The sequence below is a fragment of the Takifugu flavidus genome, chromosome 7 (genome assembly GCF_003711565.1).
Source record: "Takifugu flavidus isolate HTHZ2018 chromosome 7, ASM371156v2, whole genome shotgun sequence".
Classification (NCBI taxonomy): Eukaryota; Metazoa; Chordata; class Actinopteri; order Tetraodontiformes; family Tetraodontidae; genus Takifugu; species Takifugu flavidus.
The window spans coordinates 2,065,551-2,117,625 of NC_079526.1; the positions used below are offsets into that span (position 1 = coordinate 2,065,551).

Sequence of the window (52,075 nt, forward strand, 5' to 3'; positions counted from 1 at the left end):
TCAATCGTCGCCACCACAGTAGGGAGTAAATCAGTAGCTAACAAGTTGGACCTTTCAACAGGTAGGCATGCAGCCGCCACAGTTCCGGTCATGGATGAAGAATCCCCCCCCTTCCTGGGAAAGGAGGTCCCTGAAGGAGAGGAAGTTGCCAGGGTCTGGATGCCAGCAAACTGATTATCTCTGCATACCATGATTTTGCCGGCCAGCAAGGGGCCACCAGGATCAGGGAGAACCCCTGCTGGTGTACTCTCTCCAGCACTGGCAAAATCATTTCAACTTGGGGAAATGCATACAGCAGAGTGTGGGGCCATAGGTCCGCTAAGCCATCCATCCCCAGGGGTGCGTTGCAGTCTGTCATGGAAAAGAACAGGGGGCAGTGGTCTCTTTTGTCAGTACCTGTCAGAAATCTAGCTGTGGCATTTTGGATCAGCTGGAGGCTTCTTAAAGAGTTGTTTGGACACCCTGATAATAAAGAATAGTCCAGCCTGGAAGTAACAAATGCATGGACTAACTTTTCAGCATCATACCGTGTCAGTAGTTTCCTGATCATTGCGAAGTTTCTCAGGTGAAAAAAGGCTCTTCTAGAGACTATTTTAATGTGCTAAAGGACAGATTTTGGTCAAAAGTTACTCCAAGATTCCTCACTGAGAGACTAAATGCTAAGGAGATACCACTAGAGTGACAATGTGATCTAATCTATCTCTGAGAGTTTCAGGACCACACACCATGACCTCAGTTTTTCCTGAGTTAAGAAGGAAATTTGAATCTTTGAGAAATGTACACTTTTTCAAACCAATTGGCTCAAGTGGTTCGATGCCAGTATGCTGTGTCAGGCAGTGCTTTTTAACCAGCAGATCACTGTCAAGGTGCTCCAATTAGGTTAGCGCCACCCTGCTGGAAACCTGCGAACCAAAGACAGCACACAGCAAGACAACGCCACAGCCTAGGGGCTGTCACAGAGTTAAATAAAAAAAAAAGTCTGACATTTATGAAACAAACAAAAAACCATTCCTGTATTGTGAAGTCTTAATTCTATTTTTGTGAATTTAAATGCTCAGTTTCAGATACATTTCTACAAAGGAGAGAATGTCCAAGTTTTCTTCTTCAAAATCGTTAATTTGGACAGAAGGAGCTCTATTGGTCAATCATCTCAATTTGAAACTAAAACTAAAAGTCAAGCTGAACTGTCCCAATTTCCCAAAATTTCCCAGTTTCTCATAGACTAAGACAAGTTACAATTAATTGCATCATATGATTCTAGAATGATGTGAACAAAAAATGAAACTATATATTATATACATTATGAATGTAGTGTAATGATTACATGATTAAACTTTGTTCGTCAGGGAATATACTACACTACATGTTACATGATTAAACTATGGTAGTCATTGAATGTACTACAATCAGCATGACTAAAATGTGATCACACAATATTTATTTCCTAATAATATATTTTTAGACTAATCCTGCACAGCCCCTTTAATGACACAAAAATTACTATTTTAGGTTTGTTCACTTCAGAAAAATACTGTGCTTAGAATTTCAAGGTTATCAAGCAGAGATCTTCCTGTTTACTGGTGGCAGAAACCATTTGACTATGAACAGAGTAAATGAAGACCTGTTCCTCCTCCTCCTTCCCCCCTTCTTCTTCTGTTTCTGCTTCTTCTTTTAACAGCAGCTGTTGCCATGTAGTTGCATTACTGCCACCCTCTGGCCCTCGTTCTCATTTATCAAGTCAAAAATAGAAATGTTTCTTTTGTCCTGCCTGAACTCTATGCATAGCTCAAAATGTTCTTTCATCCCTACCCACCATTCCCAATTTCCTCAGACCATTCATCAATAATTGTCTTTCCTCACTTTGCCACCTGCATATGAAAAACGAGTTTTCTGTGTTTTCCTAATAATGGCCTGCTCACACCTGCTCTTTATTAGCTATTAATCAGCATGGCCTGAGAAGCCCTTAAAAGAAGCTCGAGAACTTGCTGGAGTTGAAAAAAAGAAGGTTCTTCTGGACTTGGTGCTGTAGCAAGTGAGTGTTGTGTTTCTTGCACATATTTTTCATTTATTGTGAAGTTTTGTTTTCTGATTGTCCTCTCTAGTTTCTCGCTTCAGTCTGAACCTGTCTGTTATCTGCTTGAGCCAAAATGATGTAAGTAGATACTGATGCATTTCTGCTTTGTTGAGCCTACAACTAAAAGAGAATGTTTGCAGGGTCCTATGGCTTTCATTTCTACTGATTGGATGTGTTGGCAGCATTCCTGTGCAGAAAGGTAGGGGATGTTGGTTTGTGTTTTTCAAATTTTGCCATGAGATTAAACTGTTTGTTTACAGGTGGTCTACCTTACTGGAGTTCAGGAAATCTGGCAAGTTCCCAAGGCAGTGAGCCACACCATCAAAGTGTCCTGAAGCCAAACTATGAATCTGCTGAACGTTTGGCTCAAAATGCAGCCTCCAGAGCTGATCACTATAAAAGCCCACAGTCTGCTTACTGGGGTCAGAGTTTTGTTGGAAATCCAGAATATGGTGTCAAGTATCCACATGCACCTGGCAATAATGAAGCTCAAGCGCCAGTCTTCACAGACGTGTCTGCTCTGACACCAGTCTACGCTTCCAGCTCTCGTTCACGTTACCAAAGGGGAAGAGCTGTATACGCGCAAACACGCTACATCCCAGGAGATCCTGTCTACCCATCCATGCCACTCATCTACCATTATAGCCAAAGGAGTGGGGGAGAAGCTGATCCTTCAAAGAAAGGAGGCTTATAGTTGCAATGTAATGGTGTTTCTTGAATGTTTTGGTATTCATGGTTGATAAATAAATGGGCTCTAAGAAATGTTGTGCTATCTTATTGAATTGAGATCAACTCTTCAAAATGACTGAATACAAGTCCTAGTTTAAACTTGACTCATTCACTGCAAATGAGGGCTGTACATCCAGTTGAGTAGTCTTTTGACTCCATCTTGTTCAGAAGGAAGGTGGCAACCTGAGCTTTCCACACCTCCTTGCTGTTGCTTGCTTTCAGCCTCTAAGGTGCTCTGCAAATCTTGAAACTGTTAGTCTAGTGAAATGGGCCTAAAGGCTTCTGAACCATCTCCCTGAAGGCAGGAGGCTGAAGTGAGGGGTGGACGTTATCCTCTACAATGCTGATGGCTCTTTGGGTGAAGTGGATGCGGAAAATGTTAGCGAGGGAGAGCAGCGGCACATGAATGATCTTACTGGCTCCATTCACTACGAGTTGCAGAGTCTTTCAGCAGGTGGTGCAGCCTCCATACCACACAGTAATGCAGCCAGTGATGATGCTCTCAATGGTGCCTCTGTAGAAGGAGCACATGATGGGGGTGGGACATATGCTCTCCTTAGTTTGCAGAGGAAGTATAGGTGTGTCTGAGCTTTCCTGGCCAGCTGTGCAGTGTCGGTTGTCCAGGTGAGGTCTTCAGATATGTGTACCCCCAGAAACTCGGTGCTGCTCTCCCTCTCCACAACAGCACCGTTGATGGTCAGTGGGGGATACTGTGGTGGCCTTCTCCTGAAGTCAATAATCATCTTTGGTCTTCTCTATGTTAAGGAAGTGATTGTTATCTTTGCACCACTGGACCAGTTGGACACCCTGACCAGTCAACTCACACCTGCAGGCTGCCTCATTGTTGTTGGTGATGAGGCCCACCACAGTCGTATCATCTGCAAACTTGATGATGCAATTGGTGTTGTAGCTGGGTACTCAGTTGTGGGTCAGCAGGGTGAAGAGCAGTGGGCTGAGCAAAGGAGTCTACAAAGGAAACCTAGTTTTCGGGGCACAACCGTGACATCCAACGATGAAGCGACGACATGCGGCTAAACATCTTATCGCTGGCCAGCTTGGGGAGGGGACCAGAGAATGCGTGAGAGTCCAACATCGTTTTTGCGTAATTGCACACCGACTCTATGTTAATTTTAGTGACCTCCAACTGACAAAGCCAGGTGTCATTTGCTCCAATGTAAATAATAACTTTACTGAATTTACATTTACTTCTTGCCAGCAGCTTTAGATTGGCTTCTATGTTGCCCGCTCTGGCCCCCGGAATGCACTTAACTATGGTCGCTGGAGTCGGCTTCATGTAGCACAAAACAGAGTCACAGTTAACAGAGTTGGTTTCTCAGCGGGTGTGTCACAGAGTGGAGAAAAATGGTTTGGGCTACACTTCCTGCGAACTGTCACCCAGCCGCCCTGGCTAGCCGGCTGCCAGGGGACAGCTAGCTGTAGCTACGCTATGCAGCTCTACAGCGGCTACCTTCTCTTGGCTACCTGACCCAAGTCCAGACAACTCCAAGCTGCGGAAGTGTCTCAATCTAACTAACTAAGCCTCCAGAGCCATTAATAAACTACACTTTCTGCACACTACACTTTCAGAAGAGTAACTAAACATTTTACACACTGAACAGACACAGGATGAGACACCAGGTGAAACAGATGGTGAGCCATGCTAGGTAGCATCGGCGGATCAAAAAATCCTGGTGACAGACGGGAGTCCTATATTGATTTAATTTGAATTATTTCCTCTTGTTGTTGGCAAGTAAGAAGAATTGCCCAAGTATTTAATTTTAAATAGAGTCCAACAAACACCATGTACAGTGCAACAACAAACTCTCCTGAGAAAACAGGAAGTGACGCAATATGTTACCCAACGGAGGCCACGTGCAGTCCCACTTTTTAAGTGGTGAACTCGCACAATTGGTGGCTGACTAAATACTTTTTTGCCCCATTGTATATTCACAACATGGTCAAACCACTGCAGTTTGGCCACTGGCTTCACCTTCAAAACATCCTCATTACTCCAAGAGACCCACAAGAGCTTCATCCCTGCCACTTTGACTGTCTCCAAACAACATTTTTGCGGCTTAACAACCTACTTTTAAAAGTTGAAATAATCTTCCTCCATTAAAAACGCTAAACATATATTTTTTTTTTTCTGTATTAATGCAGAAAATCCTGTTAATAAACATAAGAATACAATTACCATGTTTTTAACAATATAGTTAATGTATATGTTTTGGACAGCCTTAAAAAAAAATCAACATTGTAAAATTCTTTACATCTTTATTGGAACCCACTATTTCACAACACATCATTAACAGCAGTTTTTAAGAGCAGTAAAACATACCTCAAAGAAAAATTACAGAAAGATACAATAGAGCATTTTTCTGGCCTTCAATTGTTGAAAATCACCCAAGTTTGTCAGATAACCATGTGTAACACTCATGCAACACCAAATAACACATTGTTGTATAGTTCTCGATGCCTTTCCCACATGTTTTTATCAATGTGATCATTGTTAAGTGCCCTTGAGTAAAGTGGTAAAGAAGTGCTCCCGTCATCATTTTGCAATATTTTACATGAATTCGCTATCAGCTTTCCAACACCTGTCTCCGTCTGACCTTAGTGTAATATATCTGGTGACATTTCGAGAACAGGCCCACATCCTCTGTTGACTTTCTCCATTGATTTATATGATATGTTTTGACAATCTTTTATATAGAATATTTTGTGTTTCTCCTGCTTTGTATTTTTTCCTTAGTTAGTCAGCTATTTTTTCCTTAGTTGGGGGCACAATAATGATAATATGAAGACAGAAACTCATAGTCTATAGTCACCCTGGTAAGAATGTGAATGTATTGTATATGCTATAATGAAGAGCAGGTGCCATCAAACCACACATTTGTATTTAGAAATACATCAGAATCTTTCTTCAGCAGCTCTGCAGCATCTGGATCAGTTCCATGATCCTGTGCTCAGACTCCTGCCTTTGCCTTATCTTCTGTAACTGTAATGAGATGTAGTGTGTAAAATAATTACTTTTACAAGACTTATTGATAATTACATATTTAACTGTAGTGGGAGTAACAAATGGGATGTATGTGTTGGAAAGGACAAGTGAGCAGGTCGCAATGACTGATAAATATTACCATCACTCATGATATTGGATATCGAGTTTATTGTCCCAGTTCCTGCATTTTTGTGTAATAAAGCCTGTGAAAAATTAGTCTCATGTTCATGTTCAATTCAATTGAATGTCTTGATAACATATTTCTGATGTTATACATGCCTATTTTTTGAGAGCAGCATATTTGATTCTTAACTCATGAACTATAATGTCAGTCATCTCTTGTTCACAGACTACACTCCAGTAGCAAATTTCTACAACATCCTTTATTCTATGGCTTCATTTGATTTTCAAACTGTCTCCTTGGATAATTCAAACCACTGCTGTGTTGTGCTAGTCTTCACTGCTGTTAAGTCTATCTGCATGCCCATCTAAATGGCACTGAAACAACATTTTACATTTGAATATGTGACATTTTCTTCTCATTAATTTGTGATAGGGCATACACAAAATTTATCGCTGCATGAAAAACAGCTTTTTTTTATAAGCCAGCTGTGTCTCCCCTTAAAAAGATTTTTTTAAGTTAAAAAGTTTTAAAAAAACAAGTTTTTCAAAACAATTAAAAAAAATAGTAAATGACAATGGATGTTTTTTTTGTTTGTGTTGTTAAATTCTCAAGATTAATTTTATTTAATTCTTTGTGAAAATATGTGAATTCGAACACGGGAGAAATTGAAGCTATTTTTCAGGCTTTAGGGGAAAAACTGGATAAAGGTAAGTTGTTTGTTCTTTTTAAGGATTGTAATACAATAATGCAGTTATGAAAAATCAGTTTAGAACTTGTCACATTTACCTTCCAACAACAAATTATTATTTGCTTAGGATACACTGTAATGAAACATAAAACCCATCAAACAAGTATACATCAATAAAATCCACCAAAGTTTCACCAGCAAATGAAGCAGATGGGTCTTTAGGATTTGAAATGAAAAATTGTGACTAGCTTACTGTGTACCAATATACTGTAGCTATGTACCAGTTTAATTATTCTTGGGGTTTATAGGCATAGTTTAAATTTGCATTTCCTTTAAGATTCCACTTTTGTGTAATCTTTAAAATGTTTTATTAGCTTTGCAATTTTGTAATGAACTCACTGAGGTGCCACTTCCTTTAAAGATGCCAAGGCTGAGTGGATCCGGACATGAAGTCTGTTCTCAAATTCGTAGCCTGTGTAATCCTCCTGAAACAGACAAAATTATAATTTTACAGTATTATCATTATTAAAATAGTCTAATAATAAGCATGTAAATATTCTACCTTTGCTTGAAGTAGCAGTGATCTTCCCTTTTCCACTGTCTGAATCACAACATGACAAAGACAAAACTCAGCATGTGATAGTTCAAATCATATTATGCTATTGCAAAATAATACCAATAACAAATGTTTCATGCAGAAGACAGACCTCTGGCTTTGAAAGAAATATGCATCCAAGTTCATAGACAGCATACGGTTGAATGTATGAATTCATCTGTCGTGCATATTCATCCTGAGTTGCAAACAATAACTCCTATCACAAAAAAATAATAAGGTGTATCAGTTATTGATATCAATATGTAACCAAGCAGATAAATGTTTCTCACAAGCAATAAATTGTATGTGCGATGTTAAATAAATGGAAACCCATTTAAAATTGAATAGTAAAATTGTGAAATTCACAAGTGAACAACTCAATAAAATGCTTCAGGTAAAATTGTTTTTTAAATTAATCTCAATTGACAATGGAAAACTAGCAACCAAAAATCAATAGTTTTTATCTCAGTAACAATAAGCATTTAAAATGTATTTTGGTTTATAATGGAAATTTATACCTGAATGCAATCCTTCATGTTTCCATGGCATTTGTGAACAGCTCCAAGAAAAAGGTGTTTCAGACCCATGCATGAGATTTCATCTAAACCCTGTAAAACTGAAAAGAAGTAAAAACATTGAAAATGTTTTCTGAACAAATGCAGCAAACAACACAAAAGTCATTAAAATCATCTTTATCTTATTACCATCATTTTTTTCAGGAAAGGTTGCACATTATAGAGGACTAAACGTCTCAAAAAATAAATAAATATATCATTAAATAATTACTTGAGTGTGTCATTAAAATTAAAATTAAATACATAAATATGTTCATCAATGTGTCATTAATAAACAATAAAATGACAATTATCTAAATTTTAGATCATTTATATAATTATTTTTTAAGTATTTCATGGTCCTCTGTTGCATTACACTGAAAAATTAGCCCTCAAGGAATTTTTTTTTTTTTTTTTTTTTAGAAAGTACAGTGAGCATGCTTTTTGCTTTGTTTTTTGGGGGTTTGTTGCAATCGCGCTTTCTTCAATTGCGTATTTGTTGTGATAATTTTAGGATTATATTTATTTACATTCTATGGAATTCAAAATATGTACAATGGTATGATGCTTAGTGTAAGCTGCAATTAGCAAATGTAACGGGTTATATCTGAGATGACTCTATGGTCTCCATTGTTTATCTGTTTGTGTTCTATGTTAAAACCCACACCTGTTTCGTGAAGACTGGGAAAAAGGCTGGAGCCTGTGGACCAATGTCTTCCACCATGTGACACCCAACAGCAAAGGCACTGACTTCCACTCATCCCCAACTGGCCTCAGTATTTGGGAGACAATTTTTACAGCCTCCTCCTAGGCACTCATCTTTTGTTTTGTGTGCTTGTCATTTTAGCTATTGTTTGGAGACTATGCTAAGAAGGGTTTGCGGTGGCAGTTTTGACTCAGGGTATCCTTTACCCTTGTACTCACATTGTTACCCGATGTGTAGTTATTTTTTACACAGAAGGTGGTGAGTGAGGTTTTGTTTTATATTTCTTTTATTTTGTTGGAGAAAACATTGTTCAGTTTGATGTGTTTAGTAAAATAATATTTACAACCTTTTGCTGCAACTGCTTTGACTTATTTTGGACCATCATTACTTCCTTTTACTCTGTGTAAAATGGGTTATACCAACTGGCAACATTTACCTTGATTCATTATCTGTAGACTAGATGAGGAGCAATTTTGGAGGGCTTTCCAGAGATACAGAACTTCAATTACTCCCAAAATGCATAGCTCTCTTGTGGGAGATGTCTTTCTCAACCTTTCTGCCTGGAGATCAAAATCAAACAATGAGCATTTGTATTTTGTATTGACGTGTCCACCCCCCACACACAAAGACTCACCCTTTTGACAGCAAACTGTTCTATCTGGTTGTTCTTTCTTTTGAATAGCCTTTGCACCTCATTAAAGACCCTGCTTGCCCCATCCAGGTAGCCTGAACCACCCTGACAAACTTTTAAAGAAAAACAGAAAAAAGCAATATAATAGGTGTGTGTGTGTGTGTGTGTGCATATCCTTTTTAACAGAGATTGGAAAGTATAAGCAGGCTCCCGTGTTCTTACCTCCAGTCAGGTAGGCGTAGTAGCACTGAGACCAACGTGACTCATCCTTAAGTTTTTTAAATGACCTATATGCATCTTCAAAATGTAATTCTATCATGCTGCACCAACCTAACATAAAGACATGAAGACAAAGCAGATTGACTCGCTTGCTGAAGCAGTATACAGCAGTCATTGTGTCAGAGCTGATATGACGATCGTACCAATTTCATAAAGACACAAGTGCTGGATCTCTCTTTGATCTGATGCAAGCTCTAATGCATCATGGAAACTTGTCAGTGCACCGTTTATATGGTACTGTGGACAGATCAAGAGGAATTCTAACAATAATTCTGGTAAACATACTGTAAGCTGTCATTAGAAGCCATTTTGTTTCCCACATACCTCTAGCCTCTGGACACGACCCTTAAAAAAGATAAAGAGGGATGAGTTGGGATATACCACTAACTTTCTCTGAAGAATAGCTTTGGCTTCCAGAAGTCCTGCTTGCGTGTCATAGCCATCCAGAGCAAAGAAAGGTAGAACTACTGTGTAGTACCACAAGAGGGCCAACCTAAGTAGCACAACAGGAGACTCAGTTGATGTGCTCTATTTGCATATTACTAATCAGTTTTAAACATAAACATTATGGAACCGGAAAAGCAACACAGACACCTTCACAAATGCCTCTGTTCACAACTTGTCACACAGTCAATCGTCTCTAGAGGTTTTACATCTATATTGGCCATCAACCAGGCCACACGTTGCTACAGTTACTCAGAAATGCAGGTGCTCCTCTCTAATTTTTACTTTTTTACAATTTTGCATTTAAACTACTACCAGAACATTTGAAACTATGTTTTTTGATGGAATAATTAAAAATACAGTATTAATTATAAGTTGTTAGTCACAATTAGGAAAAGTCAGTGGGTGAACAGTGTAAAACCTTATTACAATATAAGTACTCAAGCTACTTCTTAACATGAACCAGTGTTCTATTGTTATTAATATTAGTAGTAGAAGTAGTAGTAGTATTGTTGTCCTTGTATAATATGGAATGTTTTATATCAAATGTTTGTGTAAGTGAGCGCGCATGTATATTTCAAATCAAATATTAAATTATACACTACAATGGATTATTTAGAAAGCCGGGTTCCCTCCTGGAACTGCCATCTTACTGTGATGGAGACACCTTCACTACCGTAGATCTTCCAGAGATGGGCATTGAAAACCAGACATTCCCAGAAGACCCTCATAATACATTGGGGTCAGACCCTATTTACCCAAGTGTCCCAGACATACGGCCGGAAGACAGATGAGACAAAAACAAATTCAATCATCAACTTCCGGCCCAGGGTGTCCTGGTGCCATATGCACTGATGGACACCCTTATGCATGAACATGGTGTTTGTTATGAACAAGGTATGACTAGCACAGAAGTCCAATAAAAAGACAACAATTGGGTTCAGATTGGGGAGGTCATTACACCAAATTCTGCCCCTCCAGTTATCACTGTTGTTGCCCACATAGGCGTTGAAGTCCCCCAGTAGAACAATTGGGACCAATTAACATGCAGTGTTGGAATATAATTGGTAAATATTTGTTTTGGCTCTTGTATTTGCATAATATTTGCATCAGATAGATATTGTGTGCTTTTCATTGTCAGATAAGCAAACCTTTTAAATTAGCCGCATAGTTTCATCACTAATGCAATGACACACATCACCAATGCAACGATGCAACTTCAGCCTACTTACGTAGCCAGTGGTGCCTTCATATCCTTGCTCTCACTAGCATATGTAAGAGAAGACAGGCCCTGAAGACGGTCACCAGGGAATCCCAGCAGGTTTATAATCTTGAGCAGGTGAGGTGGTACCATGGAGATGCACAGGTGGAAAAGGCCATAGCCAAAGCTTACAGAGCCCTTGAGCCGATCCAGGGCCTCAGCAGTAACCCCATTCTCCACAGGTGCATTGTGACTGGCATTGTCTGTTTCATGCTGCACAGAAGATTGCTGTCGGCAGGCTTCCTGCAGCTGGCTGATGTCACTGTGGCATTTATTATACATTTTCCAGGCTTTACGAAGGATCCAGCCTCCTTTGATATAAGCTGTTACAGAAAAAATACTTTTTGAACTAAAATATTTCATCCATATGTTTCTGCAAACAGCTAGGTGTTTATAATCAAATTAAATAATGATAATAATTAACAAATCATATGTATCAAAATGCATTAGTTTACACAGATAAATGTGTTTTTCTAGCAGACGACAACAAAATGGTGGCCACAGGGCTGCTGAGACCAATTTATTATTTTAAAAATATATCAAATAATTTTGGCAAGAGCTTGGATTTGTTGTGGATATTTTGAATGAGATCTTCCCCAGGATGACTAAGGGTTTTTTACTCCCAATTCAGTCAATTTCAAAATGCTTGTGTGAGCTATTTAATATCAAGATCCCTTACTCAAACTTTATCCAAACTTGTCAAACATTGACACAGAACAAACTCTGAACACAATCAAGTCGGATCAATAAAAAACTATCTTGTAAAAGCATGAAAACACCATAACTAGAACCATTGTTATAGAAGCTTTTGGGCTGTAAAAGAGAATCTATAAAGTGTGGAGCATAAAAGATGACATTTGTTTGTGTTTCTGATGGTTATTACCTGATGTGCTCTGATTTGTATGATATTCAAGTATAAAAGTATTTTGATTGTAGATTAAATATAGGTGTGGATTCCAAACCAAGAGATAAGAACATAATTGATTCCTTTGTCATGATACAGATCCCGATATTGAATAGGTTTTAAAGCTGGACATAAACTTCTTCTGAATGTCCTTTAATAAAAGAACCATAGTAAAAAATATATATATCAAGATTTTTAAAATTTATTTCATTTTTCAATTATGATTAATTCTGAAAATATTTTTAACCTACAACCTGTCATGTATTTTAAAGACATAAAAGACCATAAAAGATGTGATGAATATGTATCACCTGAAAGTTCCTGCTTGATGAAGGAGAGCACTGCTAGATACACCTGACAGTCGGCAACAATGATCTGTCTCTGTAGTCGGTCTACAACCACGACACCTGAACTCTGGGAGTCCATCTGTAACACACAGACACATGTTCTAATTGTTCTATAGACACGTGCAGCACATTGCTTTTTAGCAGAATGCAGCAATGATCGAAAAACTGCTTTCACACTTTAGTCACTGTGTTGACATTTTATTCAAGTAAAAATAATGTTACTGTCTAAGATCACAAGCTGTCAACTTGTCATCAATTGCACTTTTTTTAAAAAAATTAGTATATTACAGATGTACATATAGATGTTACACTATGTGCCTTTGAATTAGGAAGTTACTCACGCTTTTTTTGATCTTGTTTCTGATTGTCTCTAATACTCCAGCACTGTCGGCCTCACATAGTTTTTCTGTGTTCCTCAGGTCGTCACAAGCTATCTGCATCTTCTCCTCCTCAAATGTCATCATGGCATTCTGCAATGCAGTACAGTGAACTGTCCTGAACTAGCAGCAATTTACAAAAACAGTCATATGTTGCATGCAATATGACAAATTCTGGGTTTATAACAACAATGCCCACAATCCAACAACAAAACACAAACAACACAAGAAAGAAACTATATATTATATGCATATATTATACATGCATGCGTACGTATGCAAACAGATACATACACATTTAAAAAATAACAATAAATGATTATAAATAGAAAAAACGGAGGGTAACAGACAAATCAACTATCACTTCTGTCACAAAAAAACCAATTTAGTTGCAGTTGATAAAAACATGTCTTAGCATAACAGAAATAATCCCTGGCTTTGTGTTTGTGACATGTGTTTGTGTTTTTCATAATGTTACAATTATATATGAATGACCTATGTCTATGCATGTGCATGAGTGCGACAGTGACCACCTAGCTGCAAAGCAGCACTCAATCCCATCACTGATGTTATACTAAGGTTCATTTCCATTAGAGCAGATATGTTTTCAGAGGACAATGCAGCCATTATGCTAATGGTGGAAAAATGTCATTGGAGATACTGGTGGTGACAGTAATGCAAATAATTTCAGAAAAGCTATATGCTTCAGGCTTTGATACTCTTTTTCACTAAATGGTGTGTTCATGAATATGCAGTAGTAACGCCACTGCAACATAGGCTATTAAATACGAAGATAACTGCTGTGTTATTTTTTCATATATTTCTTCTGGTGTTTTATGATGTGATTTTATCAGCAACTGAAAGGGAACTCACCAGAAAGCTGACAAAACTGGCACCAAAGCTCATCAATGGGCTCTGAGTCCTCCAGAGAGAATAAGAATAAGGCAGATGGGTTTTAGTCAATGTCTATAACTATTACTTCATGTTTGCTGTAAAGTGTGTATCCAGGCAAAATGTCTCCTACATACAGTATATACAGATCATTTTGGCAGGTCGCATACTATATACAGCTAGGTTGATATTCAAAGTGATACAATTGTCTCCATCATTTTCATCTAAATGTAACATCAAAGATGGTCTACAGTTGGAAACAAATATTAAAGCAAAATTATTTATTATATTGATATTTTTATTCTTACTTTTTATACAAGATTATTTTGATTGCCTAAATTGCTTGCAACCCTCGACTGCCCTGTTACCAAACCTGTATCTGCTGAACAGCTCGTTGCTCTCTTTGAATCCATTGTTGAGTAGCATGTTAATGCCTTGCAGGGCCATCTCAGCATCATCTATGTGCACGGCCTTGCGCCCAATCTGCTGTCGCCGGGACTGTCCGAGATCCGCCATTGTTTATCCTCCAGGTGCAGGGCTCTTGGCTGACACCAGTACGATATGAAGGGGATTTTTCTCTGCAACAAACCCACATTAGTTTCTTTCCACGTATAATGGAGATTCTATTTGCAATTGTAAATGTGCCTTTGCTCTGGATATAAAGGCGAGAGAGAGTTTCTTCTGGCTCCAGCCGTATATGGACCAGAGATTCGCGCTTATCGTTGCATTTGTCGACATTTGCATTTGATCAACCATGACATTCATCTGTCACGGGAGCTCAATGTCGTGCACCAGCGGCAGCAGCATATCATAAATTACATAACGGAACGTCAATGGAAATCCAGACAGCGCACTCGCCAGGATTTACCGAGGAGACGGACGCGAAGGCGGAAAGCGAAGCTGCATCTGTCAGCATCCACCGATGACGCCCTTAAAGTCCAGCCCTGTTTCCAGCTTCTGCCAATGGACGCGCAGAAAGAACGGAACGGAACGTTCTGGCCATGTACATTTTATCTTCATGTAGCCTATCCAAATATATTTATGTAAACAAAAAAATATTGTCAACATGTGACACAAAATGTCTCTTCTTACACTGATTTTGCTGTCTGAAGTTAGATGATCGCATAAATGATAAAAAGGTTTTGAGCCCAAATAGAACCATGGTGATAGACAGTTTGTGGGGGACCGTCCGTCTGGAGGGTCCAGAACAATTAGCACGTCAGTATGAAGCGATTTGTCAAGGGAGAGCATGATTTTGGCACTTTATCTCGTGATTTTATTGTATTGTGTCTGTATTCTAACACTGTAAAATCTTTGCAAAAGTGCAGAAAAGTTTATCTTTGGTTATTATTAGACAAGGACAGCACCAGTTGTGGTGATGCAGAGGAACAGGATAATCCAAGTCATAGTGAGGGGGATGAGACAGATTAGGATGGACAGTAGGAGGAGGAAATGGAAGAGGAGGAAAAGGAGGACAAGAAGGAGTAAAGAGAAGTAGAAACCACCAAAAAAAATCAGCTCTATTTTTTTGATTTGGCAATAGAATTTTGCATATTACCATGTCACATGTTGCTGACTGGAATTGCCCATCCACCCCTGCAGTGGCTATCTGCATTAGACTACTGGTTTATTTGCAAAATCAATCAGTTATTGCTTAATTCCATTATTAAATTAGCTGCAGAAATAGTACAAAACATATAAAAAGGCAGGGTCCAACTCTGACATCATCAAACATCCCAGACACAACTAGTCTAAGATGAGGATTTTGAATTTTATGCAAACCCAAAGTCCAAAGGTTTTGTTATGACCATCCTCACTGATGATGTGAGTTAGGACTTTCCTTTTTAAGACTGTGTAATTTTGGAGGTTGATTTGTTTCTATATTTTTGTTTTTATTTTTATTTTTTGTAGGATAAACTGATTGTTTTTTTTATTGCTCATGAAACACACATGCACACACGCACACAAATACACACGCCCAGTAGACTTTTGGTCATTTTTAGTAGTTTTGATTGTTGAAAAACTAGTATGTGTGCATATATGTACTTCAACAGACTATGGACAGACCAATCTGTGTGTTGTTGTGTCTTTAGATTGTTTTTATAATGGAAATAAAGTATTTGTCTTCTGCTGGCATCTGTCGTGTGATCAGTAAGGTCTCTCCAAACCAAGCTCCCGGGCTCAACAGCCCCAGCCCACCCCTGTCCAAATGTCCCTTTTTAGATAAAATGAACAAACGAACACTGAACAAATAAAGTGTTTATCTGTCTGCTCGTGACTTTGACCTTGAATCTCCCAACGATCATAGACCATGATCAGAGGCCAAGGTGCCTTGATTTTGACCCCTCAAAAAGAAAGGATAATAGTAACACAAGGTTATGAAGAAATACAGTTCTACATTGCATAAGCTCAGAAAATTTGATACAGGAACCAAAAACCGCTTGCATTTTTAAAAAATGAGGTTAAACAGTATATCAGAATCTTAGACACCAAGAATAAAAATGTAATTTTTTCAATGTAGAGCTATTTCTAATATCACATTTACAATAACCAAGTGCTGCCATTTCTAATTTATTTGCCAGTAAAATTAAAAATTCAGTTTCAGTTTTCAGGTCTGATGTGGCACACAGAAACTCAGGATAGAGTAACAAGTACTCAGAAAAGAGATTTGCGCCATATCTCCACTGTTTCCACAGAGAAGGGAGCCCCAGGGAGGAGTGAGCACTGTTTGCATATGCAAACCACTGAGCCGGCATGACACAGAGCCGAGTTCTGATCATTGCAAAGAGAATTTGAAAGTGCTGATTTCATCACGCAAGACCTACTGATCAATACAGACATTAACATTCGTAGCAAAACTGGGAATTTACGATCAACCCATCCACGACTATTCGAAAGTACGATTTCAGCAGGCTACAATAACAGATAATGAATCTTGGCGCAACAGTTACCGCTGTCAGGAGTAGTAGGGTGCTACTCGATGATAAAGTCCTTCCTGCTGTAATTGTAATAAAAGATGGAAAAATTCATGAAATAATCCCTCGTGGGGAATTTTCTGCAGATGCTGGCTTTAAGGTAATGCATGTTTAAAATTTCTTCCCACAATTGTATGACTGGAGAAACAAATTTTATGCTGCCACTGTGATAAAATTTAAACCAATCCTATAAGGGTCATTCTAGCTTTGCATAAAGATTTGCACTATAAATGATTTTGTCATCATTTTGATTTATGGACATTCATATTTGTGTATGTATTCTTACTGATTAAAAATAATATTGAACAGCGTCCCTCTATTTAGCTTATGGTCACATTTGTAAACTAATATTTTCACTATCTAGCTCTAGCCTTCTTTATTTAGATTAAACCTCTTTGCATCATGAAAAGACTAGCTGGGTACCTATAATGGCCACCTAAGAATCTCACCTGTTCTCATGGAATAATGCATGTGATGCCCATGCCTGTAGCCAAACGGGGCCCTCAGCAACATTTTCATGGGGGCCCCATCCACCGAAAGAGTAGCACTGGGACCTTTCAAAGACATCACTGCACTGTGCATGTGAGAGCACTGGTGTGATTCAGCCATAGGCACAAGGCTGCATATTATCACTCCAATGCTGATATTCAGCATAACAGCACTCTTGTGTGATATTGCTTACATGAAATGCAGAAACAGATGACCTGTGTTCTCAGGTGTTGGATGTTGGTGACAGTGTGGTGATGCCAGGCATTGTCGATTGTCATGTGCATGTGAACGAACCAGGACGCAGCTCCTGGGAAGGGTTCTGGACTGCCACCAGGGCTGCTGCAGCAGGAGGAGTGACAACAATCGTGGACATGCCACTGTAAGTGGGATATTTGCCCATTTGCAGTTATCAGAAAAATATCAAATAACAGTTTCTTATACTTATAATGACCTAAGCTTTGGCAACAGTTTATTTAGTTGCCAGCAACATCATGAAAAAGAAAAAGAAATAATTTAAAAAACCAAAAGAATAATGTCACATGAATGGTAACAATTGTGAAAGGAATTTTTAGTTAACCCAAATTTCCTGCACCAGCAACAATTGCCACAGGTTGTTCTGAGCCTTTAGTCTATCGAATCACTCAAAATTGCCCAATGAGAAGTGCTGAGAACAGAAAAATGCGCTTTTTGCCAACTGAGTCTGTCTGCATGCTTTTCCCCACACTCTCTGTTTTCTATCACCTTGAAAAATATGCAGACAAATGACTTTTGTTGCCTTTTGATTGAAAATGACACCTGGAAGCGGCGCAGTGCGGCAATTTGATGTTGCAGAGAAAATACATAATACCAATATGTAATAGTGTACTTTCCACATGTGACTTTTGGATTTTTATTTGTTTATATATTATTGGCAGAAAACTTAAATTAAGATTAAAAGGTGTATACGTGTATATATGCCTTTAAAAAATCCAAAACTTTCTAAAATATGGAACACTTTATAATATTGGTGGTAACTGAGTGAATTGTGACAGTTTGACCAGTCTTTTAACTGCAACAGGTTGATGTTTTTCTAAGACACAACTGGACTAATAAATATAACTTTTTAATATAAAATGTGATTTTTTTCTTTAAATTAGAAACAGCATCCCTCCGACTACCACTCTTGATCATTTTAATGAGAAGCTGCGGGAGGCAAAAGGAAAATGCTTTGTGGATACCGCTTTCTGGGGAGGAGTGATCCCTGGAAACGAGGTAGAGGCAGGTTTAAGCTGCACCCTGTGATCAATTATAACAGGACTATACACAAAGAACTGTTCTCTTCTCACAGCTGGAAATCCGACCCATGATCCAGGCTGGAGTTGCTGGCTTCAAGTGTTTCCTCATTCACAGCGGGGTGGAGGAGTTTCCCCCTGTGACTGACTTAGATCTGCATAGAGCCATGAAACAGTTACAAGGCACTGGGAGTGTCCTGCTGGTGAACACGTTTGGGATTACTGTCCAAATGCACAATACACAGTCATCATATAAATAAATAAATACTGTCTGTCTGTCTGTCTCTTCTAGTTTCATGCTGAGACTGAACTGCAGCAGACTACAGAGAGAAATGGTACTGTATCTATATTTCAGACACCCGTTTTAACAAATTAACATGTGAATGTTTAGTCCAGCAAACATGTCTTTAAAAGGTTAAACAACACTATGTTTTATTTTTTTAAATCCCATAGTCTTATTATTCTTATAAAATATGGAGAGGAATTGCCTTGACAGTCATTCCATTTTTTATTCCAATAATTAAAAAGAGATTTTTACTCAGTGGAATAACCTGACTTAGAAGGATGACAATCTTCTGAGATGTACCCTGTACCTCTTCCCAGAACACCTGCATTTAGACCCTACTGAGTACTCCACATTCCTGCAGTCCAGGCCAGACTTAATGGAAATAGAAGCAATTCAGACTGTAACAGAACTCTGCCTCCACTACCAGTATGACCAGCAGTGGCCTTCAATCATAATGTTATACTAGGTCAAACAAAGTAGCGTTCAGCAACATTTGGTCAACATTGCTTCCTCCAGGGTGCGTTGCCATATAGTTCACTTATCCTCTGCAAAGCCACTGAAACAAATACAGGCCGCACGGCAGGCTGGAGCACCTTTGACCGTGGAGACAACCCACCACTACCTCAGCCTGTGTGCAGAGAAAATACCTGCAGGAGCCACACAATTCAAATGCTGTCCACCAATCAGAGATTCCAATAACCAGGTAAAAGAATAGGAGTCCCAAACAATAAGATCTATTTCAATATAAAACTTTCATTAGAACATACCTGATTTCTTTATGGTGGTACTGGTTTAAGATTGATCTTGTTTTTCTAGGCACAGCTATGGTCTGCACTGAAAGCTGGCCACATTGACATGGTGGTGTCCGACCATTCCCCTTGTACCCCTGACTTGAAAAGTCTGGATAGTGGTGATTTCACGAAGGCCTGGGGAGGAATTTCTTCTTTGCAATTTGGTAAATCAGTCCAAAAAATAAACATATAATCCAATTACAAGTACTATGAACAAAACAAACATAATATTAAGTTATTATCTTCTGAAGATGATGTATTAATCATAATGGATCAGCACCATCATGTACAGATGTTCCCATCATTTAATGGATTCATAGATGACACATTTCTATTGCACATAGTCCACGTTGGCACTCAGACTATTTTAATAATACTGTTGTAATGCATGTAAAATATGATTGCACGTACTTTCCTGGAAAAAAAATACAGTATTTACTTGGAAGCATACGGTGCACAGCATCAATAGATCATTCGCAAGGGTATAGCAGTATAGATGCTGGAATGGTCAAGACTTAATGAGTGATCCCACATACTGATTACTATTATGTTTCTGTTTTTTTTTCCATTTTACAAATCTACTTACTTGGCTATTGAACCAGTAAGATTCCTTTGTTTACTTACCTGGTAATCAGTGCCCTGATATCAAGATCAGGTGATTTAATCAGAAGTGAGGGAAGGTACAAATGAGTGAAAAACTTCACTTATGAAATTATCTAGAATATCAGAACATTTAAAATGGTATTTTCCTCTGACATGCATGTAAAAATTGTTTTTGGTGTTAAACTTTTCTTTTAACACAGGGGTAAATCATGCAGTGAAACATGTGAGTGACATGTTAGGGAGTCAAATGATAATTTATTATTGACACAAAGACATAAAGAGTTCAAAGTCTGACCAAGAGCTACAGTATACTTCATCACTTCTTTGTGCTTCTTCCTGATGTGATCAACTCATCATTCCACCTCCATTGATTCCTCATTCACAGCTCTGCCTTTGTTCTGGACTTCAGCCAGTAAGAGAGGCTTTGAGTTGCCAGACGTAGTGAGACTCCTCAGCAAGAGAACAGCCCAACTTTGCAGCCTTGACCGCCTGAAGGGCAGCCTGGCCCCCAGTTATGATGCAGACCTGGTCATTTGGGATCCAGATAGCCAATTTCAAGTTAGTAAGAAGAATCATCTGCAGTATTCATTCAGTTATGGTTTGTTTTCCCTATAATTAAAACCAAGCATTTCGCATTTTGTTGTAACCCTATTTGGTACAATTTCCTCATTTTTGATATTGAATGTTGTACAGCTCTGCTACAGTCATCAGGTGTGTGGTCTCTCAGTCTCATCACGTCTTCTAGTGTGTGTTAACCTGATTTATAGAATTAAGATGGGTGAAATAATCTTCATGTCGGAGGTCTCCTACATTTTTAAAATTGGCTAACATTTGAAAATCTTAGATTTCCCCCAGGCTCAGGGGATGTTGGCCTTTAATAAACTTAGATTTCTGCTCTCTGTTGCAGATTACGGAAGCAAACATACATCATAAAAATAAGGTAAACCACATTGGTACTGATTGGTTTGGCATCTCAAACATGTTTACGTTTGACCTGATTTATGGTTATCGTTGCAGTTAAGTCCTTATCTTGGCATCACACTGCAAGGAGTAGTACGTGCTACCATTGTCAGGGGGAGGCTGGTGTACCAAGAGGGATCATTTTGCCCCGAGCCTCTGGGGAAGCATCTTCTCATCCCTCAGAGGAAACATCAAGCCAGCTAACAGTAACACAAATCAACAAAACTCTGTGGTTGGAATCTAAGAGGATCATTTGCCAAACTTTTTTTTCCCTTTTTTTTTGAAAATTGAAGGTGTCATTAAGAAAAATTGTTTATTTTAAGATAAATTAAAATGGAAAAATAGAAATTGCTCCTAAAATGAATGAATGAATAAATAAATAAAGGAATACGGTTCCTCTTTCTTTGTCTTAGGCATCTAATGTGTTCAGCGGTGCACAGTTCTTAAAAGTGTTCATTCTAAAACATGATTATTTTCTAACCTGAATATTAGATCAGAAATTTACTTTGAAAAATACCCCCATCCTACCCTATACTACCCTACCTTGTGTATTCAAATCTTGCCCACTTTACAAAAATCAAAAACATTTGACTGAAGGTAAACCAAATATCTTCATATCTACTGTATATATTTTATATTTTAGTCCATGAAAATATTAGTAGAAACATATTCAATTATTAAAATCAGCAGTTTAGAAGACCCAGTAAGATTTACTGTTGTTGATAGTTTATCATCCTGGTTGAAGTGGTGTGATCTAAAGCTGCTGTGTGTATGATCTGGAGTCAATTATTAACATCTTTGCTTCCTTATCTGGGTGTTGTGAAAGCATAACGCTCTTTTACTCATTACACATGCTTCTGTGAGTCAAAGAGACAATCCTGTGATCCTCTCCATATACAAGGAGCTCACTGGTCAGATTGAGTGGTGTGGCCAACTTAAGCTAAAATTTAACTTTAGCTGCTCACTTAGGCTTTTGTGGCTTTTCTGGGGCTCAACACACCAACCCACAATGTCTGTTTCCATACCTCCACCAAAGTGTCTGAAGAAACCTTTAGCTGTTCCACATCGTCTTATGCTTGGACCTGGACCATCCAATGTTCCTGCACGAATTTTACAGGCTGGGGCGAACCCAGTCATTGGACACATGCACGAAGAAACATTTGAGGTAATGTCGCACAACACAGTATAACCTGTTGAAAAATCATAACGCTTTGATGGGATATTTCCAAAAACCAAAAATGCTAGTTATTTTTTTGATCTTGGAAGAATTTTCTAATCTCATTGTAATACTGTATGCATCTGCACTCACTAATTTTCTCATCTCTTACTGATTTGTTTGTCTTTCCATCAAAAATACTCTGTTAAGAAAGTAAACTACTGCATGAGCTCATAAAGAATAGTAGGGGTCAAATATTGTTTAATAAAATCATAATAAAACTGCAGTGAGGCCATTTTTAGTTTTTTCTATTAAAGGACTTAATGAGGTTTAACTGTGTATAAATTTAGACTATAAATAAAAACCAACATATCCATAGATACATCCAGCAAACAAATTCTGAAACAACAAACTCATTTGATGCAGTTAAAGCTGGTACGGGAAAAGTTGTTAAAATTTGTTAATTTTGAATGACAGATAATGAGTGACATTAAAAGTGGGATCCAGTACATGTTCCAGACCCGAAACATAATGACTTTAGCCGTGAGCGGGACTGGTCACACTGCTATGGAGTGTGCCATCTTCAATGCAGTGGAGGCCGGGGAGAGTGTCCTGACCGCTGTCAATGGTATTTGGGGCGAGCGAGCAGCAGAAATGGCTCAGAGGATTGGTAAGACATGGTGCTCTTTTTCTACAATAAACCTCGTCAAAATATTAGAAATGCACTTGTAACCTTAAACTTGTACCTACAGTAATGAATAATAGCATTGAGAAGTCTCTTTCAATGAATAATATGATCCTCTAAAATGCTGTGGGGTGTAAATTTTAAAGATGCCTAAACAAATACAAGTGACCCAAAAATGCCCTGGACAAATATATATACATCACATGTTGAATCTCGTGCTTGTACAACAGGTGCCCGAGTAAACACCATCGTGTCGCCCCCTGGTGGCTTTTTCACTAATGCAGAAATTGAGCAGGTATTAATAGATGACTGATAGTACTGTTCCGACAATTTATTCTGATTAATAAGCATACCTTTTCTGTAAGGCCTTGTCAAAGTACAGTCCAGTGGTATTTTTCCTTGCCCATGGAGAGTCCTCTACGGGAGTCTTACATCCTTTAGATGGCATCGGAGAGCTGTGCCACAAGTGAGCTGCTGCATTCCGGGCTTATGGTCTTGTCAGTAAATGAAAGGTCATAAAAGCTGTGTGCCCATCATTCCTACAGGTATGACTGCTTGTTTCTCGTGGACTCTGTGGCATCAATAGGAGGGGTCCCTCTCTACATGGATGAGCAAGGTTTGTGGACAGATTCTCAGAGATTAACCAATTCTATTCTGTTGTTTTGAGGTCAACATTATTTCATGTTTATATATGCAGGTATAGACATCCTTTACACAGGCTCACAAAAGGTTTTAAATGCTCCTCCTGGAACTGCCCCCATCTCCTTCAGTGAAAGAGCATGGTGAGAGAGATACAGTTGTTTTATGGTGTTTTGCATGTTTTATTATTTACATAAATAAAATGAAATGTATCCAGTCAGAAAATATTCCACCGAAAAACAAAGCCCATATCCTTCTTCTTGGACTTGAATTGGCTGGCTAACTACTGGGGATGTGATGGCAAACCATCCAGAATGTGAGCAACCAGCTAAAGATGTTTTTCTAATTAAAGCTCATTAGATCCATGATGTTCACACTGTGAATATTACTCCTTTTCCCCTTTTAGATATCATCACACAGGACCAGTCAATGCATTTTACTCTCTGAGGGAGAGTTTGGCCATTCTTGCTGAAGAGGTAAGGGAGGTAGAAATAATACAGTCACTCAACAGGTTTGCAGATAAACACTGATTTTCTGTGCTGTATATTGCATATAACATGAAAAGAGAAACATACCTTTGCTTTTTTGAGCATATTGTTTGATTATTTAGTAATTTTTCAATCCACAACTATAATAAAGTAAATAAGTGAGCAAGTACTAAAATATAATAAATATATCTTGTTAATGTGTCATTTGAAAAAAGTGTGTGTATATACTGTATATATATATGGGTACTTTCTATGGGGCTTATATCTTAATCATATTTTAAGGTAAGTTTCTATTTTCATGTTTAGTACTGTATATAGTACAACAAATAGTAAATATGCATAATATACTGTAAAATAATTTACTATAGTCTCGTAAATATTTTTGAATGCATGTCGATTTTCTACTGCATGAAATATATACAGGTATTTAGAGAGTTCAAATGTACCACAAATGTATTTACTTTCTAACTACTGTGTATTGCACATTCATGTTCTATACGAACATTCAAACATGTACGTATTGTGCATGAATCCCATTGGCCTTCTCTGATATAGAATGGATATTTCTATCTGGTGTAGCATTGTCCTACAACACAAGCGTTACATAATAGAGGTATCAGCCATATATGACCCACCACCTTATCGCATTTTTAGAGTCTGGAGAATTCCTGGAAAAGACATGAAAAAGTGGCAGAATATTTCCAGGCTGGTCTAGAGAGTATGGGTCTCAAACTTTTTGTTAAAGAGAGGGTGAGTTGTTTTTTGTAATTTTTTTGTCTGTATAGTCTGATTTGTTACTTAAGCTGCAGTTTTGGAAAAATGTTTGTTCCAGAAAGCAAGACTTCCTACTGTTACCACTATTGTTGCTCCTCACGGCTATAACTGGAAAGAGATCACAAACTACATCATGAAAACACACAACATAGAGATTTCTGGAGGACTTGGACCATCGATTGGCTTGGTGAGAAAAGATGATTAGAACACAAATATATCCTTTACAGTACCACTGAGAAATTTGTCTTTTCAGGTTCTGCGTGTAGGACTTATGGGATGTAACAGCAGCAAGACCAACGTAGACAAGGTGTTAGCAGCGCTGAAAGATGCTTTGAAACACTGTCATAAAAGCAAAGTGTAACATGTTTTCAGAGACTGTATGATGGAAAATATTACACTTATTTGAAAAATTCTATGTCAAAGTTGGAACTGTGTCATCTCAAATTAGCATAAAACAAACACATTTGTAACAGTGGAGTAATGAATTAAATCATTTAATTTAAATGATTACTAGATAGAACTACTACTACCTGACCCCCCCCCCCCCCCCCCCATAAAAAAACAACAAAAAACTAACATTGAATCTATATCAAATGTTTTAAAAATTGTATAAATATGTAGAACAATGCTTGAAGTGAATGACAGACAATATTTTCTAATAAAAAATCTTTTGCCAGAGTTGTGTTTTCATTTTCAGTCTTTTGAAATCATAATAGATTGAATTCAAGCATTTTAGTGAGGTTATTCAGACAGGGAGCAACTTGTGGAAAAACCAACTCGCTGCAATGTTCAGTTCAGGGAAAATACTTGGAAAACATCATTCACTTCTCACCAACCTCTCAAACAAGTTCTCAACATGTGAGATCATTGCACAAGAAAATGGGATCCACCACAGACAACTATGGATGTTATATGTCAGTGCTTCAGCCCAGGTGCCTCCACTCCACAAGGAACCAACTACCTTTCGTCATGTTGATGAAGGAGATGGGACAACAACAAAAACAATTATAGATTCATTCGAATTTTGGTTTAACTTGATGACTCTCGTCGAACTCGTCTTCGAGATTAATTTGTGGTCGACGAAATGTTAACAGAACAATTCATATTGGACAGTTTACTTATGACATTATCGGGGAAGTTGAGCCTTGCAGTCGAGAGGAACGAACCCTCTCGCGCCGTTGCTGCTTTTTGTTTTAAATAAAGTTGTTTTAAAAAAGGTTGCAGGAAGTACGTCATTGTAGAGCCTTCCTGTTGACGTCTACAGTTAAGGCGGGTAAATTTCGGGTCAAGGCAAATTTTAAACCTAGTGGAACCTCTAGTTTGCGCCTCGGTGTTAAGATCCGTGGGGATGGCGTGTAAACGAGGGGCGCTTATCGTGCTGGAGGGAGTGGACAGAGCTGGGAAAACAACCCAGTGCCAAAAACTGGTCCAAGCGTTGCGACGCAAGGGTCAGCCCGCTGAAATGATGAGGTTTCCAGGTATGGCGTTTTTAACCACGTATTTATGTTCTGTTCATGCTTATGGCCCGTATATCGCTGTGAAGTAACAATAACCATGGTTTACCGTGACATGTCTTAATAACTTGCTTTATCGTTAGCGTAATGAGCTTTCTAATTCTTTGGGGGCAGACAGGACAACTACAATTGGGAAGATGATCAGCGCCTACCTGGAGAACCAAAGCGAGTTATCGGACCAAACTGTGCACCTGCTGTTCTCTGCCAACCGCTGGGAACTGGTGTAAGACTTTTTTCTTTTTTTTCTTTATTTTTTTTAAAAATATGTTTGCTTTAAGTGAACGCAAATTCACTAACAAGGGAGTTAATTCGACGCATAAATCGGTTTTCTGCTCTGACACTGCAGGCCTAATTTCCTGTGTCTGTAATAGACAACAGTGACAACCGCTGACGGCCCTGATGTGATGTGTGTGTCCCTCCCCCAAATGTCTAAAACGTCAAATGTCTCCTTAGCTGTTGAAAAAAGATCTGATCCGGTTTGCATAAAGGAGAGGAAAAAAAGGTTCAGGGCACTTGGGCTTGTAATGCCAACAGCCTACCGTAGTAGGAAAAGAGTACTGCAGTGTAGTAGCTTCAAACTTCATGCAAATTACACCACTGATTTAGATCACAAACGCATAACAAATGACAACTTCAGACAATGATAAAGATTTGGTGATTTAAATGTTTGTGGGCGTAAAGCTCATTGGATCATAACTCATTCAGGTTAAACAGTTAATGTTGTAGTCACTCAGATTCTGTCAGTATGTAGAGTAATTTAAACGTTATAATGCAATATCAACCCTGACAATTCCGATTATAGACCGCTGATAAAGAAAAAGCTGGAGCAAGGGACCACTTTGGTGGTAGACAGATACGCCTTTTCTGGAGTTGCTTTCACCAGTGCCAAACCAGTGAGTATTTGCTCAACCATTCAGAATTGACCTCTTTTTTTTTGTGATGGTCCATGATGTGGCATGTTGCGTGTCATTTTAGGGGTTCAGTCTGCACTGGTGCAAGCAGCCTGATGTGGGCCTGCCAAAACCGGACCTTGTCTTATTTCTGCAGCTCAGTCCAGCTGAGGCTGCACTCAGAGGGCACTTTGGTATGGAAAGATATGAGAAGAGTAGTTTCCAATGTGCAGTTCAACAGCAATTTAAACATCTGATGGAGGATGAAACAGTCAACTGGAAGGTATGAAGCCAGTAGGAAATGTAAACGCATCAAGGGTCAGATTATTATATTTACAGATTATACAGATCATTTATATTAATGCATAAACTCCTGTTTCAGGTAATTGATGCCTCCATGAATGTTGAAGATGTGCACAAGGACATTACAGAACATTCTCTTAATGCGGTTAATATAGCTCAGAACCTGCCATTGGGAGAGCTGTGGCAGTAACACTGAGCTGAAGTGAAGAAACTAACATCACAGCTCTTCCGTGTTGTACAGATTTAATTTTACGTGATCTGGAAGCAGAAGAAATGCTTAGACTCATTTCATATGATCATGAGTCAAATTATTGTCCATCACTGACTTTTATTTCAAACTCATTGTTTTTACAGGTTCCATTTTTCACTTGATCTGTATTGTGATGATTCAATAAATATTATTTAACTTCTTGGAGTTGGCAATGGTTCTTTGCATTCAGTTAGTACGACTTGTCCACCTTCCTTACAGGCTCTTAAATTACTTAAGTTAGTGACAAAGTATGCAAGCCATCATGAACTATATTTGTTATGGCAATCTTGCTTTTAGAGACAGGGAAAGGCACCATATAATTTAAGAATACACATTTAAAGTGTTAAGACTTGAATGGAAAGGTGAAAATGTGCATACAGAATTATGTCCTGAGCTCCCACCACAGCTTCCACCAGACTCTCAGAGTTGGACACAGATTCTTTGTGGTTGTTCAAAATTGTGTGACACGCGGATTACACCATCACAACTGGCCCGGCTGGAGTTCTTCAGGTAATATTCCGCTCTAATCCAGAGGAGAGGCTTTCTGCATCTGAACAGGAAATCATCATCCTTAGTTCTTCACAGGGACAGGATCTCAAACTCTTCATCTTCTGAGTCAAAGAACCGCTCCAGCCTTTCTGAGTCTGAGAAATCTGCAAAGTAATTATTGGCAAAAAAGATTTATAAAAAAAAAAAGGGGGGGGGCATTTGGCAAAGAATTTGTTTTCTCACCAGGGGTCAGATTAATGGCATCCACACCAACCAGATGGGAGGGCTGACTATCTACGAGTTCAAACATGGGCAGGTTGTCTTTGTTGCAGGACAGCTGGATGGGAAAAGGGAATTTTAGAAGGATGGTTTATGTTCAGTGGTAACTGCCAAGCAAGTGAATGAATGAAAACACACCCTTCTTATTCGCATACACCAATCATCAAACTCATCCTCTGTTCTGCAGAAGAAACCCTGGCAGAAAGCAAAAGAATGGGAATTATCTTTAAGCTTCAGTTACTGAAAAAACAGGTTTTAGCAAAGGCAAATAATTAAACACTGTGAATTATGAAGGATAAGGGTGCAGTTTACTAAAAATGTGTAGATAAGTGGAAGAGGATCCTTTGATTGTTTTAAAACTTGTAATTCTGCTTCTAAAAACTGCCTTTTGGCGAGGGGGGGGGGTTACATTCTACATTGTGAATTGGAAAAAATACATTTAACAATTTGAGGACTTTCAGGGAATCAAAATAAAGATATCCAAGTTATTAATTTGTTGAAGTTTGTACCACAGCAATAGATGGGTCCAGTTCACAAATGTGCATCCGGCAGGGTGGGTGCTGACAATGGTATGTGTCATCGGGAAATTGGCCATGTTCACATGGCTCCACTGCTGTCTGGGTGGTGTGTGGGTCTAAATAGATGAGCTCCCCTCCTGGTAGGCACAGCAAAAGCTTATTATCTTCGAATGTTCCAGGTATGAACATGTACTGCTTATATAGTTGATCTTTTTTGCAGAAATGACACACCAACATATCCAATGAAGTAATGGGCACTATTGGGTTTTCCACCAATAACACCAAGTGACTGAGGCAGCATGAAGCATTTCTAGGGGAAAAAACAGAATAGCACTTTCATGGTCAATGTGAATCTGAAAGAAAAGACACACATTATATGTCGTATATATGTACGTATACACTAGCAACAATTCAAATGAACCCCAATCCCATCACACAGTCCCTGATGTTTAACATTAGAGTAAGAGAGGAACATGACTTCAACTACAAAAATATGTTCTGACTTCCCAGGACAGTAACTGACCTTCAATGTTTCTATGTAGGCTCCATTTATATCACTTAAACCCAGCCTGAGTGGGATGAGCAGGACCAGGGGTTTCCACAGAGCCACCTCCTCCTCAGAGAGGGCACATGCCCCCTCCAGGCAGCCATTGAGTTCCCCCACCCTCTCCGGTTCACCAAAGACCTCTGCTTTGTCCAGCCAGGGCATACAGAGACGTTCTGTAGACAAGAATAATGGGTCGGTGTTGAGATTCCCTTTGTGGGAGAACTTAAGACTTTCAACAATCATGGTGGAGATCTGGAATAATAGTTCTGTTTTGGCCATTTGAAAATTGTACTCACTGATCTCCTCGATGACCACTGTATTGTCCATGGCAACATGAACTACTAATCTGCTCCATGTGTCAAACACAGCCAGTTTTCTGAAAACAGGACAACACACTGAGCCCCTGTGTAGTGTAGCTATTGTGTTGACATGCTAATCAGTACAATCTAAATACATTAGATATTCACTACTTGACATCTTGAAATAATCCACTTTTCTAGTATCACCTAATTACCAGTCGCTAGAAGATAATCACACTTTCACATTTTACAGCCTTTTCTGTCTTACAATGCAAATGATTAAAAATGCTCTTGTGCATTCAGATGCTCAAGAATAGCAGGTGGCTATAGAAGGACATAGCACTGCCCCCAATTAACACTGTGATAATATCTGTCACTGCATCTGAGTGAAATCATAGTTCTTTAAACGCTACATTAACAGTCATTGATTTTTTAAAATCGGATTATACAGTTTAAGACAAAAATAACCGATTAATTTAGCCATTTAATTAACAAGCCAACTTTTTTTAAGGCTGCCAGTGGTGCGACAGCATTAAGATGCCACAAAGAGGACTCATCTGCTGCAAACCGTGACAAAACATGGCATCACTGGTGTGTATTTTTACTGTTTCTTAAATGGATAACATGGTTGTAACTTGCAAAACATGCTGTAAATATCCTGAGAGGACGGAAAAAGGCCGAGTTTTAATAATCTTAAATGGCATGGAAGGGATACAAAGAAAAACTAGCAACGAGCAACCTTGGCAATGATTCAACAGATGTTGTTGCCTTTTATTTGGAAATTTCTTTGTCCATTCCAAAAATTGGGTAGTTAAATATTGGGGGCAGAGAAAAAAAAGTCCTGTTCATCATTAATTTAAACTGACTCCTGAAATACGGGCATCCAGGCTGTAAGTTAATACTTCCTTTGTGAAATGATGCAATCAGCTTCCAGTTTTAACACAAAATATTTATGTGGCTAATGCTAACTTTCTAAATTTCAAGTATAAGACCATTTAGAAACACAAATATGAGCAATCAGTTTTTATTAGCATGACCACAGCGAACATCACATGTGTTTTTGTATTTGCACAAGACACCACAATGAACAGAAAGCAGAAAAATAGAATCTAGCTTCTCTACACTTACTTTAGAACCTGGGCAACTGTGTTTGGTCCATACCACTGGCCAATAGGCTTCCCCTCCCCAACTCCCATTTGGGCTGCCACCATTAAGAAGAAAAGAAAAATGTAGTCATCCCTTCATGAAACCTTCATATAATGAAAAGCATTTTGCAAAAACTTACCAATTTGATGGATGGAATAATAACTGTCTTTTTTATCAATAAATGCATTGAGAATGCTGATGTACTCCTGTCTTTGTTTCTGTCCTCTGACCCATCGCCAGTCTGAAAACAGAAAAACTGTTTTTAAACATGTTTAAAATGACTTTCATTAGTGAAACCAGTGTCACACACTTAAAGTCTGGCATCGTCAATGGAAAGTGTCTCACCTCTGCCTAAATGTCTGCACATTAACGCCTGCCCCAGAATCATCTGGCCACATCGCAACATACATCCCCATCCTGTATCTGATGTCGGCCCTGTGCCACCTGTGATGCATACGGCAACAGGTGTCATTCCCAACATCAAACCAACGACGAAGAGCTTCATTTACTCACGTGGTCACTCACCAATTGGGGGAAAGCTTTTTCTGTAGGTGAACCAAAGACGAGAAGTGACATCTGATAAAATCTCCTCTTTCTCTAAAGAAAGATCACAAACAATGTTATATGATTATATCGTGTGTGTCTGTGTGGGTGTGTGTGTTTCATATTCAAACCTGTCAGTGCACTGTACTCATTCCCTAAGATCCACACAGGCTCTGTGGTCTCTGGAAAATCTTCAAACTCTCCAAATCGAAGTGTGTCATATGTCAAGGTGGCTGCAAGAGGACCAGACACACCTGTGAGTATATTTTACATCACAGATGAAGTATTACAGTGTTCACCAGTGGCTGGTTAACCAACTCAGAATAATCCGTTGCCCATAATGTAATAGGCTCCCATTGTTTTGCTGTGTGTTCAGAGTCTCATGACAGTTTTGACACTTGTTGGGGAATAAACTGAAAGCAATGTCTTTTGTTGGTGGACTTCACATGTCAAAAATGATAAAATAACAAAAGTTAACTTTCCTTTGACAGTCCTACACAAAAAGGCACGTGGATATTTGCGTAATACTGAAAAACCTGTGTGTTGTGAATACCCCACTTGAGCTAATGCTATGTGATGCTACCTCCTTGTCCAACACCAGACAGGGAACTTCAATAATATGCTTAATATCTATCATAACAAGCTTTAGTTTGTAGGTTCATAAGTAAAGAGATAAAGCTATATATACAGCTATATCTGTATTAAAACGACAGGTAATAAAGTCTCTTCACGAGTAGACACATCCTGACGGACAGTAGCCTCCTGACAGACGTGATGGTGACAGTGCATCGCCTGAGATGTTCGTCTGGGGCACAACATAACGATAATGCAAATGACCCAATCAAAGGCAAAATGCGACTATTTAAAAGCCAAATTTAACTGAAAGACATGGAATGAGTATGTATACATCGGTACATCGTACGTGTAAAAACGCGAATATGTTGCAAGCTGACAATGCGACAAATGTAAAACATTTACCAATAAGAGCTAGCTAGCTCTAGTTAGCATTTAGCTTTAAACAACGCCGAGCTAACCTGAATACAAAGTAATAGGGATTTAGGTTTGATTGACAACTTGATACGACAGAACTTCCGTGTAAAGGCATTGAGTACAGATAGTGAATGTTTCTTCTTGCGGTTATACTCGCTGGCTATGAGCTTAAATTTTTGTTGGTTTGAGTTGCCTACCCGCGTCCATCACGACAGTCTTCACTCTAACTTGTTTGTTGTTCTCTGCGTCTAACTCGCTGGACCAATAGGAAGAGAGCGCTGCGGTGGAATCTGGGAAGGGGCGGGACGTTTTCATGTCGTCCAATCAAATGTAGAAGACGGGGACGAATCAGCATCAGTCGCGAGGAGCGATACGTATAGAGAGTATAGCAGGAGTATTGAGTCATGGTTAGATAATAGAGTGATAGTTCTGTCTGTCTGTCTGTCTGTCTGTCTGTCTGTCTGTCTGTCTGTCTGTCTGTCTGTCTGTCTGTCACCAATCATAAACATCATTGCGAACACACTACCAACAATGATTCTGTCACACGTTTACAAATCTTTTATTCATATACACCATATATTATATTTACTGTCACTGAAGACTCATGAGTTTTCTCAGGCCAAGTGCTCTGTGCCCCACAAAAGTGAAATCATTCCTCGTTCTACTCATTCGGTGTAGTTTTCTTGTAACTTTAATTCTTCAATTAGTGCAGTAAGGTAGTTCAAAACTCACCGTGTATATGATGCATTATATTTTTGAACTGCTTGAAATACATATCTAACTGCTGGTTTGGTTCATTAAAGTCTATTGCACAATAACAGAGCTTAATAGATCTAAATGCCAAGGAAAATCTTGACTTAATTTCTTACAGCTAATTGCATGCATTTCATTATAACTTATTTTCGGCAGTTAAGGTGACACAGCCAGTTTAAAATGTTTTCTACAGTTTACACTCGATAGAAAGCAGGTTGTATTTTTGCATTTATATACGTTTAACATCCTGACGTGAAGTGGTGGTCTTTACACTTGGGCATCAAACACAAAAGCACAAAATAAAAAGGGGAAGTTTCAACCATATGGGTAACTTGATACATTCCCATCAAATGCTATTTTAACAACAATAAATAGATAAGAAGGAAAAGTCAGTTTTCTATGAAGGTTTGTGTGTTAATAATAGCAGGCTCAGTGCAAATCCATGTAAACATAATCCTATGCTGCTGTTGCTGCTGATCAGACTCCAACAGGTGCCTCATAGATAGTCATTTTTCCCTGAGCAGGTATAATACTGTAGTCTTCAGATAGTTTCCAAAGGCACACAAAGCAGACATCAGCCAGTGGGAGTGAAAGTTGGGATCCATGTTGACCACACATTTGGTTACATCCACCTATGGCAGCAGAATTGATACTGTGTGAATTGATACATTTAGTCACATCTGAGTCTGCGTGGGTACAAAAAAAGATACATCTGAAGCAACAAATGAGCACACATTTGTCAAGATAATAAAGAAAACTTTTGTTTAAACCTCAGACATGTCTTTTCACTGATTGAGTTTGACTGTCATCATCTTCCCATGAAGAAATATAACAGTTGGTTTAACTAGCTCATTTGCGTTTTTAAGGTCATTTAATCGCTGTGCTGCTCTTCCTTTTGTCCCACTCCAAATTGACATATCTCAGGGCATTCTTCTGTATATATGTCACTCTTTACAGCAGTCTCATTGCTAGGTCTTCTTGCTTCCTTTGCTTTATTTAATTGCTTCTGTTTCACTTGTATTAACACAGAATTTAACATATAAAGTCTATTTAAATAGCCAGTTTGCCAAATGCATGATGAAGCCAGAGAACTGAACTTACACATCTACTGGGAGAACATGCACACTCCCCATTGAAAAGCCCCTAGCCCCCAGGTGATTAGAACCCACAACCTTCTTGCTGTGAGGCAAATGTACTCTAAGTTTTGTTTTTTCCAATGAAGATACTTAATTCGTCTCAATTTAAGACAGCAATTTAAGAATTTAACAAAATAAAATTGTACATATACATTGAATGTTTTTGAAGGAAAATAATTACTGTAGAGCAGAAAAATGTTGTGTTCTTTAACAAACCTGTGTTACAACTCATGTTTTTTCACAAATGGTTTAACCAAAAAGTTAAATTAATGAGACTGTGCATTGTACGCCCTTCCAGATCTATAATAGTGCTAATTATAACAATAAAAAATAATAACAATAATAGTACTTAAAGCTACAAGCAGCAATAAATGGGTCCTTGCCCTTCTTCACCCCACAGCAAGATGTTGTTGCATTCAGGGCAGAGCCCTTAGAAAATTTCAAGGCATGACAATAACGTAACCACTCTTTAGCTACGCTCACTATTTTAGCTATACTAATGTGCATGGTTAGAGTTCTCTAACCTAGGCTGCCAAGTAAACAGAAACATGATCCATTTAGTAGGTCAATATTTGATTAAGACCTTTTTCTTGTGTAGATTTGTGCTTTTCTCTCTCTCCCTCTGTTTCTACCTGGTCCCACTGACCCACTCAGTTGGTTTTTTTTTTAACTCTATTGTATATTACGTCTAACTATGTGTGTGCTATATTCTGTCCTTTCCTGTCTCCTATCACCCCTTCCTTGTCTTTTACTTAGCTGGTCATCACAGGAGAATTAATTTGATTTAAATTAATAATTTACATGACAATATGTACAATTCTTTTTTTTTTTTTTTTACAAGAAATCACATTTTTCTGTAAACACTTTACAACTATGTTCAACCAGGTAGATAACCAGTTTAATTATCCTAAACTGATTTGCAGTTGATAAATTTGTGCAATTTTGTATCCACAACGCAGCTGATCGGGTTAAAATACAAAAACACAAAGTTCCTCTTACCCAGCCCCCTCTGCGTTTCAACCAGGAGATCAGGCTCTTGCGAACAAACTCCCCCATACAGTCAACAATTGTATGTATCATAGCTGGGTGACCGTGACGGACACAGTCTACTGCCAGTGCTCCCGCCACAGCATACAAAGAGACCACTTTGCCCCAGGTCACACCTTCAAAAAACAAGATATGATCAATAAGTCATCATTTCCTTCCAGTGTAAATGACCTGGTTTATTTGTTTTGTTTTGACAAACATTCCTTCTAAAAATGAAACTAAAAAAGTTCATATTAGAGACAAACCAATGTGAATGTGTAATTTGGTGGGTAACACTGATATTACCTTTATTGTCCACCTATGCGTGTTCAGACTTATCTAACAAATGTGCAAGGTAAAACCATTGAACAATGGTTGCATATTGCAATAACAATAAAAAAAAATCTATATCAGCAGAGACAAACAGGGTAAATCAGTGCAGTGCAAAGTAAAGTGGTGTGGAGGTATGATATCTGACAACAGAAAAGTAAAGAGTACTTGAATACTTCATAAAAATCTTATGAATTGCTTCAAGTTTAAGTAATTAACAGTGCAAGAGTATAAAATAATCAGCAGCATTTTAAAAAAAGTCTACAAGGTGTATTTTGTTTAAAGTCAGCCTATTTACCCTCTTATGACATTTTGTTAAATCTTGAACACACTATAAGGGTCCATTGTTAACATTTTAGCTTTTAACACTTGCCAAACTGCATCGCCAATAAATTACACAAGTCATGTGTCAATCAGGTATCATTTATCATGAATAACTAAAGTAAATGTCTAGCTTTCATATAAAACTGGCAAGAGGAACGTTACAGTTGCAGATAAATGGTTCAATATCCTGTCAAAACAATTTTGTTCTTTTACATATTGTTGTAACAAGGTTACATGCACAAGACCGGTGACATCAAAACCTAGTCTGCAGTGGTTTTTGGTTTGTTGTTTGTTACAATAAACCAAATATTCACACCATTTCAGGAGAACTGGTGACTCACCACCATGAGTCCAAAAGGCCAGAAAAACCCAAAAAGCCTCCATTCTCACACCGAGAAAACGTGGCATTTTTTTTCCCTTCTTCCTATTTTTTCAACAAAAAGTTGGCGCATATCTCGTTCGGTATCGCACCAAATTATACCATAACATGTCTAAATTCTGGGATTCCTATTCTATAACTTTTCTTTTTTTTCTATGGGGGTTTCCGAGATATTGGGGTTTAAAGACCCCCACAAACCCCATATTATCCTATTGGAGATGCCTCGAAAAGGTCACGTTTTTTGACCCCTAGTTAAGGGTTAACAGCCATACTTTCCCCTAGAAACACCATTCAAATTTTAAAATGTAGCCAAATGGGACTTTCCTTCCAAACTCTCATTTAACATTGGTGTCTATGGGAGAGGCTAGAGGGGAGGGAGGGCTTGTGATGTAGAATGTAGCAGGCTAAAAAAAATTTTTTTAAATTTTAGCAAACAAATCACCATATCTCTGCCTCAGAATATATTTAAAAAAAATTAAAAAACATCATTTTGTAGCTCCAATTCTCTGCTACATCACAAACTGTTAAAAACATTAAATTAATCAGCGCTTTGTAAAATGAGCTGCTGCACTGACAAGTCTGCTCACTTCTGCCATCACTCCCATATTAAATGCAAAGGGGAAATCTTTGAAAACTGAAAAAGGATTTGTTTTTAACTTGTCGTTTCTCCTACGTTTTAAGCTAATTTTACAAACTTCCATAAGCATATATTTTAATGGATGTTCTCTTAGCACACAAACTGTCAGAGCTACTTTAATCTCAAATACATACGGATACACAGATACTTACTATATAATGTGAGCTGTTTTCCCTCATATTAAATCCGAACATATAAACTTAATGGTAAAACATGGTTCCAAAATGGTAGTTTTGGCTCGTTCATCTTATTTAAAGTAGAAAATGTTGGGTGAAATAAAAAAAAAAGAGGGAAGTCAATAATCGCAGAAACAATTTCTCCTTCATTTGAACACAACTATGCAGATTTTTCTTTGCATTAGAATAAATAACTTAACTCAAATATTAGAGAATATTTTTAAATCAGTATACCGATGCCGGTGTGAACAAAACATAGATTTTCCCCTTCATTTGCCTGATTTACAGCTAAGAATATTTTGACGTGGACCCACCTGTGGAGAAAATGTCTGCTGCTACAGCCAGAAAAGCATCAGACATAATGCTCTCTGATGCCACCGTGATGTTGAGCTGCCGGGCTACGTTACAGTAAACATTTGGCCGAAGATACTCCAACTCAGCACCTGGTCAACACACAGAATATCCTTAAAAATCAATCCACAAAATATGACAGTCTGTACAGCAGCTTGCTTTGCCTGTATGATAGACAATATAGCACACACTCATTAAACTAACATAAATTGTAACTGTCATTAAGTGAGAATGGGTCAAAAACAGTGAGAAGAAGAAGTGAAGTGTGAAATGGTGACTAGTGGAAGAAGGAAGCAGGGAGGGGAGCTGTTGACTTGTCCATGCTGTATCCTGCCTCTTGCATGAAGGCAGCTTGGATAGGCTCCAGGAGCCTCATCCCACCCCTGTTACTCTATTAAAGGAGAGGCAGTAGAAGATCAATCAATGGATTGTAATAATTGCAATTACCAACAGAAACTCAAAAATCTGTTGTCACAATAGGAGAAAAATGTGGGCCTAATCAAATCAAAGTTCTTAATCTTAAGGGATAAAGACTTACCTATTTGCTGCTATCCATCCATACCTTACGATGCATATGAATGTTGAGGTGTTCATTTTTAGGGATTAATTTACCGGTAATCTATCAATTTTACTGGATGTACTTTTTCTCTTATTTTGGTTTTACTGTACGGGAGGCTGACTCCACCTCTACTTTTAAGATTAGACTTAAGACCTTCCTTTTTGAAAAAGCTTATTTTCGCTAATTCTGTAGTTCCAGTAATTATCCTAGACATAATTATTATATTTAGACTGAGGGTCATCTAATTATTATGTTAACATCTTAGTTATGCTGCTATAGGCCGAGGCTGCCGGGGTAAAGAATCATAATCACCTGACAGGCCTCTGTCACCCCACTGGGTCATGGTCTCTCCTCTATCTCTCCTCTCCTCTCCTCTCCTCTCCTCTCCTCTCCTCTCCTCTCCTCTCCTCTCCTCTCTCCTCTCCTCTCCTCTCCTCTCCTCTCTCCTCTCCTCTCCTCCTCTCCTCTCCTCTCCTCTCCTCTCCTCTCTCTTCCCCCATCTATTTTCTTTGTTTTTCAGTGCGGGTGGTGTTTGGGAGGATTGGCGTCCTCTGAGAAGTCGCCTCCGTCTATCCGCCAAGGTGTGCGGATAGTACTGCCGAGGGGAGCGTCAGTTTGGAGGCGGTCTTCCTGGCCGTGGCGGAGCAGGTGGGACACAATAGTCTGTCCTTTGCTTCCCGCATGAATAAGGCTGTCATTGTTTTTCTGAGGTCAGAACCAGTTAGTGCAGAGTGGCGTCTTTATCTGGGACCTGCTGGTGCAGGTGTCTGCACTATCGGTGCTCTCTGTGCAGATCACTGTGTCTGGGGTCCCATCGTATATTCTGAATGAGCTGCTGGTAACAGAGCCCTGCAGGTATGGGAAGATGGCCAGCGTAATTAAAACGGTGAACTTAGGGTGTAAAGACCCTAAACTGAGGCACGTCCAGTCTCTAAGGAGGCAAGTTTTGATGTTCTTGGACTTCTTGTCCTTTAGAGTCAGACATGGCCATGGCCATCATCAGCCCACATGAAGTCTTTAGAGTGTGGAGATGTTGGACATAAACGGCTCACTTGTCCCCATAAACAGCCAGCGGCTCCACTTGCTGCCGCCGCGTGATGAGTTTAAACGATTCAGGTTAAAAAAAGCACATAACTACACTTATGAAGGAGAAAACAGGTAAAACAAAGTCCAAAATCTCATGTTCATGCATCACATGGTGGATTCTTCATCTCTGTTTGTGCTGTTCCTCCTTTCTGTTTCATCTTTTCTATTGAACACCTCTGTGCAGAACATCATCCATAGGGACGTTGGACATCACAGACAGTGACCCCAACTCTGGTTACTGGCTCCAGGAGAAGAGGATTGAGCTGAGCACCTTCCTGAGGGAGTGAATGAAGGTAAGATCGCGCATCCTCCACCTGGAGGAGATGGACGCTCCAAGCTCTTTCATTTTCAACCTGGAGAGGTCGGTGGCCAGGAGGAAGTAGATGGCCTGCCTTCACCTCCCTGTGGGCAGAATTACAACAGTCCCGGAGAAAATGAGAACCCACGCCAGGCTTTTCTATGGGGTGGAGCGTTGCAGCTTGCAGAGTCGTGAGGAACTCCTGGAGGGCCTCCCTCAGCTCAGCCCAGAGGAGAAGACCTCCCTTGACTGCAAACTGACCCTAGAGGAACTGACAGTCGCAGTCAATTAGATGACTTTACAACAGGCACCAGGCATCAACGGGCTCTCCACAGACTTTTGAAAACCTTTTTGGCCACTGCTTCGCAGAGACTTAACACTCTGTGCTTTTGGAGTCTCTGGCATCAGGAACTCTCCTGGTCTCTGTCAACGGCCTGTCCTCTCTTTGTGGCCAAAGAAGGGGAACTTGGCACAGCTGAGGAGCTGGAGGCCAGTGGCCCTCCTCTGTACAGATTATAAAGTTCTGAAGGGAGTTCTGGAGAACATTGTAGGTATTGTGTGCCAAAGAGGTCAGTAAGGGACACTATTTTTTAAATAAGAGACATAATTGAACCGTAAATATTTTAATGTGGATATGGGGATTCTTTTACTGGACCAGGAGAAGGCTTTTGACAGGGTAGACCACTCTTATCTATTTTCGGTGTTGAGGACTTTTGGTTTTGGTGAAAGGTTTTATTCATGGGTTACTTTGTTGTACCAGCTGGCTAGCTACAGCTCGGCTGCTGCTGAGGAGCGGCGGCCAGCTGGGTCTTGACAAGCAGCTCTTCCTCGTCGACCAAGGCCGTGGTGATATCACGGGCCTCGGCCCTTTCTATTCTTCAGTGCTACAGGCCTGGATGATCTTTAAGGTTAAACGGACAGCGGATGCGATCCCAGGTCTCAGGAGCCACTGTCGATCAGATTGCTCGAGAGGGTATTGGCTGAAGTCCGTGCTCGCCTGCCGGCCCATTGGAGATCCTACATGGACAATTGCACCCACTGTGAACAGTGACTTGATGGAGGAGAGTACAGTTTCCCTACGTTATCCATCGCTCCGGCTGTGGGGGACTGGCAAGAGGGAGGAGGACAGATCCTGCCTTTTTCCACCTCAAAGCTTGACACTTTTCAGGCTGCTGGGAAAAAAATCATGCTTTTGAACCTGGCCCCACTGTCGGGGTACAGGGAGTCAAGGTGGACCAAGTTCTTGGGTCCAGATGTTTCCCCAAAGGGCAGCTGGAGGTGCCTCTATAAGCTTCCCATTGAAAAACGAACCGCTGACCTCCAGTGGAGGGTCATACACTGGGCAAAAGCCACAAACAGGTACGGGACACATTTTGATCCAGAAATGATGAAGGATGAAGGGTGTAGAGGTGTGGAGCCAGTAGCCATGTTGGAGAAAATGGTGAAAGTTTGACTGAGAGTGGAACACACCTATTTTCTGTTGACAAATAATGTTGAAGCTTTCATAAATAAATGGGCCCTTGGAGGAGGGGCACTGTGCTTTGTAGGGGAGCAGGGACAGCTCTTTTCCTTTTAAGTCAGGTATTGATTGATGGTTTGTTCTCTAGTTTGTGTTTTTTTATCCAATGAAAATGTGAGGATAACCAGTTTTTTGTTAACCTCACTGAGTTGATCAGTGATGATGATATATCTATTGTAGTTTTTCTGATTTCTCTCCCTCCCTCGGTATCCAGCTACAGGTATCACCGCCTTCATAGCTGTATACTGACCTGCCGACCTCTGACCCTGCTGACCCACTCTACTCTTATACCAGCAGCTTGTACTATTAATGTATTTCCCTGATCTCTGCCTACTCTCTCCTCTACCTGTCCCCTCCCTCTTCTCCTCTCTCTTTACCCAGCCCCCATCAGCAGGAGGTTCCCCCTACATGAGCCTGGTCCTGCTCAAGGTTTCTTCCTGTTAAAGGGGAGTTTTTCCTTGCCACTGTTGCTTGTTAGGGGTCAGGCCCTGGGATTCTGGAAAGTGCCTAGCGACAATTGTGATTGTTAAAGACACTATATAAATAAAGATTGATTGATGATTGAGATTGGTTGATTGATTGATTGATTGATTGATTGATTGATTGATTGATTGATTGATTGCTGATTGCTTGATTGATTGATTGATTGATTGATTGATTGATTGATTGAATAAACTACTGTGAGATATAGCAGAGCAACTGGAAGTTTTGTTGTTAATCTAACAAATAATAAAGTAGGTCACAGGGTTCTGCACAGGAGTGATAATAAGTATATGAGCGGTTTGAACCTAACACTGATACCTTCTGTGACTGTAGTGTAGTATTTTATTGTAAATTGATGCAAAAATACAACTAAAATGAGGCAGGTCTGTGCTCATGTTGTGTTTACCTCATAATGTGTACTGCATGTGCGCCTGAGGCAAACGACGATTTCATTTTGCATGGCTCTACAAATCCCTTTTGAAAGCAAATATTTAAATGGTTATGTTGCCTTTCTCGGAAATTGTGAAATCATTTCATCTGCACAATGATAATCTCTTTTTATCGTTAATGTCGTGACATAAAAACACGCACGCTCTCTTGATTAAACCCGTCCCCCACTTGCATATACGTTGATAAATCCAAATGAAAACTCAATTTATCAAGCTTGTGCAGCAGGATTTGAGAACGTATAATAGTTGAACGCCCTCACCCAGCCACATCAGAACCGACGAAACTTCTCCCAGCGTTCCACCTGATGCAGCCAGCCCGTGATCAGCCTTAGACCAGCCGACCCCAGCACGGTTGAGCCTGGAGTGGATGTAGTCCCTGCACAAGGCTTTGGCCTGGGACACGAGCTCCTTGTCAGTGGGTGAGCGGTCAAAAACTTCAGCAGCAAACACAGAAGAGCGGCGCAACATCTCCATGTCGCTGTCATCCGCCACGGGCTGCGCTGCGCACCCTCCGCAAAGGGTCCACTTCTTTTAGTTTGTGCTTGTTGAATCCGTTTCTAAATGATAGGGCGACCTGCGGATATTATCCTGCACACCAAACATGAGGATTACTTTGTGGAAAGGTTTTGATAGTCTGAATTAAATCCGAATGACGCAAAGTATCCTGCAGGATTTAAAAAACCCAGAAAATAAAATCCAGGCAAACCAAGTTATGGATAGCGCAGATATTTAAAATCTTGGTTAGTGCGACAAAGACCTTTTACAAAGATACAAAGTGCACTTACCGAGATGCGACATACGACAGGGTGCATTTAAGGCAGCCAGGAGCGGAGTAAATAACTGACACCTTCTAATGAAGATTTGTCACGAAACAAATAGTCTGACGGGCTTTCCTTCTATGGGCACTTGTTGTGTCCTCAAGAGGCGGGGACAAGCCGACAAACCCCGCCCCGTGTCGTGACAACACACACACACACACACACACACACACACACACACACACACACGCACAACCCTTTTAATCCTCCTGTACAACTATTCGGTTTAACAGAGATTAATTGTAGTCTTTATTTAGTTTGCAAGCAGAATTCATGTGCTTAAATAGTAATAAATGATAAGTTATATTTAGCATTTTAGATTATGGACCACAATATTACCTGCTTACTAAAATGTAGCAAATTGAAGCTTTATTTTTCCTTTATTCTTCATGGTAAATGTGTGTTTCCTAATCTGAATTACTGCCAGGTTATACTGTAAAGTCAGTTTTAGAAACCTTATATGTGTGGCTTAATAAATGTGCTGGTGGCAACTTTTAAAGTATTTCTAATGTTTTAGAAACCAAAGTACTATCATGTAAATCACAAGTACTGAGACCTAACCCTCTTCTTAGTGAGAACCAATTGCCATTTCAAAGAAATCCACACAATTGTGAGTAATTGCATGAGTAAATGCATGTTAGGTACAGCCAGTGTTCCCTCAGCAACATTTTCTCAGACATCAGGTTACAAATAATTAATAAACCCCAGGGTTAGTGATAGTGAACTATTCACAAATTCATGGTCGTATTTTCTAAAAAAATCTGCTTCTGATATTATAGAAAGAACAGGTATCTGAGCCAGAATCATACAACCACAAAGTGACCTCAGGGTCCGGTGAGTTAAGCAAAGTCAGCTGTTAGCGAAAGGCACCGCTATTTTTTTGTTTGTTTAACATTGCATCTGAACATTAAATATCCATTTTTTAAAGTCATTAAAATTGACCCACAGATTAAACATCTATACCATATATGTATAGGTTGAGTGCTACCACATTATAATTATTTAAGACCAACAATACAATTTGATATTAGTAAAGATTCTTATTTTATGTCCAGAAAACAGACCATCATTACAATCAGCTATTGTTTACAATATAAATGCAAGCTCTGAAATCAAAGTGGAGACATACAGTATCCAAGCCTCTGCATGCATTGGCGCAGGCTGCTTTAACCAATAATATGTCTGTATTACAGCGTTGCACCACTAAATTGAGGAATTTTAGATGTTAATCATACATTTAGATACAACAAGCTTACTTTCATTCCAGGCTGTTGTGAAGCATATTGTTTGGGCAACTCCACACCCTAGATTCAAAAGAAATTTGTTCTAGCACCTGAAACTCATGCCCTTGGCAGATGAGTAATTACATCATTAAAAGGAAAGTTGCCACCACACCCAGTGCACACTGTGCTGACATGTACTGGGAATGCTCTCTGTTGTGTGGGACTGATATATTGACACAACTAAGAGCCAAGTGACATGGAGATAATGCAGAAATTCAGAGTCTATAATCCGTCACGCAGTAATAAATCATTCTCATCAGTTAAGGGAACAACACTCCATGTTATTGGGTAGAATATATTAAACCAGTCTACAGTGGTAGCCTGTAGTAGTTTCGGGCAACACGCAATTCTTGTCCGGTGGCAACAGCATCTGCATTTTAGTGACACTTCAAGATTGTCAACATTCTATCATTGTTTGAACTCAAAACTGCTGTGTTCTTCCCATATGGCCTAATCTGGACAAGTTACTGAAAGGTGCTTCACAAATCACCTGTGCTTGTTCAAATTGTATAACTGAAGTTATTAAATGCATAATTGTACAGTATATGCACTGTTACATTCCACTACAAGTAAAACAATCTTTAATGAAAAGTCAGACAAGTAATAATTGCATGTATTTATTTGTTAGGTGTTAGATGGAGTAACAATAGGTCTACATTTGTGTATGTAGGTGTACCACACCGGTGCCATTCCTCGTCTCGTCTTCTTTAGGCGCTTTAATCCCTTTCGGGGTCACGGGGAGGGCACACAATGGGCAAAGGCAGGGTCCACCCCTGGACGAGGAGGCCCTATATGAGCATTTGCGGGTTCTGAAGGTGTTCTGGTAGCTTCCCGTGCGACCAGATCAACTTTCACGTTTTGTCTGCAGTGGCGCACAAACCGGGAACCCTCCGCTTCTCCGCCCAGTTCCCAACAGACTGAGCTACCACCACCCACTTTGATGCCATTCCAGGAAATAAATAGGAGGAAGAAACTGCACATTAACTGTTCATCAGAGAATTTCAGAGGAATTTGGGAGGATTTCAATCAGCCGTTTTAGTTATATTCCAGCGGCTGCTCAGTACAATCACACATGAATGCACGAAAACACATTTCCAGTCTTCAGATATAAAAACAAATAATATTGGTACATGTCAGATCACTGTCTTCACCTATAAATCCCATTAATTCTTAAAGCAACACGGTCTTTTTGACAAGAAATTACTCTTAGAAATTAAGTAACTTACACAACCACACACTAAATTGCATTTCGCCGTGCTGTTATCCCTATATACAAATATAACACACATCTGATTACACTTTTAACAGAAATGTAGCACCAAACAGTCTATGTCGTGTAAGTAATCTGACTGAAGCAGAAAAGCCTTAACACTTTAAGAAATATCTTCCTCCCTCATCTAGAAAAGAAAAGGTAATGCCATTGTCAGCAGTTTTCATATTTTCTCCGAACACCTACCAAAACTTTCCAAGAATCTTTCTCATCACCTTCACCACTGACCCTTCTCCCTTCACTCTCCACATCCTGGATATCCTCTGTAAGCTGGAACTTTTATGACTTAGAAAAGAGACCAAAAATTTAAGCCTTTTAGGTTGGTCCCACACAACATTCCCCACCAGATATAGAAACAGAATATTTAATCAAAATATATTTTCCATTTTCCTTCTATACTGCAAACAATTCCAATTAAAAACCTTAAAATATCAACAGTGGCAGCATTGAGCATCTTTACTTTGCGATTATAGTGATAACTGGACCAATGTCAGTAAGGCCCAGCCTCCACCAGCCTTACTTTCCATTTATCTCCACAGGACTTCCTTTGGGAATGAGCAAACTCATCCGACCTGTAGTGCTGGCTGCACTCTTGATCACCTCCATCCATTTGGCCGAAGATACTCCAACTCAGCACCTGGTCAACACACAGAATATCCTTAAAAATCAATCCACAAAATGACAGTCTGTACAGCAGCTTGCTTTGCCTGTATGATAGACAATATAGCACACACTCATTAAACTAACATAAATTGTAACTGTCATTAAGTGAGAATGGGTCAAAACAGTGAGAAGAAGAAGTGAAGTGTGAAATGGTGACTAGTGGAAGAAGGAAGCAGGGAGGGGAGCTGTTGACTTGTCCATGCTGTATCCTGCCTCTTGCATGAAGGCAGCTTGGATAGGCTCCAGGAGCCTCATCCCACCCCTGTTACTCTATTAAAGGAGAGGCAGTAGAAGATCAATCAATGGATTGTAATAATTGCAATTACCAACAGAAACTCAAAAATCTGTTGTCACAATAGGAGAAAAATGTGGGCCTAATCAAATCAAAGTTCTTAATCTTAAGGGATAAAGACTTACCTATTTGCTGCTATCCATCCATACCTTACGATGCATATGAATGTTGAGGTGTTCATTTTTAGGGATTAATTTACCGGTAATCTATCAATTTTACTGGATGTACTTTTTCTCTTATTTTGGTTTTACTGTACGGGAGGCTGACTCCACCTCTACTTTTAAGATTAGACTTAAGACCTTCCTTTTTGAAAAAGCTTATTTTCGCTAATTCTGTAGTTCCAGTAATTATCCTAGACATAATTATTATATTTAGACTGAGGGTCATCTAATTATTATGTTAACATCTTAGTTATGCTGCTACAGGCCGAGGCTGCCGGGGTAAAGAATCATAATCACCTCTCCTCTCCTCTCCTCTCCTCTCCTCTCCTCTCCTCTCCTCTCCTCTCCTCTCCTCTCCTCTCCTCTCCTCTCCTCTCCTCTCTCTTCCCCCATCTATTTTCTTTGTTTTTCAGTGCGGGTGGTGTTTGGGAGGATTGGCGTCCTCTGAGAAGTCGCCTCCGTCTATCCGCCAAGGTGTGCGGATAGTACTGCCGAGGGGAGCGTCAGTTTGGAGGCGGTCTTCCTGGCCGTGGCGGAGCAGGTGGGACACAATAGTCTGTCCTTTGCTTCCCGCATGAATAAGGCTGTCATTGTTTTTCTGAGGTCAGAACCAGTTAGGGCAGAGTGGCGTCTTTATCTGGGACCTGCTGGTGCAGGTGTCTGCACTATCGGTGCTCTCTGTGCAGATCACTGTGTCTGGGGTCCCATCATATATTCTGAATGAGCTGCTGGTAACAGAGCCCTGCAGGTATGGGAAGATGGCCAGCGTAATTAAAACGGTGAACTTAGGGTGTAAAGACCCTAAACTGAGGCACGTCCAGTCTCTAAGGAGGCAAGTTTTGATGTTCTGGACTTCTTGTCCTTTAGAGTCAGACATGGCCATGGCCATCATCAGCCCACATGAAGTCTTTAGAGTGTGGAGATGTTGGACATAAACGGCTCACTTGGCCCCATAAACAGCCAGCGGCTCCACTTGCTGCCGCCGCTTGATGAGTTTAAACGATTCAGGTTAAAAAAAGCACATAACTACACTTATGAAGGAGAAAACAGGTAAAACAAAGTCCAAAATCTCATGTTCATGCATCACATGGTGGATTCTTCATCTCTGTTTGTGCTGTTCCTCCTTTCTGTTTCATCTTTTCTATTGAACACCTCTGTGCAGAACATCATCCATAGGGACGTTGGACATCACAGACAGTGACCCCACCTCTGGTTACTGGCTCCAGGAGAAGAGGATTGAGCTGAGCACCTTCCTGAGGGAGTGAATGAAGGTAAGATCGCGCATCCTCCACCTGGAGGAGATGGACGCTCCAAGCTCTTTCATTTTCAACCTGGAGAGGTCGGTGGCCAGGAGGAAGTAGATGGCCTGCCTTCACCTCCCTGTGGGCAGAATTACAACAGTCCCGGAGAAAATGAGAACCCACGCCAGGCTTTTCTATGGGGTGGAGCGTTGCAGCTTGCAGAGTCGTGAGGAACTCCTGGAGGGCCTCCCTCAGCTCAGCCCAGAGGAGAAGACCTCCCTTGACTGCAAACTGACCCTAGAGGAACTGACAGTCGCAGTCAATTAGATGACTTTACAACAGGCACCAGGCATCAACGGGCTCTCCACAGACTTTTGAAAACTTTTTGGCCACTGCTTGGCAGAGACTTAACACTTGCTTTTGGAGTCTCTGGCATCAGGAACTCTCCTGGTCTCCTGTCAACGGCCTGTCCTCTCTTTGTGGCCAAAGAAGGGGTACTTGGCACAGCTGAGGAGCTGGAGTTCAGTGGCCCTCCTCTGTACAGATTATAAAGTTCTGAAGGGAGTTCTGGAGAACATTGTAGGTATTGTGTGCCAAAGAGGTCAGTAAGGGACACTATTTTTTAAATAAGAGACATAATTGAACCTTGTAAATATTTTAATGTGGATATGGGGATTCTTTTACTGGACCAGCAGAAGGCTTTTGACAGGGTAGACCACTCTTATCTATTTTCGGTGTTGAGGACTTTTGGTTTTGGTGAAAGGTTTTATTCATGGGTTACTTTGTTGTACCAGCTGGCTAGCTACAGCTCGGCTGCTGCTGAGGAGCGGCGGCCAGCTGGGTCTTGACAAGCAGCTCTTCCTCCTCGATCAAGGCCGTGGTGATATCACGGGCCTCGGCCCTTTCTATTCTTCAGTGCTACAGGCCTGGATGATCTTTAAGGTTAAACGGACAGCGGATGTGATCCCAGGTCTCTGACTGTTTGAGGAGCCACTGTCTATCAGATTGCTCGAGAGGGTATTGGCTGAAGTCCGTGCTTGCCTGCCGGCCCATTGGAGATCCTACACGGACAATTGCACCCACTGTGAACAGTGCTTGATGGAGGAGAGTACAGTTTCCCTACGTTATCCATCGCTCCGGCTGTGGGGGACTGGCAAGAGGGAGGAGGACAGATCCTGCCTTTTTCCACCTCAAAGCTTGACACTTTTCAGGCTGCTGGGGAAAAAAATCATGCTTTTGAACCTGGCCCCACTGTCGGGGTACAGGGAGTCAAGGTGGACCAAGTTCTTGGGTCCAGATGTTTCCCCAAAGGGCAGCTGGAGGTGCCTCTATAAGCTTCCCATTGAAAAACGAACCGCTGACCTCCAGTGGAGGGTCATACACTGGGCAAAAGCCACAAACAGGTACGGGACACATTTTGATCCAGAAATGATGAAGGATGAAGGGTGTAGAGGTCTGGAGCCAGTAGCCATGTTGGAGAAAATGGTGAAAGTTTGACTGAGAGTGGAACACACCTATTTTCTGTTGACAAATAATGTTGAAGCTTTCATAAATAAATGGGCCCTTGGAGGAGGGGCACTGTGCTTTGTAGGGGAGCAGGGACAGCTCTTTTCCTTTTAAGTCAGGTATTGATTGATGGTTTGTTCTCTAGTTTGTGTTTTTTTATCCAATGAAAATGTGAGGATAACCAGTTTTTTGTTAACCTCACTGAGTTGATCAGTGATGATGATATATCTATTGTAGTTTTTCTGAGTTCTCTCCCTCCCTCGGTATCCAGCTACAGGTATCACCGCCTTCATAGCTGTATACTGACCTGTCGACCTCCGACCCTGCTGACCCACTCTACTCTTATACCAGCAGCTTGTACTCTCTCCTCTACCTGTCCCCCTCCCCCTTCTCCTCTCTCTCTCTGCCCAGCCGGCCATCAGCAGGAGGGTCCCCCTACATGAGCCTGGTCCTGCTCAAGGTTTCTTCCTGTTAAAGGGGAGTTTTTCCTTGCCACTGTTGATTCTGGAAAGTGCCTAGCACCAATTGTGATTGTTAAAGACACTATATAAATAAAGATTGATTGATTGATTGATTGATTGATTGATTGATTGATTGAATTAACTACTGTGAGATATAGCAGAGCAACTGGAAGTTTTGTTGTTAATCTAACAAATAATAAAGTAGGTCACAGGGTTCTGCACAGGAGTGATAATAAGTATATGAGCAGTTTGAACCTAACACTGATACCTTTTGTGACTGTAGTGTAGTATTTTATTGTAAATTGATGCAAAAATACAACTAAAATGAGGCAGGTCTGTGCTCATGTTGTGTTTACCTCATAATGTGTACTGCATGTGCGCCTGAGGCACACGATGATTTCATTTTGCAGGGCTCTACAAATCCCTTTTGAAAGCAAATATTTAAATGGTTATGTTGCCTTTCTCGGAAATTGTGAAATCATTTCATCTGCACAATGATAATCTCTTTTTATCGTTAATGTCGTGACATAAAAACACGCACGCTCTCTTGATTAAACCCGTCCCCCACTTGCATATACGTTGATAAATCCAAATGAAAACTTAATTTATCAACCTTGTGCAGCAGGATTTGAGAACGTAATAGTTGAACGCCCTCACCCAGCCACATCAGAACCGAAGAAACTTCTCCCAGCGTTCCACCTGATGCAGCCAGCCCGTGATCAGCCTTAGACCAGCCGACCCCAGCACGGTTGAGCCTGGAGTGGATGTAGTCCCTGCACAAGGCTTTGGCCTGGGACACGAGCTCCTTGTCAGTGGGTGAGCGGTCAAAAACTTCAGCAGCAAACACAGAAGAGCGGCGCAACATCTCCATGTCGCTGTCATCCGCCACGGGCTGCGCTGCGCACCCTCCGCAAAGGGTCCACTTCTTTTAGTTTGTGCTTGTTGAATCCGTTTCTAAATGATAGGGCGACCTGCGGATATTATCCTGCACACCAAACATGAGGATTACTTTGTGGAAAGGTTTTGATAGTCTGAATTAAATCCGAATGACGCAAAGTATCCTGCAGGATTTAAAAAAACCCAGAAAATAAAATCCAGGCAAACCAAGTTATGGATAGCGCAGATATTTAAAATCTTGGTTAGTGCGACAAAGACCTTTTACAAGGATACAAAGTGCACTTACCGAGACGCGACATACGACAGGGTGCATTTAAGGCAGCCAGGAGCGGAGTAAATCACTGACACCTTCTAATGAAGATTTGTCACGAAAAAATAGTCTGACGGGCTTTCCTTCTATGGGCACTTGTTGTGTCCTCAAGAGGCGGGGACAAGCCGACAAACCCCGCCCCGTGTCGTGACAACACACACACCACACACCACACACACACACACACACACGCACAACCCTTTTAATCCTCCTGTACAACTATTCGGTTTAACAGAGATTAATTGTAGTCTTTATTTAGTTTGCAAGCAGAATTCATGTGCTTAAATAGTAATAAATGATAAGTTATATTTAGCATTTAAGATTTTGGACCACAATATTACCTGCTTACTAAGATGTAGCAAATTGAAGCTTTATTTTTCCTTTATTCTTCATGGTAAATGTGTGTTTCCTAATCTGAATTACTGCCAGGTTATACTGTAAAGTCAGTTTTAGAAACCTTATATGTGTAGCTTAATAAATGTGCTGGTGGCAACTTTTAAAGTATTTCTAATGTTTTAGAAACCAAAGTACTATCATGTAAATCACAAGTACTGAGACCTAACCCTCTTCTTAGTGAGAACCAATTGCCATTTTTTCAAAGAAATCCACACAATTGTGAGTAATTGCATGAGTAAATGCATGTTAGGTACAGCCAGGTGTTTCCTCAGCAACATTTTCTCAGACATCAGGTTACAAATAATTAATAAAACCCAGGGTTAGTGATAGTGAACTATTCACAAATTCACGGTCATATTTTCTAAAAAAATCTGCATCTGATATTATAGAAAGAACAGGTATCTGAGCCAGAATCATACAACCACAAAGTGACTATCGCAGGGTCCGGTGAGTTAAGCAAAGTCAGCTGTTAGCGAAAGGCACCGCTATTTTTTTGTTTGTTTAACATTGCATCTGAACATTAAATATCCATTTTTTAAAGTCATTAAAATTGACCCACAGATTAAACATCTATACCATATATGTATAGGTTGAGTGCTACCACATTATAATTATTTAAGACCAACAATACAATTTGATATTAGTAAAAAAAGATTCTTATTTTATGTCCAGAAAACAGACCATCATTACAATCAGCTATTGTTTACAATACAAATGCAAGCTCTGAAATCAAAGTGGAGACATACAGTATCCAAGCCTCTGCATGCATTGGCTCAGGCTG

General features: G+C 39.8%; 6 protein-coding genes across 7 annotated transcripts; 3 read left to right on the forward strand and 3 right to left on the reverse strand.

Annotated features, from left to right (window-relative positions):
- Positions 1 to 5,057: 5,057 nt before the first annotated feature.
- On the reverse strand, positions 5,058 to 14,528 carry LOC130528917 (tetratricopeptide repeat protein 39C-like). The gene is made up of 15 exons (XM_057038744.1): positions 13,979 to 14,528; positions 13,588 to 13,636; positions 12,679 to 12,807; positions 12,302 to 12,416; positions 11,058 to 11,409; positions 9,706 to 9,874; positions 9,525 to 9,618; positions 9,325 to 9,432; positions 9,106 to 9,215; positions 8,908 to 9,031; positions 7,730 to 7,827; positions 7,324 to 7,428; positions 7,179 to 7,217; positions 7,016 to 7,101; positions 5,058 to 5,801 (listed from the first exon to the last, which is right to left on the reverse strand). Exons 1-15 carry the CDS (start codon positions 14,119 to 14,121, stop codon positions 5,789 to 5,791), a joined length of 1,734 nt encoding a protein of 577 aa, XP_056894724.1. The 5' UTR covers positions 14,122 to 14,528; the 3' UTR covers positions 5,058 to 5,788.
- Positions 14,529 to 16,364: 1,836 nt separating this feature from the next.
- zgc:103559 (Allantoinase, mitochondrial) lies at positions 16,365 to 21,383 on the forward strand. Its single transcript, XM_057038745.1, has 11 exons — positions 16,365 to 16,680; positions 17,297 to 17,448; positions 18,206 to 18,320; positions 18,397 to 18,543; positions 18,633 to 18,675; positions 18,944 to 19,052; positions 19,143 to 19,329; positions 19,443 to 19,581; positions 20,406 to 20,578; positions 20,928 to 20,960; positions 21,038 to 21,383. The coding sequence occupies exons 1-11, from the start codon at positions 16,534 to 16,536 to the stop codon at positions 21,182 to 21,184; spliced, it is 1,392 nt and encodes a 463-aa protein (XP_056894725.1). The 5' UTR covers positions 16,365 to 16,533; the 3' UTR covers positions 21,185 to 21,383.
- A 448-nt stretch (positions 21,384 to 21,831) lies between these two features.
- agxta (alanine--glyoxylate and serine--pyruvate aminotransferase a) lies at positions 21,832 to 25,269 on the forward strand. The gene is made up of 11 exons (XM_057038747.1): positions 21,832 to 22,145; positions 22,614 to 22,806; positions 23,052 to 23,116; positions 23,187 to 23,287; positions 23,367 to 23,437; positions 23,519 to 23,603; positions 23,678 to 23,776; positions 23,867 to 23,936; positions 24,603 to 24,698; positions 24,781 to 24,909; positions 24,976 to 25,269. Exons 1-11 carry the CDS (start codon positions 21,990 to 21,992, stop codon positions 25,081 to 25,083), a joined length of 1,173 nt encoding a protein of 390 aa, XP_056894727.1. The 5' UTR covers positions 21,832 to 21,989; the 3' UTR covers positions 25,084 to 25,269.
- Positions 25,270 to 25,955: 686 nt separating this feature from the next.
- On the forward strand, positions 25,956 to 27,844 carry dtymk (deoxythymidylate kinase (thymidylate kinase)). Its single transcript, XM_057038752.1, has 5 exons — positions 25,956 to 26,200; positions 26,351 to 26,459; positions 27,039 to 27,129; positions 27,212 to 27,409; positions 27,509 to 27,844. Exons 1-5 carry the CDS (start codon positions 26,071 to 26,073, stop codon positions 27,617 to 27,619), a joined length of 639 nt encoding a protein of 212 aa, XP_056894732.1. The 5' UTR covers positions 25,956 to 26,070; the 3' UTR covers positions 27,620 to 27,844.
- On the reverse strand, positions 27,738 to 32,890 carry atg4b (autophagy related 4B, cysteine peptidase). The gene is made up of 13 exons (XM_057038746.1): positions 32,688 to 32,890; positions 31,632 to 31,733; positions 31,483 to 31,554; positions 31,303 to 31,401; positions 31,097 to 31,198; positions 30,940 to 31,012; positions 29,809 to 29,888; positions 29,489 to 29,685; positions 29,197 to 29,275; positions 28,957 to 29,102; positions 28,586 to 28,642; positions 28,412 to 28,505; positions 27,738 to 28,332 (listed from the first exon to the last, which is right to left on the reverse strand). Exons 1-13 carry the CDS (start codon positions 32,803 to 32,805, stop codon positions 28,259 to 28,261), a joined length of 1,293 nt encoding a protein of 430 aa, XP_056894726.1. The 5' UTR covers positions 32,806 to 32,890; the 3' UTR covers positions 27,738 to 28,258.
- Positions 32,891 to 33,033: 143 nt separating this feature from the next.
- Positions 33,034 to 42,917, reverse strand: boka (BCL2 family apoptosis regulator BOK a). Of its 2 annotated transcripts, XM_057038753.1 has the most exons (5): positions 42,782 to 42,917; positions 42,257 to 42,584; positions 37,566 to 37,694; positions 35,379 to 35,542; positions 33,034 to 33,875 (listed from the first exon to the last, which is right to left on the reverse strand). In XM_057038753.1, exons 2-5 carry the CDS (start codon positions 42,468 to 42,470, stop codon positions 33,750 to 33,752), a joined length of 633 nt encoding a protein of 210 aa, XP_056894733.1. In that variant the 5' UTR covers positions 42,471 to 42,584; positions 42,782 to 42,917; the 3' UTR covers positions 33,034 to 33,749. The 2 variants fall into 2 exon arrangements, with proteins under 2 accessions (XP_056894733.1, XP_056894735.1); XM_057038755.1 differs by lacking the exon at positions 42,782 to 42,917 and having other exon boundaries at positions 42,257 to 42,663.
- Between the last annotated feature and the right edge of the window lie 9,158 nt (positions 42,918 to 52,075).

Bases quoted from the DNA above. Each gene is read 5' to 3' on its own strand.
- LOC130528917 (XM_057038744.1), bottom strand. From the start codon at position 14,121: ATGGCGGATCTCGGACAGTCCCGGCGACAGCAGATTGGGCGCAAGGCC. The intron at 9,875-11,057 runs GTAAGTAGGCTG...TGTGCTACTTAG, and splicing joins ATGAAGGCACCACTGGCTAC to GTTGGCCCTCTTGTGGTACT. The intron at 7,102-7,178 runs GTAGAATATTTA...TGTCTGTTTCAG, and splicing joins CACTGCTACTTCAAGCAAAG to GAGGATTACACAGGCTACGA.
- atg4b (XM_057038746.1), bottom strand. From the start codon at position 32,805: ATGAAAACGTCCCGCCCCTTCCCAGATTCCACCGCAGCGCTCTCTTCC. The intron at 31,555-31,631 runs GTTTGAATATGA...ATCTTTCTTTAG, and splicing joins TGAGTACAGTGCACTGACAG to AGAAAGAGGAGATTTTATCA. The intron at 28,506-28,585 runs GTGTGTTTTCAT...TTTCCCATCCAG, and splicing joins GGTGTATGCGAATAAGAAGG to CTGTCCTGCAACAAAGACAA.
- agxta (XM_057038747.1), top strand. From the start codon at position 21,990: ATGTCTGTTTCCATACCTCCACCAAAGTGTCTGAAGAAACCTTTAGCT. The intron at 23,117-23,186 runs GTATTAATAGAT...CTTTTCTGTAAG, and splicing joins CTAATGCAGAAATTGAGCAG to GCCTTGTCAAAGTACAGTCC. The intron at 24,699-24,780 runs GTGAGTTGTTTT...TGTTTGTTCCAG, and splicing joins AACTTTTTGTTAAAGAGAGG to AAAGCAAGACTTCCTACTGT.
- boka (XM_057038753.1), bottom strand. From the start codon at position 42,470: ATGGAGATGTTGCGCCGCTCTTCTGTGTTTGCTGCTGAAGTTTTTGAC. The intron at 37,695-42,256 runs GTGAGGGCGTTC...TGTGTTGACCAG, and splicing joins GTCGGTTCTGATGTGGCTGG to GTGCTGAGTTGGAGTATCTT. The intron at 33,876-35,378 runs GTAAGAGGAACT...CTGCTGCCATAG, and splicing joins TGAAACGCAGAGGGGGCTGG to GTGGATGTAACCAAATGTGT.
- zgc:103559 (XM_057038745.1), top strand. From the start codon at position 16,534: ATGAATCTTGGCGCAACAGTTACCGCTGTCAGGAGTAGTAGGGTGCTA. The intron at 20,579-20,927 runs GTTAGTAAGAAG...TCTCTGTTGCAG, and splicing joins ATCCAGATAGCCAATTTCAA to ATTACGGAAGCAAACATACA. The intron at 20,961-21,037 runs GTAAACCACATT...TTATCGTTGCAG, and splicing joins ACATACATCATAAAAATAAG to TTAAGTCCTTATCTTGGCAT.
- dtymk (XM_057038752.1), top strand. From the start codon at position 26,071: ATGGCGTGTAAACGAGGGGCGCTTATCGTGCTGGAGGGAGTGGACAGA. The intron at 27,130-27,211 runs GTGAGTATTTGC...GTGTCATTTTAG, and splicing joins CTTTCACCAGTGCCAAACCA to GGGTTCAGTCTGCACTGGTG. The intron at 27,410-27,508 runs GTATGAAGCCAG...CTCCTGTTTCAG, and splicing joins ATGAAACAGTCAACTGGAAG to GTAATTGATGCCTCCATGAA.